General features: G+C 30.6%; 10 protein-coding genes and 1 long non-coding RNA gene across 18 annotated transcripts; 7 read left to right on the plus strand and 4 right to left on the minus strand.

Moving 5' to 3' along the window:
• The first annotated feature begins 10,409 nt into the window (after nucleotides 1-10,409).
• LOC123269084 (basic proline-rich protein-like) lies at nucleotides 10,410-15,770 on the plus strand. Its single transcript, XM_044734608.1, has 4 exons — nucleotides 10,410-10,580; nucleotides 13,418-13,837; nucleotides 14,368-14,645; nucleotides 15,055-15,770. The coding sequence occupies exons 1-3, from the start codon at nucleotides 10,566-10,568 to the stop codon at nucleotides 14,632-14,634; spliced, it is 702 nt and encodes a 233-aa protein (XP_044590543.1). The 5' UTR covers nucleotides 10,410-10,565; the 3' UTR covers nucleotides 14,635-14,645; nucleotides 15,055-15,770.
• A 7,239-nt stretch (nucleotides 15,771-23,009) lies between these two features.
• LOC123269083 (pro-resilin) lies at nucleotides 23,010-26,373 on the plus strand. 3 transcript variants are annotated; one of them, XM_044734607.1, is made up of 7 exons: nucleotides 23,010-23,369; nucleotides 23,460-23,673; nucleotides 23,769-24,089; nucleotides 24,168-24,398; nucleotides 24,468-24,980; nucleotides 25,471-25,860; nucleotides 25,961-26,373. In XM_044734607.1, the coding sequence occupies exons 1-7, from the start codon at nucleotides 23,361-23,363 to the stop codon at nucleotides 26,170-26,172; spliced, it is 1,890 nt and encodes a 629-aa protein (XP_044590542.1). In that variant the 5' UTR covers nucleotides 23,010-23,360; the 3' UTR covers nucleotides 26,173-26,373. The 3 variants fall into 3 exon arrangements, with proteins under 3 accessions (XP_044590542.1, XP_044590540.1, XP_044590541.1); XM_044734605.1 differs by having other exon boundaries at nucleotides 24,468-25,039; nucleotides 25,119-25,860; nucleotides 25,961-26,354; XM_044734606.1 differs by lacking the exon at nucleotides 24,168-24,398 and having other exon boundaries at nucleotides 24,468-25,039; nucleotides 25,119-25,860; nucleotides 25,961-26,359.
• A 612-nt stretch (nucleotides 26,374-26,985) lies between these two features.
• On the plus strand, nucleotides 26,986-28,557 carry LOC123269085 (pro-resilin-like). The gene is made up of 3 exons (XM_044734609.1): nucleotides 26,986-27,271; nucleotides 27,869-27,997; nucleotides 28,139-28,557. Exons 1-3 carry the CDS (start codon nucleotides 27,260-27,262, stop codon nucleotides 28,385-28,387), a joined length of 390 nt encoding a protein of 129 aa, XP_044590544.1. The 5' UTR covers nucleotides 26,986-27,259; the 3' UTR covers nucleotides 28,388-28,557.
• Nucleotides 28,558-29,431: 874 nt separating this feature from the next.
• LOC123269441 (gustatory receptor for sugar taste 43a-like) lies at nucleotides 29,432-32,431 on the plus strand. 2 transcript variants are annotated; one of them, XM_044735143.1, is made up of 6 exons: nucleotides 29,432-29,619; nucleotides 29,697-30,305; nucleotides 30,361-30,620; nucleotides 31,388-31,456; nucleotides 31,732-31,821; nucleotides 31,896-32,431. In XM_044735143.1, the coding sequence occupies exons 1-6, from the start codon at nucleotides 29,550-29,552 to the stop codon at nucleotides 31,953-31,955; spliced, it is 1,158 nt and encodes a 385-aa protein (XP_044591078.1). In that variant the 5' UTR covers nucleotides 29,432-29,549; the 3' UTR covers nucleotides 31,956-32,431. The 2 variants fall into 2 exon arrangements, with proteins under 2 accessions (XP_044591078.1, XP_044591079.1); XM_044735144.1 differs by lacking the exon at nucleotides 31,388-31,456.
• A 4,763-nt stretch (nucleotides 32,432-37,194) lies between these two features.
• LOC123269902 (pro-resilin) lies at nucleotides 37,195-39,862 on the plus strand. Its single transcript, XM_044735809.1, has 3 exons — nucleotides 37,195-37,350; nucleotides 38,819-39,098; nucleotides 39,178-39,862. The coding sequence occupies exons 2-3, from the start codon at nucleotides 38,826-38,828 to the stop codon at nucleotides 39,454-39,456; spliced, it is 552 nt and encodes a 183-aa protein (XP_044591744.1). The 5' UTR covers nucleotides 37,195-37,350; nucleotides 38,819-38,825; the 3' UTR covers nucleotides 39,457-39,862.
• Nucleotides 39,863-41,667: 1,805 nt separating this feature from the next.
• Nucleotides 41,668-48,168, minus strand: LOC123269900 (uncharacterized protein DDB_G0271670-like). Of its 2 annotated transcripts, none has more exons than XM_044735804.1 (3): nucleotides 47,734-48,168; nucleotides 42,261-43,349; nucleotides 41,668-41,962 (listed from the first exon to the last, which is right to left on the minus strand). In XM_044735804.1, the coding sequence occupies exons 1-3, from the start codon at nucleotides 47,746-47,748 to the stop codon at nucleotides 41,741-41,743; spliced, it is 1,326 nt and encodes a 441-aa protein (XP_044591739.1). In that variant the 5' UTR covers nucleotides 47,749-48,168; the 3' UTR covers nucleotides 41,668-41,740. The 2 variants fall into 2 exon arrangements, with proteins under 2 accessions (XP_044591739.1, XP_044591740.1); XM_044735805.1 differs by lacking the exon at nucleotides 47,734-48,168 and adding an exon at nucleotides 43,706-47,512 and having other exon boundaries at nucleotides 41,670-41,962.
• Nucleotides 48,169-48,251: 83 nt separating this feature from the next.
• LOC123269899 (cytochrome P450 CYP12A2-like) lies at nucleotides 48,252-52,003 on the plus strand. Its single transcript, XM_044735803.1, has 8 exons — nucleotides 48,252-48,535; nucleotides 48,615-48,858; nucleotides 49,050-49,246; nucleotides 50,366-50,567; nucleotides 50,821-50,977; nucleotides 51,113-51,361; nucleotides 51,444-51,665; nucleotides 51,750-52,003. The coding sequence occupies exons 1-8, from the start codon at nucleotides 48,331-48,333 to the stop codon at nucleotides 51,858-51,860; spliced, it is 1,587 nt and encodes a 528-aa protein (XP_044591738.1). The 5' UTR covers nucleotides 48,252-48,330; the 3' UTR covers nucleotides 51,861-52,003.
• LOC123269898 (non-lysosomal glucosylceramidase) lies at nucleotides 51,919-56,466 on the minus strand. Of its 3 annotated transcripts, none has more exons than XM_044735800.1 (14): nucleotides 56,033-56,463; nucleotides 55,879-55,967; nucleotides 55,628-55,808; nucleotides 55,270-55,550; nucleotides 54,793-55,035; nucleotides 54,525-54,654; nucleotides 54,208-54,453; nucleotides 53,832-54,076; nucleotides 53,577-53,731; nucleotides 53,404-53,507; nucleotides 52,863-53,005; nucleotides 52,676-52,782; nucleotides 52,412-52,603; nucleotides 51,919-52,281 (listed from the first exon to the last, which is right to left on the minus strand). In XM_044735800.1, exons 1-14 carry the CDS (start codon nucleotides 56,173-56,175, stop codon nucleotides 52,069-52,071), a joined length of 2,472 nt encoding a protein of 823 aa, XP_044591735.1. In that variant the 5' UTR covers nucleotides 56,176-56,463; the 3' UTR covers nucleotides 51,919-52,068. The 3 variants fall into 3 exon arrangements, 2 of the variants coding, with proteins under 2 accessions (XP_044591735.1, XP_044591736.1); XM_044735801.1 differs by lacking the exon at nucleotides 56,033-56,463 and having other exon boundaries at nucleotides 55,628-55,679; nucleotides 55,745-55,808; nucleotides 55,879-55,973; XR_006510497.1 differs by having other exon boundaries at nucleotides 52,195-52,281; nucleotides 52,412-52,535; nucleotides 56,033-56,466.
• Nucleotides 56,467-56,787: 321 nt separating this feature from the next.
• LOC123269903 (peroxisomal membrane protein 11B) lies at nucleotides 56,788-57,646 on the plus strand. Its single transcript, XM_044735810.1, has 3 exons — nucleotides 56,788-56,858; nucleotides 56,942-57,057; nucleotides 57,117-57,646. Exons 1-3 carry the CDS (start codon nucleotides 56,803-56,805, stop codon nucleotides 57,644-57,646), a joined length of 702 nt encoding a protein of 233 aa, XP_044591745.1. The 5' UTR covers nucleotides 56,788-56,802.
• Nucleotides 57,647-57,665: 19 nt separating this feature from the next.
• Nucleotides 57,666-58,778, minus strand: LOC123269901 (ciliogenesis and planar polarity effector 2-like). 2 transcript variants are annotated; one of them, XM_044735808.1, is made up of 4 exons: nucleotides 58,606-58,778; nucleotides 58,256-58,524; nucleotides 57,838-58,183; nucleotides 57,666-57,722 (listed from the first exon to the last, which is right to left on the minus strand). In XM_044735808.1, exons 1-3 carry the CDS (start codon nucleotides 58,703-58,705, stop codon nucleotides 57,839-57,841), a joined length of 714 nt encoding a protein of 237 aa, XP_044591743.1. In that variant the 5' UTR covers nucleotides 58,706-58,778; the 3' UTR covers nucleotides 57,666-57,722; nucleotide 57,838. The 2 variants fall into 2 exon arrangements, with proteins under 2 accessions (XP_044591743.1, XP_044591742.1); XM_044735807.1 differs by lacking the exon at nucleotides 57,666-57,722 and having other exon boundaries at nucleotides 57,783-58,183.
• Nucleotides 58,779-58,842: 64 nt separating this feature from the next.
• LOC123269904 lies at nucleotides 58,843-59,845 on the minus strand. Its single transcript, XR_006510498.1, has 2 exons — nucleotides 59,314-59,845; nucleotides 58,843-58,916 (listed from the first exon to the last, which is right to left on the minus strand). It is a non-coding gene; the product is annotated as an uncharacterized LOC123269904 (long non-coding RNA).
• Between the last annotated feature and the right edge of the window lie 1,103 nt (nucleotides 59,846-60,948).

Here is a 60,948-nt window from a genome sequence, read left to right on the forward strand (position 1 = left end):
CATAAATTACAAAATACTTACATTATTCGACCGTGAGTGGTCTTGGAGTTCAGAGTAGGTTGTTGAATCACGCCCTCGATAGTTGCGCATCTCAAATGACTAAACATTTATTTATTTATTTATTTATTGTTTCTTTTTATGATCATGACATTAAAGGTTGTATCTGTGTGAATAAAAGGGAATAATCCATTGTTATAATTTCAACAATGAAACAAACAACAGTATTAATATATAATATATAAATTGTCTATTCAGTGTGATGTTACAATTTTATTTAACAAACTTTTGATTTATGAATCGACAAATTTTTTAAACTCATACTGACGTTGATCTGATGTAATGATTTCATGATTTGATTGGCCATGACCAAATAAAATAAATTCAAGCTGTTAGTAAGAAGTAACATTAAAAATAATTACTTTATAGATTGATTATTAGAAATAATCTCATAATTATAATCATAATCATAACGTAATAATGCAAAACTTGTAAAACTCTTGCTTTCAATATATATATATATATATATACACTTCCATTTGTGGACACACTCGTCGTTTATGCTACTGCTGGTTGCAGAATTACTTAATACAAGTAGTTGAGATTGACATAAAAAAATAAAAACGATAAAAAAACTAATGGAATGAAGAAGAAAAAAAAATGTTATAGAAGATATACATAGAGTATGTTGTATCGTTTATTCATTTATCGTGCGATCTCTAATTGAACAACCGGTACATACGCAAGATTTCACAACTAACAACGAGAAAAGACGAGCAAATAACTGGAGAATTAATGACATCGCGATATTACTCTCTACAAATATAATAGTGTACATATACTACTACTATATGAAAATAATTTGACAAACTCGTTGGTAATTATTGCGAGCATATTCTTTTTGCTAATAGTATTGCTGGTACTGCTAGTAGTAGTATATCAAAAACAACAACAATTCCTAATTTTATCAAGCGGACACATCTACAAGGGGGATGTGATGTTCTATGTCATGTAGACAGCATCACCAACAACAGCATCATCCAAAAGAGATAAATAGAGATAAAACAAAAAAAAAAAAAAAAAAAAAAAAAAAAAAATAACGAAAGAGAGAAAGGGAGTAAGATGTAATTTACAAATCCTCTCACGTTTATCATCTACCGTGACTTCTATATTAACTATTATTTCTGTGTCCGTATGTCATAAGTCATAATAACTATATATCAATATTATATCAATTTTATAAAATAAATTAATCTGATAATAACAACAACAAGTATGCTAGTTAATAAAATTTAGTGACAAGATTTAAAGGAATTTTAAAATAATCTCTCTTAGTAGAAATTATTGGTGGTGTGATGTTTGCGTGCGTAAGCATTACGGATATACTTTACACAGCAATAATACAATGAGAAATACACCCACAAAGAACATTCTTGTCGAGTCGAGTGCTCCAAGTAGTATAGAGGCGCGGCGAAACCACGAGATTATCGTCACTGCCCATCCTCTGGGCCCCTGGCCCCTGGCCCCTGCTCCTTGTCCCTTTCTTCTTTTTCTTCTTCTTCTTCTTCTTCTTCTTCTTCTTCTTCGTCTTCTCTATTAACGCTTTTTTACACTAATTATAAAATGCATTCACTTTTTTATATTAATTTTTTTCTATGCTCGATTAAATAAATTTCTTATCTCTATATTTATTATAAAATCATTTAAATTTGATAATATTATTTAATGACTCGTGATTTAATATATATATTTAGAAAATAAATAAAAATAAATGTATTAGGTTAATATGTAATGTAAGAGGTATGGTTGATATTTAACAGAGCGGCTTTATATTATTAGGGCAAGTTAAATATCGAGGGAATTTTACCCGAGGCCAATAGAATTTATAGATCACTCGGAATTATTGGTACAAACATTTTATTTAATGGTTAAAGAAGGTGAACTAGAAGAAGAAAGATTTTAAAAATAAAAAATAAAAGATATAAGAGTTTAAGAATAATGATTAAGTGAAATAAGACAGAAACAATAAAGTGAGAGAGTAATATAAATATAAATATAAATATTAAGAGAGACAGTGATGCCCTCCATTCGTGACATTAAAGAGGACACACCTAGATCTAGGCACAACCGTAACGCGGTCGGTCCCTTATTTACACGCAAACCCACTAACAACTAACAACTAAACGCTCAATGCACCAGCATCATCATCATCATCATTATCATCATCATCATCATCATCATCATCATCATCATCATCTTTAGTTGGAGTAAAGAGAAATTCCAATGTATGTAAGCTATTATTGTATTAGTAGTAGTAATAGTGGTAGTTGTCTCTCCTTCATCTCTCTTTTCCATCTTGAGCGGTAACCAACACACAACATAAACAAATATATTTGTATATACAACAAATGGTATATAGTATAGGAGGGTTACAGAGCGGTGGCAACGGTTTTAACCTTCCTCTTGGTTGACCTTACACAGACGTACCACACTGTAATTTTACAATGCGAGGCTCTTGTGCACTATTCTAAGCTCCTCTGTGTTTCTCTATGCTCTCTGATGTACACTCGTATGCTTGGATGATTTGCATAAGACCTAGACTATACCAAGAGCAACAGCAACAGCAACAGCAGCTACAATAGCTAGCAGCCAGTGTATATATGTTAGGTTATACACTTTCTCTCTTACTTTGTCATATTCACTTATCCAGTCTTGTAAGGAGTACCTCTTGCTCTCTCAGACTAATTTCATCAGATACTCGAGACTGGCTTCGACTTCAGTCTCAGCTCCAGTTTCAGATCTAGCTCTAACTTCAGGTTCAGCTTGAGCTTCAGGACTACAACCACCATTACAAGTACAAGTATATATACTTGTTGTAGAGTTATGCTGTAGTGTTGTATCTTGGTGTGTTGCTGTATATAAGGTGTGGAAAAGGCGATGAACGACCGACCAACCAGGAACCTACCGACTAAGCAGGAGCTAGGACAGAAAGACACATAAAGCGGAAAACCGAGTATGGGAGGAGAGTGAGACCAGTTTAATATTTATTTCAACGTTATGAACAGAATGTATACCAGGTGGAACGTTAACGGGAGTTATGAGATGACTAGACCGAGTAGACTGAGTAAGCCGGGTAGATCGAGTAGACCGGGTTGTTCTCTTTCCCCCTGTATGCGATGAATTTGGCTACCAAACCCTCTCATCTCTACTTGGTAGTAGTGTACTTGTCTTTGAGTGTTAATACACATAAATAGTATTAATATTAGTTGTGCGGTGATGATGGAATATACTTGGATATTTCACTTTTCACTCTTCACTCTTCACTCTTTACTCGTTTTGCTACGTAATTGTCTTTTCTCCAGCCTTGTTCTCATTCTAAATTTCTCACGACATATTCTCACACAGCGTTCAAATGCTTGGAGTTTGGCTATAACAGTCTATACATATACATATATATATATATTTTTCTCTTTCTTTTATCTCTATCCTCTATATCAAATGTACACTCTTTAAAGTTATCACGAGTATACTTTATAGACACATATATCTATATAATGCTGTACAACTTTTCTCATAGTCACCGGGGAAATCATTTCCATTCTTCTGGTGTCACTTTAACACACTCTACACTCATCTACACTCCGCAATATTACGACGAAAATTATTTCCCTTTATTTTTTCTACTCGTCTGTTTAAATTTATTATTGTCTTCTCAGATCGATTAAATATTTATAGGGAAATTAAAAATTTTAATCAAATTTTAATCTAGTTATATGGAGACATTAAATGGTTAACTCTTTCTATATATATATATATATATTATAATTATTTATCTAGTGAAAGAAAAAAAAAATAAAAGTAATAAGGGTAGTACGCAATCTACAAACCCGTTAACCATAATTGTCTATCTGTTTAAATTTTATCCTTTGTATTTATATGTAAATAAATTTAATTATAAAACTACCAGGATTATATATTATAAATATATATTAAAATGAAATTTTTACTGAGCTTAAATATTTCATTAAAATGAGTTTAAAAATTTTTTCAAGCAACTAACGAAATGTCTAATTAATAAACAACTATAATTTATAAATAGTTTCCCAATTATTAAAATTATTTGAATACTGTTTTTCGCAACAAAATTAGCATTTATTAGAAACAAACAATACGATATTGTTGTTGTTATTGTTATACATCCTCGATAAACAAAAAAGGAAAAAAAAAAAAAAAAAAAAGAAAAGAAAAGAAGAAAGGTATAAAGATGGAAAAACACAAGGAAATCTCCGGTAGTTTTTTTCTTGAACGAAATGTTTTATTTATTTTTGAATGATTAATTAATCTCTCAGTTGGATACAATGAGAATGATATATATGAAATTGTTCGGGAAATATCAAATTGTTCTCATCGCCGATGATGAAATAATCGTTGGAGATCAACAGTAATTGCATAATCTAACAAAGGGCTTGGCGAAATATCCGGTGGATTTAGAGGCCCCCAAGTCTACTGGTCTATACTTTTATTCTCCTTTATAATATTCCTCAGTGCTTCACTACTCTACTAAAGTATTAATATTTACATGCTCTACTACAAGCACCAGTTACTTTATTTAAACTACTATACTATTACTTTCATTGCATCAGGGAAAAATAAAAATTTATAATAATAATAATAATAATAATATAACTCATATTAAAATTCAGAGTCTCATAATCCTCATCATTTAATTGTTACTCTCTTGCATCTTTCTTTAATTAAATTTTAATTATGCTCCTTATTATTTTAATTAATAATTCGGGTCGTGGTAATATCCACTCATTCGAATTTTAAATTAGGTTTTAAAAAAATATAAATAATGTCAAAGATAGTAGTGGTTTATATATTTGTTGGTATGCTGTAAAAATAAAAATAAATTTTAAATTAAACATGGATGTCATATTTTTACGTTATTTTGTCGCCAGCATATGTGTTGTCACGTAATAATCTACAATGTGGACATGTATGACATGTTGTTATTTTGGCACACGTGTGACCTGCCAACAAATATTATGAGGTATATTTAATAAAAATCTATCTATTTTGCAGTATCCCTCATATCAAAATTTATTCAAAAAATTGTTTTATATGTCATCATTTGAAAAAATTAATTAATCCGAATTTATTGCCGATTTTTTTACCATTAATTTTATTACAAAAACAAAGATAATGATAAAAATGTTAAATTTATAACATCAAAAAGGTTTAAATGGACTGTACTACGTAAAATTCACGGATAATGATAATTGTCAGTGATTTTATTATATGATTTTACGTTATTTTTCAAAAACTGTTCTGTAAATTCTATCGTTCATCTCGGTCGTGACCGAATGGCACTTTTTATTATTATTACAGACAGTTGAAAAAAAGATTTGATAAATAATGATATTTTTTTAACGAGATAATGATCTGCTGCGAGTACCAAATAGCGTCGAGTATCTGAGTGAACATAACATGAGTAGCAAACAAGCAAACTTTAAACTTTCATTCATCTACATGTATGAATTACATATCTGTAGTGGTGGGTAGTGAGCCAACATTATAAATTATAACGGTTGAGAAAAACTATCTATATATCTGTTTTACTTTTATTGTTGGTTTAATGCGTACTAAATTATCAAATTATCATTGCAAAAAGTATAAATTTAACAATTTCAAAAGGTCATCCATCAAATTATTATTATTTTACGAAATGTAAATATAAATTTCTTACTTGAGTTATATAAAAATGAGAATGAATTATGAGAATAGAGACATATAGTTGTAATTAATTATAACAAAAAAGTGCAAAGAGCTTAGAAAAGAGAGAAGAGAGGAGGTGAGATTCTGTAGAGAGGATTCAGAGGATGCAGAGAATATATCCGATGACGGGTACTCACTGGTAGGGAGAAATTTTATTGAATAGATGATTCGTGCGAATTCTGTGTTCCAGTTGGCTTCCCACCATTCGCGGCGTCTTCGAGATACCCGACAAGTCTCGATTTGAGCGTCTCATCGCGAGCCAAACTAAATTTTTCCCTTATTCTCTTTGTCTTTCTCTTTCTCCATATATACATATAAACTTTATTATTTTTTTTTTTTTTTTTTTTTTTTCACTTTTCTATCTCCATTTCCCGTTCCAGGCTGCACAACTGCTCAGCACGCTACACAGTATACCTTTTTTACAACTTCTAGAGCAAAAGCGGTATCGAGTTTCGAGGAAATTCCAACACACATCTATATATATACACAAGTACATACCAAAAGCAAAAGCAAAAGCAAAAGCAAAAGCACCAGCACCGTTCATTGAAAACTCTCTGGAAACGACGGCATAAAGCGTCGTGCTAACTTTTTCAGTCTTCCAATTTGCCAGAGCACGAGGTGACAACCCAGAATAGGAATCTCAGCTCATTCTACAGCTACAGCTTGCTTGGTTGTTTCCTCTACAGTCTTGTTCTTATTTTATTCAAAAAAAAAAAAAAAAGCATCTACAATACCATCCAAATACCTTTCTTTTGTATTTGCGTAATCTCATCTGAAATTCAACATTATTTTTTATTATTACGATTAATTGCATACTTTATTCAGAAGAAAGAAGAAATTATTAAAAAAGTTTAATAGCAGTAACAAAAACGCATCAGTTAATTATTATTGTTATTATGGTGTGTGTATACAAACATGTCGGTGATGATAAAAATCAGAGAGAATAAGAGAAAAAAAAAGGTAGTTTAAAAGCTCGGAAAAGTGTCAAACAACAAAGACCACTTTTCACTGCATCATCGCGTATATATACCGACAAACAATATACCCGCGTGCTCAAGAACATGAGATACAATACTATTGTTATGATTTTATGATATAGTATAGACTGCCACGTGTGTGAGACACAAAAGACTGTCATCACATCGGACAGGAATCGTTCGACCTTACTAAAAATGAAGAAAGTTAAGATTAAAAACAAACAAACAAAGAAAAGAAAAGAAAAGAAAAGAAAAGAAAGGTTTGTACTTTTTTTGTCAAGATCCATTCACCGATCGATCGGTTACTATTTCAAGAACGTATACAAAGAATATAGACAAATGTGGATTATTACTATAAAATATCTCTATAATTTAGTGTAATAAAATAATGGAGGTATGTCTGTATAAAAATTGCACCCACTTCTGTATATGCTGTATGTAATGTCTAATATGTAATATATACATATACATGTAGAGTGTGTCTAAATAACTTACAATTACTATCAACAACGGGTTAAGGAGGAACGAGAAACCTTGACCTTTCACTGGCGTGTGTCCCGGTCCCATCGGTCCCATCTATTGACATCCTGCTCCTTGACTTGTGGATGCCATAAGATTAACAGTATTCTATTCAACACATTATCTTTTCTTTTTCATTTTTTTTTTTTTTTTTCTATTGTCATTGAATATCGACGGAGAAAATTTCTGGAAAAAAAAATTACGAAACACTGAATTATTATTTAAATACACGAGGGTACTTTTGATTGTCTATTATATAAGTATATAAAACTATTTTTCATCTAATAATGATGTTTGACTTATTACGGTGTGCATGACCTAGTTTACTATTTTTGTTATTTTTTGGGTCTCATTACATGTTAATATTTTTAATTAGAGAGTTGCAGTAGCAGCGACAAAGTTTAAAAACTATGCAAGTTCTTTGGTATTAAAAACTCAAAGAAAAATCCAATAAAGAATGCACCTTTTGCACAAAAAGTGTCAACTTTTGTCGTGATAGACGTTTAAAGCGTATACAAAGTAAATATAATATAAAAAGAAAAAAAAATAAGGCAAAAGATAAAAAAGGAGAAGAAAAGAAAAAAAGAAAAAAAAATACTCTATTATCATCCGGTTAACGAAAGCTAAAAAGTTTAAATAAACTTTTGTTTTTAAATTTATATTTACATCCAAAGTATGTTGTTGTTTTTTTTTTTTTTTTTTCATTTTAAGTTCGGTTATTCATAATTCCAAGACCCAGACAAAACTATTATCACTAAAGTTATAACAAGGATGGCCCAGCAGCAGCTTTACCACTAGTGAATGGAACAGTAACAGTAACACCAACCAAGTATTATACTAAAAGTTAGATAAATTTATGAAGAAACATTATATTTTAGTCGTTATAAGGATAATAACCAGCCAGCTGTTGAAGTGTTCTAGAGGGATTTTCATTCACACCAGCAACCCACTCAACCAAATGATAACCACCAAGTAATATTACTTGTAATAATATTATTATTATTTATTATTTTTCGTGGGCACAACGCCCAACTATCAAAAACTGTTTTTCTTTACATTTTTTTCATTTTATTGATTTAAAGTTTTATAAAAGTAAGGATATATCTTTAAAAATAAAATTCATGTTAGAATACAGTTTAGGTGAAAGACCAAAAACTTTTTTAATTTTTCGGTAATAATTAATAATAATAATAATAATAATAACAATACCAAATGTTGAATATGACAGTAGGTAGATTAAGAAAGACCAGTGAGAAGTGAAATGAGCAATTATAGAAATAATAATAGTTAAAATTGATACTTGAGCATTTGATCAACAATAATCCATACTTGCTGACTTATTCAAATGAAAGTTAACTATTTATCTTACTGGTGTGTATAAACAGACACTGACTCACTCTATAAAACAATATTGGTATATATTGGTATATATTGGTACACAATCCGTCTCGCATAGTTTTCATTTGATACAACAACCTCTTATATTACCTATTGAATTATTGTCGATGGCTCTCTTTGTATAATCCTCACAGTATACGGTATGTACTCTCCAACAATCTATCTGTCGTTCATGTAGATATAACATTCAGAATTTAACTATCTACTATTACAAGTAGTAGCAAACCAGCCCAATGATTCTCCCGTAAATACCTGTACACTCCTACCAGTATAGTAATATTGCTTCTGGTGATCCTTTAGCTATATCGTTTGTTGTTGCTGCTGCTACTGCTGCTGCTGCTGCTATCATAATTCTAGTTAAACAACAAATGACAATCTGTCAATTTTAATTGATTGACAGAGTTATTATTGACTTGTATTGGATTAAGCTTACAAGCAGCATCGTGCCTATAATTATTATCGAAGAGTTGAGTGGAGAACCTGTAAGAGGTATATGTCATAGTCAGTATATATAATAGTAAGTAGTCAGTAGTAGAGAGTAGTAATCTGTTGAAACAACAAACTGTTACTTTTTACTTTGAATTATTGTATAACAGAGAACAAAAAGTATATTATAAATAAATTCAAAAATATAGATAATAACAACAACAAAAAAATTATAAAAAAAGATATTAGATAATATTGAAGAGAGGTCTTAGCCGTATAGTATCATTCAGTGGATCAATAGTTAATGTGTCACGGTGTACTGCTTGGAGCCCTGTCTATGTCTGTTTCCGCATGAAAAGAGTCACCACCAGTCGGACTACTTCCGGAGCTTTCTCCATTTATTTCGTCTGTAGCTACTACTACTACACTACTACTACTACTACTACTACTACTACTACTACTACTACTAATACTGTTGTATCAAGTATGATTGTATGTATATCTAACTATTTATTTGTTTATTTGTTTGGGTTTGTTTGTCGTGTGTGCGGTCGATCGAGTCTCGAGGGTTTACTCGATCCCAAAAGAGCTATTCCCGTGGATGTGACTCGTGTTCACGCACGAAAACAAATGACGTTCCTACAATAAGTACCGCCGCCAACGAGCAAACGACCAAACGACCAAACGATGCATTTCTCCTCTTTTTATTCTCCTCTTTATACCTTTTTATACCATCTTATCAACACTGGTTACCTCTAAATACTCCATACTGAAGTAGAAGAAGGAGGAGAGGACTTGAGGTTTCAGTGTTTAGTTAAAAGACAAGGGAACCACCACCACTATTACCACCACTACTACCACACTATCAATACCTCCACCATCACCATCTTGTTAATCTCATTGTTTTTTTTTTTTTTTTTTTTTTTTTTTTTTATCAGTGTTTATATGTTAAGTCAATCTCTTGTTCTATTTCTTCCACTTGATGCCTCTATATACACAAAAGGTATTGAATATTATATTTTTTTCTTTTTCAACATTAGCATTAAAAGGAGGAGTAAGTAAAGTATCTATCTGCAGTAGGTGTCTCTCGACTGAGATGTTCCCCTGTAAATAACTCCCGTCGACCGTCGACCGTCGATGGTTCATCTTATTAGGCCTACGCTACTATATAAACGTATCTTACCGGTATACCCAACAGTTAGTTACGTACAGAGTCTCGAGCCACCGAAGACGGTCCATCACTATATTTTATAATAACATTTTAGTTTTTTTTATTTATTTATTTATTTATTTTTACTATGTATTGTTGTATACATATTTAAAATATTTTGTTTTATTAACTACCAGTTATTAAAGATTTTTCAGTGACTGTGTATTAATTTTAAATTAAAGTTACCTTATATTGTAGAATACACTCACCGGTTTCTTCCAGGAGATTTAATCGGTTAAAAAAAAAAAAAAATTACCGACATGAGGCGCATTCAGGTATGTTTAAATTTTAAAATAAATCTCATTATTCATTTTTAATCCATTTCATAGAGTTTCAATATCATAGTTGTTGCTGGTATATTTTGGGTGGTAACATTGTGTTGTAACATTGATCCTCATCAGAGTAGTTACGATGTTTACGTGCCAGACTATACAATATGTATATAGACGGATTGCGGGTAGCGAGCTTTACAAACGGTGATTATTTAAAACATGCAACTAATTCGTAAAATGTATTATGCTTCTTTTTATTACTCTTTATATTGCGGAAGTTAATTTTCTTTAGATCTTTTTTTTTTTATTATTTTTAATAATACTAATGCAATTTAGCAATTAAATTACCATTTTTTTTATTAACGTCTCAATTACTTGGAGTATATTATAACTTTGAGAAGGGTATTTAATGAAAATAAAAATATAGATAGAGTAGGTAGTATCTTTTTGACGCTTTGTCAGAAGAAGTCAAGTGCAATTTTATTTTCATGTATTTTTTATCTTTTTTTTTTATTTTTTTATTTTTTTTTATTTGTAACGAGATCAAAGGTTCGACAAATTATTCTCCGGGAATGTTCTGTTGAATGGTGTACTGCGATGGTATTGAAGACCGTGAGTATATACACAGAGAAAAAAAAACCGTGTGTTGTGTGTTGTGTGTATATATATATATATAAATATAAATATATAAGGGAAAGGTGTGAGTGTGTGAAGATTCTTATTTTCTGTGTATAGAGACTTGAATAGGTCACATCTAAGTAGGCTAGAGTACAACTTGAGTCAACTATTCGATGAAAGGTGATGCAATACGCTCAGTACACTGCTCTCGATCTACTGGAATCTCTTTTGCCACCCTGAATACTCTATCTCTGCTTTTACCTTTATCTTCTCTAGCTGTACTATACCAAACCAAACCATTACTTGTGTCTCAACTTTTATCTCTGTCTCGTATACCTTTACTGGTACTACTGATGTTGATATACACTCTCATGCAAACTTATTCTATTTCAATAGCTTTTGCTGGTGCTCCTGCTTCTGCTTCTGATTCTGCTTCTGCTACAGCTATTATTGCTATATACCTCAATATAACTGACGTTAATAAAACATTTAATTGTTTAATTACATTCATATCAAGTAGTCAGTTTAAAGTAAATGCACTATATTTAACACCCCTTGATTAACAATGGAAGTTTTAAACTAAAAAATTACTTTATCTATCTATTTTAATATCCGTTAAAATACTATTTTAAATTATTAGATAAAGTTTAATTTTGTAAAAGAGATTAATTTTAAAAGGAAATTCATATTCTATTGTGGCCTTTTGTTCTGGTTTTATCAAAATAGAATATTCAAGTAATTATTTTACATCTTTCAAAGATTTTAATTTAATTAATTATTCTCATGAGTTAGTTTAATTGACAAATTTCAATTTATAATTAACCCATTTATCGTTTCAATAATTAGATTCTTTGATATCTCTATAAATTTTATTGAAATAACAATATTATTATTTTTATATAATGAAACAACAAATAAAGAATTTAATTACATAATTATAGTTACAATACTAATATTATAAGAATAAAAATAAAATAAAATGATTAATGAACTGGTTGTAATAAGGAGAGGTTGACACAATGCCGGAGCAATTATTTTTCCATCAAAGCGAATCAACTCCTCACTGTTTTCGTGCTCTCTTAATTCGTTTTTCTAGGTCTCCAGTAATAAAAAGATAATATTTATGCAAGAGCAAAGGAACAAATAAAAGGACCCTACAATAAGAAAAAGAAAAAGAAAAACTTTTAATTTTAGCTAAAAATAAAAAATGTAAAAGGAAGGATAAAATATAAAGAGAGTTATTTCAACGGAAACGAGTGAATTTACTTTGGTAACGGCGTATAAGTATTATAAAACTAGTAGTGGGTATATGAACACACTATATACATACAAACGAAAGAATTCACGCGCTTAGTTTACGAGTGAGTCGTTAATAGTCAGGGGTAAAGTAAAAAGATAGACGAGGTGCATTGTTGCGACAGTTTTTATTACTAAAATAATTCATAGCTCTTGATGCCGCATATAAAATACATATACAAAAATACGATACGGATACAGATACGATACTATCAATCTATGTATATATATATTATATATACATATAAATGTTTTGGTATAATGAAAATATGCATGTCATGCGTGTGAAACGTGACAGTTTACCAAAGTGTATAATACTGGACACTAAAAATATCGATGAAACCAGATATAATAAAAACAAAGTTATAATAATAAAACCCTTGAAAAACAAAAAATAAAGCTGTGAGGTAGTTTGCAGCCAAAAAAAGAGTAAAATAGTAAAAAAAACTAAAAAACGGAAATAAAAGATAGAAACAGAAATATGGAATATGTTGAGATAAATATAGATCGGATGACGTTGTTTCGCTCGGTTGATTGCTCGTTCAACCGAGAAATATTGGCTACAAAACGAGTATTTCATGAAATTAAATTGCAAGGATATACCCTGATGTTAAATCAACACACCCATTGTTTTATTTTCCTTATAAAATTAATTCAGTTATTATTTTACTAAAATAAATAATGTCATTAGTAATTTGTTATGTATATAATGTATTCAGTAGCAAGTTGTTGTTGGTGTTATCTATACGATAATCTCACTAACGAGTAATATAGTAACTTTTCTTTATGCTTAAAGCATACCAATAACACTTTAACTATCGATTATTTACAATTAAGAGTACAATGACTCAACACATTATCATCAACTGTATATATATATATATATTTAATTAATTAATTAATAAATAAAATGATATTTAATTTAGCTAATAATGATGTGTTTGACGGTGATTAATGTCCTGGGAGATTTACCACCGGGTACTAGACGTAACAGCAATGAATATTTGCCACCGGAACCAACAAAAGGATACAACTACAATACACCATCGGTACCATTTCCACGACCAACTCCAGGATTTCCAGGATCTCGACCGACGCCTCCCTTTCCGGTAGGACCAACAAGACCTACCCCAACTTTCCCAACAGGACCATCGAGACCTCCAACTCCGCAACCTGGACGACCGGGCGGTGGATATCCAACTCCAGGTCCACGACCTACTCCTGGTTTTCCTACACCGACAACGCGACCCACTGGGGGCTATCCTGGACCAGGTCCACGACCCACTCCCGGATTTCCGGATTATCCTGGTCAACCCTCTGGCAATAATGGCAATACTGTTCCAGGGGTGAGTCATTTCTCCTATTTTCCCTTTTTTACCTCCATAAAATCGTTTATTTAATTATTATTATTATTATTTTTAATTACTATATTCTAACATTCATTTTCTCATCAATACTCTTTTTATCTCACAGATTTACCATTTTCCATTGTTTCAATTGACAATACAAAAGTAATTAAAATAAATATTGAATTTTAGCATTGATGAATATAAATTTTAAATTAAAAAATAAAAAACAACATACCTTTAAAGATATTTTATCTTTTTCCTCACGCACTGCAGTTAAGTAAACTCATAGAGACTTTTAGTTAACAGCGGAAACACCGGGTGTGTCTTAATAATAAGATTTAAAGACAATTAATCATTATTATTATTATTATTATTAAATAAACAATAGACGTTTTTTTCTCATGTAATTAATTGATTGCCCACATGACAATTGTGTTTGTGTATATAAATACTAGTTAGTATTAACTAGGACGATGAGTTAATAATAATAATATTAATTTTATCTTATAAAAATGATTATTTAAAAGCATGAACATCACCACGAGCCAGGAATGCCCTTTGACTTTAATTATGCGGTTAAAGAAGACGCATTTGGTAACGATTATTCGCACAATGCTATTAGTGACGGAGACATTGTAAAAGGTGAATACCGGGTTCAACTTCCGGATGGACGCACGCAAGTTGTTCGTTATACAGCTGACTGGCAACACGGGTTCAGCGCTCAGGTTACTTACGAGGGAACACCACGTTTGGATCTTCAACGACCTGGTGCTGGTCCTTTCAGGGGTTATTAAATATAATATAGGTAAATTTTTAATTTAACACATTTAAAGTATAATAATTAATTAATATAAGTAAAAAGTCCATTTTTATCTATCTATATATATGTATGTTGATTAATAAGAGTCACGATTTATTGTACGGTGAAATAACGATAAATAAAATATCATAATTATGATAACGTGGTGCAATCAAGATTGATGATACCTAATATATATGTATTGAATAATAACAATATAAAAATTTAACCCAGCACAAATTGCTGGTATATTAAAAATAATTTAATATTTATATGGCATGTATCGATTTATTTTGCAATATATATTTTTAAAATAAATCATCAGTAGTGTAAAAAAATAAATGCATTGTTTTGTTTTTTGTTTTTTATTTAATGTTTTTTTGTTTTTTTTCTTTTTTTTTTTTTTGTTCATCAGCCACACACCCGCGAGTTGGCCAACAACGATCGACCTTTGTGAACAACAGCAACAGCAACAACAATAACAATAATAATAAGTAGGGAATAGTGTATATTATTATTCAGCGGTGGAACGATTCAATCGGTTTGGAACAATGAGCTACCTTGAAGACATACAGACACATACAGAATGGTGTATAGAAGATAAAAGTATAAAAGTATACAAGTATAGTAGTTCAATTTGTAAAGGCTTCAGTGGTAGTTAAAAGTTGCAAGAGTGCACCAGTCTCGACGAATAACGTAACACCAATACCAATACCAATACCAACACACGGACAACACTTGAGACTGTCGAGAATGCCGAGATTCTTGAGATCACACTCTATATATATATTGTACTTGGTATATGTATATGATATCAGAGCTGAGGATGTTGCGGAGGAGTTTGCCAAGATGCCCAAGATATTAAAATAAAAATATAAATAAACATAGGCCAAAGTGTTGGTCGACACGTGAACTAATCTCCAAGGAACTCACTTTCTATTTCACTGCTCCGTTACGTGTTACGTGGGAAGATCAAATCCTCGTTCATTACAGGGGTTTTCATTTTCGCGTTCACCTTCTATTCGCTCACCGTTATATTTCTTATTTTTCATTTTTTTATATTTTATCTTCCATCAACCTATCTCACTATTTCACTATTCAAAAACTACCGCTAATAATTTTAAAACATTATTCACTACTAAAAAATTATCTGTTCATTATTTTAAATGTTATTTTATTATTGTAATTATATACAGGTTAAATTATTAAATAGTTTTACTGTAATGAAAATTGAAAAAATTAATATGTTACTCGAACAAGAGTTGAAAAAACTTTTAATGAAAAAAAATTAATTACTAAAAAAGTTAAAAATTCCTTTTGATATAATTTTTTAACCCGATAAAGATGATTGTAAATTCTCTTTTATAGAGAGACGAGCTAAGGACACACTTGATGGGTGAGAAATGAGGTCATTGACGTAACTCTTTTCGAACCTTATATATTTTCCACTCCTAATCTTAAAACTGTAACGATCGATTCCATAATTCCTCTTAGAAATCTTATTAATCTTTTTAATTCAATCAGCAAAAATCATAATGCGGAAAGTTTTTTCAATTTTCATATTTTTTGTAGCGTAAGTTGAAGAGAAAAAAAAAAAAAAAAAAAAAATGAATAAAAGCAAAAAAAAAATGTTATTTCATAAACAAAAAATGTATAGAATCAAAAAACAATAGATGTGTAATTTAAATTGGAGTATTTAACATATAGTTTATACATATATTATATTTATTCAGCTATTTATTTTTATTATTTTATTATTGTTTCTGATAGTATAATTGAAAATGTAAAAGTTGTAATGGATATGTAACGAAAGCTGTAATTGTTATATTGCTTCAAGGTTTCACCTGTCAGACAAACATTCTATTTAAATTTACTCTGGAAAATAATTCTATTGTGTTGTGGTAAAATTGGCAATCACATCCAGCTTCAAATAATGGTTTTCAATGCTTCTGGCATTTTAGTTGGTATTATATTATAGATATACAATAAATAAAAGTATTATATCTACAACGGAAAACAGTTGTGGAATTAGTTGAAATTTTTTATTGAGGAAATTGAAAATAAAATGATTTTTTGATAAAACTATTATCAAGCTAAATAATCCGTTTTGCATCAAAAGGGCGAGGGTGTTCAAATGGATTATATACTTATATACTTATGTACCATTTTCCGGTTTCCGGTTTTTCGCACCCTAATATTGAACCTTTTACTCGAATAATTCAATCACCAAATATAATATTCAAAGATCTATCTATTCAGTAAAGATTAAATTTATCATTCAATTTAAAATTAAAAAAAAAAAAAACACCCTTCCTTTATTAAATAAACTTAAAATAACAATATATATGATTAAATTTTCAAGTTTTATATATATATTTAAAGACAGCCAAATGTTTAGATCGACATTTATGAATTATTATATGATTGTCTGAGGTATTTGTTGAACAAGTTCGATATATCAAATTATATAGAGATAGCTAAAAATGTCATGCGATCACGAGGATACACCTGGTTGTCAATTTCATCTATAAAACGTCTACAAATAAAATTAATTGTAAAAATATTTTTTCAAATTCAATAAATTTATCAAGTTCATATGACAAATATTTCGATGGACATTGTCTATCACCTTTAATGACACTGTCATTTTTGTAACGACAATTTATTTGGTATTACTTTATCAAAGAAATAACATAAAAATTTAATAAATTTTTTTTAGTTAGCAAAGTAGTATCTAAAGTATTTAAATTATTTATTATTATTCATAAGAATATATAGTATACTATATATGCTTGAATAAATTATTTTACAATCAAGGTAAGTAAAGCTATCTATATTAAGAATATTATTATTTCAATGGTACTCTCTTTGTTCGTGGAATATGAATGCAAAGTCTTGATAATAATTTGGTATGAAACAAAGGATAACTAAAAGTACTCGTTGATTTTTTTTTCCTTCCTTCATCTTTTTCATTCTTTTTCCAAATTAATTTCTCATAGAAATTGAGTAGCAAAAAGTTTGTTCTACATTGGTTTGATTATGTATACTGACTGAATTTAAATTTAAAAGTTTAATAAACTTTTTAAGTGTTATTTTTTTATGATTATAAACATAAAAAATCCTTAAAAGTTTTTCAATAATTAAAATACCTTTAAAATTAATTAAATAAATGTATTATACTGATTACTCTGTGAAAAATGATAAATAAAGTAAAACTTTAAATGAATAATAACTGTTATCAAAAATAAATTAAAAACTCAATATAATAAATTAATCACAGCTCATAACTGTTGTATAGTAGCGCACTAAAAGCTCCTATAACATAAAAGCTTAAAAGGATTTATGATAATAAAACTTTACTAAATTACAGAATAAAAACTTTTCTCGTGTAATAAACCGCTTATATATAAATAAATCATCTAATGATTTATATTGGAATATCACTTGTCAATCGACGGTTCTATAGCTTATAAAGTAAGGATAAAAATATAAATATAAATATTTTATAGGTGATATAGATGTTGTTATTTATACATATAAATATTTTACAACGAGAAAATGCAAAACGTTGATACATATATCACTTTCCCCATTCCTTTCTTCTTCTCCTTCCAAGTTATATTTATCTATGTATAAAAGAGTTTTTATTTATTGGAAAAGAAAAAAGCTTTTTTGACAGTGACATTATGTTAAGCTTTATCATTTTTTTTTTTTTATTTTATTTAAATTAAAATTATATTGAATGAATACTTTTGCATCGATAGCATAAAAATTTATTTTAGTAAATAAGTCAACTGTTTATTTTACATAATATATTAAATTTAAATAACTTAGAAGTGAGCATGAGGGAATAGACTTTTGTAAAAGTGAATCACAAATTTTTATACATACATAGATATATATAAAAGATGTGTTGGTTGAGCAATTCTTACTGTTGCAGTTTAGTCCCAAAGAGAGTATAGTATTGAAATTCAAACAAACTTTAACTCAGGAGCCCGTATGCACAACTTTTAAAATGTATAACGTTAGATAGTTTTGGTAGTTTTGGTAGTTGAATAGTTGGATAGTTCGATACAAATCGTAGATAAAGTTAAACTAGGTTTCGCTCTCTTACCTGTATAAGTGTCAACTGCTAGAAGTGTCGAGTAGAGTCAGCGTTCCTCAATCTTACACTCCTCTTTACTTACACACATTACCAATTCATCTCGTCTTATCTCCAAACTACAATAGAATAAACATTTAACGAATTTAAACAAATAAATCGATAATATGATGATTGACGATGAATGTCTAAAGGTTGAAGGAATAATTAAAGAGGATGAGAAAAAAAGATTAAAGGCTTTTTTCTTTTTTTTTTTTTTTTTTGGTAGGTATTTTGGTACAGCCAAAGAGAAAAGAGAGGAAACCCCATCAAAAGGGATTCTGGTAAAGTAAAATGGCATGAGTAGGTGCAAGTTGTGGCAGCGTCAATACTAAGCAATAGTGAGTAGTAATATAGAGCTCTCGCGATCCATTTGCTACGAAGGCGACGAGCCAATAAAGAATTCAACGTGAAAAGCTTGACCTATGCAACATACTTTATATACTCATCCTCATTCTCATCCTTTCAACTCTCACAACATTTCTCTATCGCTGACCACACGCTACTGGTATGTTGATACCTATATGTATATTTGCTTTATCTATCTATCTATCTACTACCATCACCAGAACCACCATAAACTTTGTTACTTACTTCAAAGTATATCAGCTCTGCCAAAAGTCTCTTTGATACAATCGAAACAAACGTTTTCGTTAGACCAGGAATAAATATATTCTTTATTTTTATACGGTACAGCTATTTTGTTAAAAAGTTATCAGTATTCGTTAGTTCTAGCTCTGTTTAATTCTGATAGTACCAAAGTCTATCTAAATATATAAAGCATTTAATAATTAAATTAAATTCAAAAGTTAACTGAATGTTAGCATACATAACTACATATATATCCGGAAAAAATTATATCTATGCATTCACCAATACTCATTAAATAATAATAATTATTATTATTATTAATGAAGCCCGATTAATTGATTTAATTTATTATTGATAATTACTTATTTCGGATTAATTAATAACTAAGGTATGTAAATATAGAGATTTAAAAGCCATTGTTAAATATTAATAAATTATAATCTACTTACATTTTATAATAGATGAAATGCTTTTTAGAACTTTCAATTATGTATGACAGTTATGTTACCTTTTCACCTCGATAAGAATATTATTTTAAAATTAATATCACTGGCAACAATCTTTTATTAATATTTTTTAACAGCTCATATCTATCGGTTAAATAAAAAATTATGTAGCGGTGTTTTTGGAATTAAAATCAATAAAGAACTAAAATGTAGGTTACCAATAATAAACTATTTTATCGAGTGTAATATCTCACGACTATGTTATACGTCAGTAATTAAAAGTTTGACCGAATGTTTAAAAATTGAGAAGACAAGTTTTATTATAATTGTCTGTCTCTGACTCGGTGAAAGTAATTAAATTAGTTTCTCTTTAGATGGATTAAATAACACGTGTTATTCATTATAATATGTCCATTATTGTCTATCTTAAAATTTACCAATTACAGTTTATGTAATTTTATCTATAAAATAATAAAAAAAAAAAAAAAATTAATATTAATAAAATAATAAAAATATAAATTTATATAAAGAGAGAAGAGCTATAAATGATGTTTCTGGTGTGATATTGGAAGACGCAATGTGCCGACAATCTAGTTTACGATGAGCATTTATATATGTACATACCGCATATCCATCTCTGTGTACATCATAATAACAACAATGATGTTGATGATGATAATATCTTGAGATGCAGAACCAGAACGATTTCGTAAGAATACGAAGAAAAAAAAGATGGTGAGGATGAGAGTGAAAAAGATAAAGAGAAAGAACAAGAGCAAGAACAAGAAGAAAAAGAAGAAGAAGAAGAAGAAGATGAAGATGAAGAAGAGACAGCTGTAGATCGATGTTGCCACGGTAAATTAGATCAGGTGAAGAGTATTGCCTAACCAAGGCCTGCGAGAGCGCATCTCTTGAGAAGGTAGTTTCCGTTTGAATGGCAGTTACCATCTAACTCTCATGCCAGGCACTTTTCCAATGTGAAATAGCGAATTTCACGTCTCCAGTACGTATTCCTTACTCCTTACTCGTTACTCCTACTATTACCACTACTACCGCACTAACTTTCGTGTGAAATGTTCATTAATGCATACACATACGGAGAGTTACAATTACATTAACGTCTCGACTGCATCATCAGTAATATATATCCTCTGTATATTATCATTATCATTATCATTATTATTATTATTCAACGAGGCATATTTTAATTAACTACACCAGCCAGCCAGCATCGTCCTCATCTTCATCATCCTCTTTATACCCTGCCATCAAATGATATAATGTTATTACCATTATTATTATTATTCTTCTTCTAATATAATTTACCAATAATCGCCAACTACTACCACAAAAATTCTATAAAATAATAATAATAATAATAATAATAGCATCGTGCGAGTATTGAGGCATGAAATACGTTTATGGAAAAATAATTGAAATGGAATTACAGCGGAAAAAAAGATCAAACCATCAATAATTAATGATGATGATGATGATAATAATTGAAAATTAACGCACATCAATTACACAATAAGTGATATTGAAAGCCTGAAGTTGAGTGGGTTTCAATAAACTCATTATGTAATAGCATCGCATCAGATCGGATCGCATCACATCACCCGGAGCGCATCTTACGTTACAGCTCGACAGCTCTACAGCTCTACATCTTTCACGAGTTAGAGGATTGCACAAAACTTATCCTATATACTTATATATTCTGATGCATACAAGACAACAAGAGAAAATGTTTGATTTTTATTTCATTTTTAAGTACCGGTATTGAACTGTCGTTAAAACTGATTATTCCTCAATCTAGTATAATATTATCATAATAATAATATTAACGATAAAAAGAGTATACTGATATATACTGATGAGGACGTTCTTGTCACCCGCGCTCGCTGTATTCTTAAATAATGTTATGACGAAAGTTGTTCGCTTACTTTTGTTTTGTATTATAAGGATAAAATAAAAATGTGTCTATCCCATATAGATGTATACATGTTTATCTACATTTTATATAAGGATAATAACAGACAACCAATCTTATTTGCATCACAAACGAAAAATATTATTATTCTTGCAATATAATCCTTTTTTATTTCATCTTCTTTCTTTAAACTTTTTTTATGGCAATCTAGATCATACAATCTAGGACAATAACTTTTTTGTAACTCGCGTACTTGATTCTTTTTCTTTTTCTTTTTTATTTATTTATATTTATTTATTTATTTATTTTTCTTCCCCTCTCCCTTACCTCTTTTTCATTTATATTGCATCTCCTTTTATATTTTATTTTACGAGAGTAAAAGTCTTGTTCATTTTTTTTTTTTTTTTTTTTTTTTTCATTCTCAACAATTATAAATTTTTATTTAGATTCCTTTTTAAAGATAATATTATATATATATGTATAACAAAATAGTATGTGACATTGAGAAATTTATCGCGATGAGAGATTTAATATATTTATTGCGTATATTATATTTACGAGGATATAAAAAATAGTAAAAAAGTATAGAGGGAGGGAAGAAAATAAGAATAAAAATGTATGTAGAATGGCTCAATAAATTGAGTGTAACGGATCTGTGTTATTTTGCAACGATTATTCTCTCATGTATTAGAGAGTGCAAAAATAAATCCGGAGGTAAAATCGGAGCAATACCTAACGACAAACGTGTCGTTTTATTTTTAGGGTAGGGGTAAATAATATACAGCTAATTATTATTATTATTATTATAATCTCTACTTTATATAGTAGGTATTAAGTAAGTAAAATAAATGAAGATGCCACCAAAGATCCGTTTTCAATGTGTTGTAAAAGATTGTCTATCACCCCACCAAACGAGTATTAAAGTATATCGTGTATATACTGGATGACTGGAAGATCCGCCACCGCCACCGCCACCGCCACCGCCATCGACACCGATACTGATACCGACACCGTCACCATCACCCACCAGTACTGATCACCGATGGGATCCCAATGTTGGTGGCATTACGCGACTATGTCGATCTTAAACAGTAAATCTTAACCATGTTGCCGTATTTACGGCTTCTGCCTATTGCTCCTGGTAGTAATGCTGGTAATGCTGGTTACCTGGGAGCCCTCCTATGCCCTCCTGCCAACCATCCATTTAATCCATGATTCTGAATCACGGATCGTCTTCGGGGATATATAAAGCGGATTAGAACCCAAGAGTTTGTCATTCCCACGACACCACTCTCTGGTGGTGGGTTAACTCCTTGTTTTATTCTTATAGTTATAGTATTGTTATTATTATTATTATTATTATTATTATTATTATTATATTATTGCAAACTATTATAAACGACAAAGTACTGGAAGGTTGGTTAGTGGTAACAGAATAAATAAGACCACACAGAACTTAACTTGGTCACTTACGAAAATTTCCCAGACATACATATTTCCCCTTGCTGGGAAAGGGGAAATATCACCACTATTGTCATTACCTCTTTTTTATTCTTTTTATTTTGTTCACACTTGCCATACTTACATTTATTATTTAATATTACACTACCATCATGCTTAAGGTGAGTGACGTAATTACCATGTGTTTTACTGGATTTAATTAGTTTTAATTAAAATTTTGTAATTATTTTAATAAAATTTATTTTTTTCAGTTAATGCTATTAGCGTCAGTGTTGACTGCAATATTGGCAAGACCAGAACCACCCGTTAATTCTTATTTACCACCGGGTGGATCCCAAGGCGGTGGTTTTAGAGGTGGTGGTGGAGGAGGAAGAGGAGGAGGACCCTCTGACGGTTTTAGACCACCACCAATCGATAGTAATGGGGCTGGAGGTGGAAGACCATCCAGTTCTTACGGTCCTCCAGGTAAATTAATAACGCCTTGTTTATTTTAATATTTTATAAAAAAGTTATTTTTAAATATTTACCAAGTTTATCTATCTGTTTTTATTTAACTTAAGGACAAGGCGGTCAAGGAGGACAAAATCGCGGATTTGAAAGCCAAGGGGGATCTGGAGGTGGAAGACCATCAAGTAGTTATGGACCTCCAGGAGCCCAAGGAGGTAATGGATTTGGTGGACAAGGCAATCAAGGTGGTAATGGATTTGGAAACCAAGGAGGATCTGGAGGTGGACAACCTTCTAACAGTTACGGACCTCCAGGAGCTCAAGGAGGTAATGGTTTTGGAAATCAGGGAGGATCTGGAGGTGGAAGACCTTCAAACAGTTATGGTCCCCCTGGAGCCCAAGGAAATGGTGGATTCGGAGGACAAGGAGGACAAGGTACTCGTATTATACTATATTTTTTTTACAATTAATTTTTTAAAAAATCTATGATTAACTATAATTATCAATAAATAGGTGGATTTGGAAATCAAGGTGGTTCAGGTGGAAGGCCTTCAAGTAGTTACGGAGCCCCAGGAGCCCCAGGAGCCCCAGGAGCCCAAGGAAATAATGGATTTGGTGGACAAGGTAATCAAGGGGGTAATGGATTTGGAAATCAGGGAGGATCTGGAAGTGGAAGGCCTTCAAACAGTTACGGACCACCTGGTGCTCAAGGAGGTAATGGTTTCGGTAATCAAGGCGGACAAGGTAATCATCAATAATTTTTATCTTAAATATTTCAAATAAAAATTTTAATTATTATTTTTTAATAATAAGGTGGTTTTGGTGGACAAGGAGGATCAAGCGGTGGAAGACCATCCAATAGTTATGGACCTCCTGGAGCTCAAGGTGGTAATGGATTTGGTGGACAAGGCAATCTAGGTGGTCAAGGTGGTCAAGGAAGTCAAGGAGGTGGATTTGGAAGCCCTTCAAATAGTTATGGACCTCCTGGTGCTCAAGGTGCTCAAAGTGGCTTTGGTAATCAAGGTGGACAAGGAGGTTCAGGAGGTTCAGGAGGTTCAGGAGGAGGCAGACCTTCTAATAGTTATGGACCACCTGGTTCTGGATCTGGTTCAAATTCTGGTGGTTTTGGATCACAAAATGGACAAGGATTTGGTCAACAGGGAGGAGGAAGTGGTCGTCCATCAGACTCGTATGGAGCCCCGGTTGGTGGAGCATCCGACAGTTATGCACCTCCACCATCTGGTGTTCAAGGCGGACGAGGAGGCCAAGGAAGCCAAGGAGGCCAAGGAGGCCAAGGAGGACAAGGAGGACAAGGAGGACAAGGAGGTTCTAGTGGTTATGGAACTGGAAATGGAAATGGAGGATCCAATGATGAAGAAAGCAATGTATGATTCTCATAAAGTTATTATTTTAGAATATTATTGCTTAATAACTTACTCAACTTGTACAATATATATTATTTAGGAACCAGCCAAGTATGATTTCAATTATGAAGTTAAGGATCCACAATCAGGAGTTGATTTCGGACAAACTGAGAGTCGAGATGGAGACCGAGCACAGGGTATGTTTAACGTACTTTTACCAGATGGAAGAAAACAAATAGTTGAATATGAAGCGGACCAAGATGGTTTTAAGCCACAAATAAGATACGAAGGTGAAGCAAACACTGGAGCTGGTGGTCCTGGTGGTCCTGGTGGAAATAATGGTTATCCCTCAGGTGGTCCAGGTGGAAACAATGGCGGTGGAGTTGGTGGAGATAATGGTTACCCTTCAGGTGGTCCAGGAGGAAACAATGGAGGTGGATATCCCTCTGGAGGACCAGGAGGAAATAGCGATGGTGGATATCCTTCAGGAGGTCCAGGTGGAAACAATAATGGAGGATTCCCTTCAGGTGGTCAGGGTGGAAACAGTGGAGGTGGATATCCTTCAGGTGGTCCAGGAGGAAATAACAACAACAATAATAACGGAGGTTATCCTTCAGGCGGACCAGGAGGAAACGGTGGATCTGGAGATGGCTACCCATCGGGTGGTCCCTCTGATGGAGGATTTGGCGGAAACGGTGGATCTAGCGATGGTTATCCATCTGGACCAGCAAATAACGGCAGAGGTGGTGGTAGTGGTGGATTTGGTGGTAATGGCAATAACAGAAATGGAGGCGGTAGTGGTGGATACCCATCGGGTGGTCCGGGAGACAGCAATCAAAATGGTGAGTTATTATTGGTATCAGTATAATATTATACTTTAGTAAGATAAAAAAGTTTGGATAAGAAAATAATGATGATTGACGAGTGAAAAATGTTTTACAGGATATCCATCAGGGCGTCCTAATGGCGGGGGTGGTGGTTTCGGAGGTTCATCTGGTGGAAATGGAAATGAAGGTTATCCTTCTGGTAGACCCGGCGGTAACAGTGGCTTTGGTGGAGGTAATAATGGTAGAAGTGGTGGAAGTGGAGGTGGAGGTGGATACCCCTCCGGAAGTGGTGGTGATGCCGCAGCAAATGGAGGATATCAATATTGATCCTCTTGATAATTTTATACTCAAAGTGTACTTTTGAAATGGTGAGATAAAATGGGACACGATATCCGATCTCCGCATGTAATCTAGACTTAAACTACTCGTTTTCTCAAGGTAACTTTGCGGAGTTGAGTTTATAGATCTTTGATAAGTTCAACATCATTTTGTTTTTTATTTTTTAATTAATTAAATTACTCCATTTTAAACAGAATTATTAAAGTTATTTTCTTTTTTTTTTAATATCAAGTAGAGTATAGTCTATTGAAATTCGTTGATTAAAAAGTAATCTATAAATATAGAAAAAGAATTGTTGAATAAATCAAGGGATATATATATATATATATATATATATATATATATATATATATATATATATATATATTATGTTTAGAGTCTATCTGTGAATAAATAAACAGATATAATAGTTTTAAATCCCGACAAAAACTTATATCCGCTCAGTGTAATACCTTGTTATAATACTCAGTATTTTTTATATTCTATTTTAGATTTTATAAGTGTATTATTTAATAGAAAACAGATACCCGCGTATAGTATACATATATATATGGTATATATATTAAAAGAAGAAAAATAATACTCTCGCAAAATAAAGTATTATTATTACAAAATATAAATCAAAGTCTCGATTTATTTTTATTATCCACTCATCAATTTCCTTCCGTAAAAATAATATAAAAATTATTAATCTGACGTAGTGCGATAAATTTATTACTTTTAATGGATTTATAAAGCTCGAGAGCTTAAAAAAAAACTTTTTAAAAAAATAGTTATCAAGAAGAGCTTCCTTGATCAGACGTAAAAATTTATTATAAATAGTGTAATAACAATGGTGATGATAAGGATAAGAATAAATTTAAAAAAGCAAATGCAATAGTTGATAGTTGCGGTTTTTTTAATATATTTCATTAATGGTTTTACATTGAGATTATGTCTAGAGCCAGATGGTAAATAACAGTCTTTAAATGGTAATCGTATTGCACGAACAACCAGGAACCGAGTATAAAGGCATCTGCTGAGCCGTTCGCTTATCTTAGTTTTGTGAAAACCAAAGGGTCGTGCCAAACCACTCATGATTTCAAAAGTAAGTTAAAATACATATATCTATATATATTTTTTAATTTATATACTTCCCACTAAAACTTATACTCATTCACATATACAAATATATAAAACTATATTAGTCAAAAGGAAAATGGTCTATTCATCATCAAAGTATCGCCGTCAACTTTGATCTGCTATTTGAAAGCGTAATTACAACTACATTAAACGAGAACGCATTAATTAAATTTTCCTACTTTGCGTACAGCTGGTGATTTTAAACTCCTCAATAACTATAAAATAATTAAAACCGTTAAAATGTTGTTCAGTTTAATAAAAATTAAATTAATTAAAAATTGAATGTACTAAAAATGAAAATAAATGTCCGGGATATTACAATATTTCGTGTAGATCATGTCATACTTGTCAATCATCCAGAGAGGATCCAATTAAAATTTGATAATTAACTATGCGTAAACGGTTAATAATTCACCGATAAATTTATTCCAGGATGGGCATAAATTGTTTTAATTACCATACCGGGAACTACTCATCTAGTAATCTAGTAATCTAGTAATCTAGTAATCTAACTATTGACTATTTACAATAAATCTTAATGATTGACGTTATTGTATTACAGAGCTTAATTGTCCTCGGTATAGTTTTGGTGCCGATTATTTTAAGTGTACCACAAGGACCCTCTTATCTACCGCCGAGTGGTGGACGACCAACTGGTGGTGGTAATGGACATCCCGATGATTGGGCTGGGGTAATTTAAAAAATTATTTTATTTTGTAATAAAATTTTTACACATTTTATTACTTAGTATTTAGCAAAACAATAGAATAAACAAAAAATCGCGTGTTAAAATGTTTAAATGTTTAAATGTTTGTTGATTTAAAAATTTAAGGACCCAGTGAATTATGAATATTCATACGAGGTTCAGGATGCGGGACTTGGTGTGGATTTCGGACACCGTGAAATGCGAAAAGAGGATGAAGCAAAGGGAAGTTATCATGTTCTACTTCCAGATGGGAGAACACAGTTTGTAGATTATGTCGCCGACGCTGCTGGATATCGACCTGTGATACGATACGAAGGAACCGCGACATACCCAGCACCTGGACCCTCTGGAAATGACGACGGCTACAAATATTGATACCACTACCAGTAACAGTAACAGTAACAGTAACAGTAACAGCAACAGTACCAGCCATATAAGATAATCCGTTTCCGAATACCAATACGTCATATCACTAAAATATATCCCAGTCTCTTCAGATTCTCATTTATCCTTTGTTTCGACTACTGTATTTTTCAAAAAAAAAATTTATTTTTATAATTATTATAAATTTTTGATAACAATAGCAATAATAATAATTTTAATAATAATGATAATGATAATAATAATAATATTAATATTAATAATAATGACTGAAGATGAATAATAAATAATTTAAAAATTGTATAATCGAGATGAGCTTATGTATACATAAACATTTTTAAATTTAATTCAATATCTGTAGAATGAATTTTATTTTTTTTTTTTTTATTTTATTTTATTTTATTTTATTTTATATTTCGAACATAAAATGGAATATACCCTCTGGGTAATGTAAAAATTTAAATTCACCTTCATATATATATATGTATTTCAACTGATATATGGTATTCCAATATTTAAATACAATATAATATTAAATAATGGCAATCATAATTATTGGCGGTACATCAGTTAAATTAAATACAGACTCGAAAATTGAAATAAAAAATACGGATAACAATGAAACTACCGAGGTAAACATGTTACCAGATTAATTCCCACATCCATAAATATTGATCTGGTGAAAATAACAATAAACAATGAATAATTCTGTTGTTATTTGCAATAAAAATTTCAAGTAAATAAATAAATAAATTTTAAAAAATACTTATAGTTGTTATTTATTTTATTAATATAATTGATTATCGAGAACAATTAACCGAGGATATCCTGTGTATAGTAATAGTAGTAATAGGAGTACCACCTAGTTCACTCGGGGCTTCGTGATCAGCGCAAAACCCATTAGAGCTACTGTTGACATTTCTCAGCTGTATATATATATATTTGAATTATTAATGATATCAGTGGAGAATCGGTTGAGTGTCAGTTATACTCTCACGCGACATATATTATTATAAATATATGATAATAATAATAATAATAATAATAATAATAATAATACCGTAACAATTAAGTCAACAGGAAGTAGTAATGGTAATAAGTAGTAGTACCAGCAGTACATTCAACGAGTTAAGTTATTATTTATACCGCAGCAGTTATGACTTCTCACAAACCACGAAATTTAATTAAAGAGAGTTGGTCATCTCTTTGCATGACCGGCATCGTTGGTACAGATAAATCTATATTTTTCTAACTATATAGTAGTAATTAAAGTGGATTAAATAAATATAATTAAAAATTTCAGGACTTCGTCTAATAGAATTATGTAAAACAAAATTATTTGGATACATTTATGTTATTGGAATATTGATATTATACTACACGTTGATATATTTTACAAAAGAAGAGGCTGATAAAGTATACGAGTACTTGGATATAACAACTATATGTGTAGCTAAGATACGACGAATTGAATATTACGTTAATGCAGTGGTATTAGGTCTTATGTTAATAACCAGTGGATTTAAATTCAACTTGGGGACCACTGGTGTGTACTCTAATTTGAATGAGATTGACAACAAGCTAAAATTGTTGAACCAAAAATTAAATTATGACAAATACATGAGAGATAATATTTTAAATATCACCGGAGTTGTTATTTCAACTATTTTAATAGGATTAACCGATTATTCAAGTACTAAAAATGCAGCAAGTAATATAACGATGTTTAATTTGATGTGGTTTGGAAATCAATTTCCTCAAATAGTTAACAGCATTGCAACAGCTACTTTTGTTACAATAATAGCGAGCTGTTGTACAAGACAACAAATTATTAATGATTTAATTTTTAAATTGAGAAATATCGACAAAGAAAGTTATAATACTGATGTTATTTCACAAGAAATGCATAATGGTAATAATAAAAACAATAATTTTAATATTAATAATAATGATAATATTTTTGATAGGTTTAAAATTAAAGCTTTTGCGTAAAATATTTGAAATTCTTAGTAACACAGTGATAATAATAAATGAAGCGTATGGATTTATGTTAATTTTAACATTTATAACTCATTTCATCGGCATCTCGGCACATCTTTATATAGTCTACATGACATTTGGAGAGCAAAATTACATCGTAGATCTAATCGTTGAATTTTTATGGGCTTGCTTCTATTTTGGAAAACTAATTTACATAATATCTGCCTGTCACTCATTTGAACGAGAGGTAAATTTTACTTACTATTATTATCATCATATCCAATAATTAACTCGTAATCATCCTAGCGATATAACGACAATAGTTATAATCAGCATTATTAATTAAAATTGAAATAAATTTAATCAAGGGAGATAATGGATAATGCCTGATGATAAATCAAATGAATAGTCAATATATATATATATGAGAAATATAGGATTTGAGTATATATCAAAACCGATAACTCATAAAATTCCGGTACGGTGTTTATCTCTATTCTCTTTTAATTTTTTTTTTTTCTTTATTTTTTGTTTAATCTGTCTCTGAGGATGAATACGGTTTGCTCATTCGCGAGCCATATAACTTTATCTCTCTTTAATTCTACTGTCACCACAAAATCTATTAACCCTCGAGAGCTGTCTGCCAGTAGATTGTAAACCGTCTATTCACACAGACACTGGGCACATTGAACAGACCGCCGATCAGACTGAGCAATACAAATGTACGAACTACACTCCTAGGTATAAAGTAATAGACCACGCAGTGACAATTGTGTGAAATTATTCGCTTGGTCAAAGCTTTGACTCCTTTGTAGCCTACGGCTCATACAATCAGCATCACACACATGAACAACTATACACCGAGTATCATCATCATCATCATTGTCGTCGTCATCATCATCATCATCATCATCATCAAAACTTGGGCAATTACACGACATTCACTTTGTCATGAATAATATATAATATATAATAAGTAATAAAATAATATAATAGTGTCTGTGAAACATACAGGGAAAGCGTGCCAGTAAGCTGCTACACGAATGCCGAATCGACTCGGATTATAATTTGCTTAAGCAAGAGGTTCGTTGGTGCATCAATTTTATTATCATTTTTGTAGTACAGTTATTGCTGTGATTTTTATATTTTTTTATTATATAGTACATTGTTATCCAAGTACAATTGTTTCTCACCGCGAGCATCATTATTTATCATCAATCGTTTTTACATATATACATATATACACATATTTATTTTTATTATAGTAATTTTAAAAACTCAGCAGGTAATATTATTGCAATGGCATTCCAACTATTTTTATTGCCCTATCTTGTATCTCACGTTTCATTTCATTTCAGACCGAATCATTTGCAAGACAAGTAAGAAACGTCGATATTAAAATAACTGCAAGCAATTTATTCACCGTTGATTATCCAGCCCTCTGGAAGGTCATTATTTTAAATAAATAATTATAATTTTTTTCAATAATTAATATAATTTTTTTTCTTTTCTAATTAAATAGATTGTCCTCGGTCAGACAGCCTACGTCTTCTTCCTGTCGCAATTCACCAGCACCAAATGAGGATAGACTAACACTAAACGTCGAGAATAACAAAGATTAAATAATCGCCAACTGTCCAACACTATTATAGTATTATAGTATACCGTTCTATTGGTGTTTATATTGTTGATGACGTTGTTACCATGTTGACGGTTATTTCTCGAATATAATAAGCAAACAAAAGTTTTCGTCTAGTCACACACAGATTAATCCTATCTTCACAGCTAAACACAATACTACTATATGTATAGAAGAGAATATAATATAATATTACAATATATACAATACAACGATTATATTATATTCATCAGCGAGGTATAATAAGGACATAACGCGATGACAACTAACTCACTTACGCTCTATTATACATTCACTATCACTAATATTTAACAACAATTACTATTACTCTTTGATAAATTTATTATTGGCTTAGATTAATATTGTATTGCTGTAATAAAATTGTGCAATCGAGTGTTATTTAAACTCTTAAATTTTAACTTTTTTTGTTAAATTTATTTAACCATTACCCAAAAAGATAAATTTGGATCTTGGAATTTAATTTAACACTATAAAGAAACAATTTAATACCAAGAGTATTTATCCGGTTCAGAGAACCTGATGACCCTCTTCTTCTTTATTATCTCAAAGTTTTTCTTTTTCTTCTTTTTCTTCTTCTTCTTCTTCTTCTTTTTTTCGTTCTTTTATTTTTAATCTTTTTCTTGTTGTTTGAAATACAATTTGTGTCTTCTTTCTTACGCATTTACTCCAAAAGAAATAACGCTCTGGTGGCACGCAACAACCTCTCTAATTTCCTCTTTATATACTTGTATATATATATATATATATGTTACTTTTTGGAGGAAAAAAAATATACAAAACTGAAAAATAAGTTTGTACTCGATGGGTGAATGTGATACACTTATATAATTATTTTTTGGTACTTTATTTTACGACTTTTAGGAAAGGATTTATCTCAAGCTTTTTGCGCCAAGAAATATCGGATAAATGTTCATATATATACATATATATATAAACGAAAAGTGGAGTTTGTGTGGAGGACAAGCGACAGCGGCAAGCCATCAAAAGAGTCGACTTCTTCAACGAGCTCTCCTCACCAGAGATAAGAGATCTTTAACTAATAGCTCATTCTTTGCGTAATGGACACTCTTATTCTTAACTTTTTACTCTCTTTTCTTCCTTCTTTCTTTCTTTCTATCTTTATTCTTTATTCTTTATGCTTACTTTTCACCCACGAAATAAAATAAACCAGAGTATATACTCTCATTCCCGAGATTAAATAAAAATAAAAAAGAGTTAGGAGTTGTACTTTAAATATTTGAACTTTGCCAGGTATATATACCTTGATAAAATTATATTCGGTATTGAATACACATTTATAATCAATATTTAACGAACAAAATTACCATAAATGTCATTTTTTTCTCCAATAATACTGCTGGTGAATTTGAAATATTTAAATTACTGTATAATTTAACAAGATAAATATTAAATATCAGTATAACTAATATTATATTATTGGAAACAAGTAGTAATCAATTAGTATTAATTTAATTAAATATAAATTGATATAACTATTCATAAACCCAATCTGTTTTATTATATACATATACCATTTCATTGACCCGACAGCGCGATAAGGTATTAAAGTTTCTAAATTAGTCGACAATTATTTTAATTGGAGAAATACAATTACAAAAGTTTTGAATTTAATTATTGGAATTCAAATTGATTAATATAATAATAATATTTGTGTATAAATTCGATTTTAAAAAAATTATTTTGTAGGATTGTTAATAATTAAGCAATTATAATTATTACAACAAGATGATGATGATGATAATAATAAAAATGAAAGTAAGTGTGGTTTGAATGAATAATAAGCCAAAGTTATGACCGAGTAAGTGAGAGAGTGGTAAATGAATAGATCTATATTAATGGTTCTAATTTATCTGTAAAAAGGTATGTAAAGCCAATCCCACGCAGGAGAATTAGCAGAAGCAAAAGCATCATCGTCATCACCATTAACATCATCACCAACAGCATCAATATGAAGATTGGTGAGCCAGCTTACTCTCTCATCTTTTTGTACAATCATCATTACATGTATGGTATAGGTACTCTCGTATATAAATAGAGATATAGATATAAATGTGTGTATAGAATTTCTTGAACGTCGGCGAGAAGCGCGTTTGTGTATTGCGCAATTTAAGAGCAAAGGGAACGGCTCTCTGGAGCATCAAACGAGCAACCAACCAAGTATGGATGCTGCGGCTGAGACTACAGAGGATAGAAAGATTCTAAACAATAATAATAAAAATAAAATAGTTTATTATGTAACAAATAATAAGTATTGTAGGGGAGCATCTACAATCTCAGGATTTTATATCGCGTATCTAATCAAATCCAATCAAACCCCTTTTTATTATAGAATTATTCTAAATAATTTAACCGATTCACCTTTTAATTTATTCTCTTTATCAATACTCTCATGATATTCCCCGATAAATTTAAGCCTGATAATCTCGATTTATTTTATTTAAAGTCTTCAATGCAGGAGTTGAATAAAAAAATAATAAATAAATATTAAAATTCTATCACTTTTGTTATTTTTATCAGCAACCATTAATTCAAGAATTTCATTATAAAACTATAATAATGATGATGATAATAATAATAATAATAATAATAATAATAGAAAAAATGAATAAAAATATTTTAAAGAAATCAAAGTGGCTCATTAAATTCCTGTCAGAATTGAATATCTTTATTGAAAAGAGGACTTTTAAATATATAATGCCGACTGGGATTGGAATAAAAATTTAAAGTGGCCCTTGATGCAAATATTTTTTCTTAAGACCGTCTAATTAAAAGCAACGGTTATTCGTCTCTAAGATATCGACAATTGAATTTACTTTTTTATTTTTTTAACAATCATCTCTCCCTCTTGTAAAATATTGATAATGATTATAAACTTTATAAATTGTAATATTTCTTGGGTATTAAAAGTAAGGCTATAGCTTTATCAAATAATCTTTTAAGGACATTTAAAAGTTTGCAACTATAACAATAAAAATAGATGGAGAATATAAAATCCATAGCCCTTTTAACCTCAAACCAACTATCGACACTGTGCAATTACTTGAATTTAATGAACCCAGTTATTTGGAACGCCAACCGATTGCTCGGAAACTTTGAGATTGAAAAAAAAAAAAAAAAAAAAAAAAAAAAAATTATAAAAAAATGTTTAGTGTAAAAATAATAATGAGACGCATTTATATTTAACAGATGAATTGAATTGTTGATTGAAGGTAGGTGGTTGGAAAACAATAAAATAGGTTTTGATGGTGGAGGGTGGTGGTATGAGTACAAATTGACAAATGATTTACGAGAGCCGATAGGGGCAAATGTTATGTGGGAGCGATCGTCACGCATTGCGCGGTTCACTTGATACACCGCAAAAACCCAGGAGCCTTCTGTAGCAAAACCGAGGACAGGACCACTAGCTATATCTATATGTATATTTACACACCCTACTGCTTATTTTATACATTAATTTGTAGATGTTTAACTAAACTACTGTACAACCGGTAAGCTGGTAAACTGGTAAACTGGTAAATGGTAGTACAATAGTAGTAGGACGATGTAGATAGATGTAGATAGATGTAGATACACTCTGAATTCATGGCCCGCAACATATTAAGCTTGTCCCCATGCTGCTACTGTGAAATGAATTCATAACGATTTATATACCCCTAGCTTGAGCAACACACCCCCTAACACAAATTATTCATCCCTTTTCCCTTTTCCATTTTCCATTTTACTCTGTGTATAGTAACCGACAGAACATGTAACAACCATTTCACCTCTCGACAATCACAGCTAAATATATTAACACTTGTACTCGATACCACTTTTATACCAATTAAATTTTTTTTTTTTTTTTTTTTTTTTCTTATTTTAATCATAAAATATATATCATTTTTATTTGTGATTCAATTTGTGATTTCACTCTCCAGTAAAAAATATAAATTTGTTCAATCAACTTTAATAAATGCCATTAAACTTGTTGGACGGTATCCAAACCGCATGCATATAGTTGAAAAATAAAATAAAATAAATAAAAATCGATACAATAAATTTTCCAGTTATTTTCAGAAGAAATCATCCAAATAATAACAAGAAAGTTATTAAGATTATAAATAAACTATTAATTGAAGATAATCACGAGATCCATTAAGTAATGAATTTTATTAATAATCCAGTTATTTAATGTAGCCATGACAGCAGTCAAGGAACGCAATTTAATATCCAGCTGTTTAAAAGTTATGGTTATTGAATAAACTGTAATTTATGTCAATAGTAATAATTAATAATGATTTTAATGATGAATATATAAAATATAAATAAAATAATAAATGGGTGGGGTGTACAACTACAAAAGAAGTTGTTAAATTGATCCGGCGTACGCGTAAAATAAAGCGTGTAATGAATTAACCAAGGAAACAACGAGCTCGTGCCGTAAAATATCGATACACCCCAGGTAAACTGACACGGTAATTTATTATCTGATCCGAAGGTATATACAGGCTTAAATGCTTCTGTAATACCTTCAGCTCTCGGTTAAATTTAATCTAATGTCTGTATATAGTTGTCAGTTTAGTGGGAGCTCTATGTACTTTTTGATGGGTTCCTTGGGGCCACTGCGGGTTACTCGAGATCGATTAACGACGGTGTCTCAATTTTATAGCGAGCTCTTTAATAAAAAATGGTTAAAATGGATAAAAAAGGATAAAAAGGATAAAAAGATTATAGATATGGTATTGCGCATAAAATAAATGAAATATACATCTCGCGGTCTTTTAATAGAAGCTACTTATAATATGTATAGATAAACTATAGCTATAACTAGCGGGAGATGAATGCGTGCGTAACGATGATTATATGAAGATATGAAGGTAGAATCATCCCCGAAAGAGCCACTCGCACTTGTACACACTTTCACAGGCATAGATATATATATATCTATGCAAATGGACAAGTTAATGCACCGGGTAACTATACAAATATACAAATATACAAATATATACAAGTATATACTATGGCGGTCCCGTTGTGTAAGATAAACTGTAAGTAAATTGGTGGCGCAATGGCCTTGCTCGTGATGTTACATATTGGAGAATGGAGGAGTATCATCCTCCGGGGCTACTCTCGCGAAAGTATATAACCCGTCCAAAGAAGATGCTTCCTCGCACTCTGCACCATACTCATCAAACCATCCATAACAACACACATAATACACATTATTAAGTTTTAACTTTAACTAAACTATTTTATTAATCATAAACAGCAAGTTGTGTTTAAAGTTGTTCAAGTTTTTTTTTATATTTATCGCGAGGTAAGTTCTCAAAAGCTTTTTTCATATTTAGCTTTTAAACTTTTTATAAACATTTATTCTCAAACTTTTTCCCAACCATCAACCATCATCCACTTGGTTTCCTCTATTATTTATTTACTTTTGATTTATTTTGTTTATACACGCAAATGTCACCGAGATTTATAAATTATTAATTAACTTGTAACTCGAAAATTTTTAAATAATAATTATTAATTTTCTCGGTTGAAAACTTTAGTAATTAAATAAAAAATTAGCCCCTACTGGTAATTAAAACATTTACACGGCAAAAATAAATTTATAATTAATTTAAATAAAAATGGAAAATATATAATAGTAATAAAAGTATGAATGAGGATAAGTAATCCGAGAAAATTAGTAAATATTCGTATATATATATTGAAGAGTTAACGTACGCGGTGTTTATTAAACCATAGATTTTAATCGGATTAGAAAGACACTCGTAATTTAGTATGATGGGTATATGAATTACGCAATGATAACCGCAAGTCTACGCGTACAGAAATAAATATTAATATTTAATATTGAAAATAATAATAATAATAATCAACATACTCAGCAAAGCTCATCTTCTTCTACAAATGAGTACTCGATGATTGAGTACAGAGAATACCGAGCATCATCGCCAATAACCGCATCATAAATGTGCGTGATCTTATTACGCAAATTCGCGTTACCCTATTGCGTTATTACTCCTGAGAGCTCGATAATTTAACTCTGATCCTCCGGACGCGCAATTAATAATATTTTATCATTATTATATTACTATTCATACATTCATTTGCTAAAATAATAATAATAATAATAATTCATCTGTCATACGTTTACTCGAGTTTTGTTCAAAAGATATAGACATATATATGACATGACGTCATAAAACTTTTATTATTTCATTTACCACAAAATAATAATGTAATAACAAAACAATTATTGTTTTTATTGTTGTTATTGAAAGGTATAAAAGTAATACCTGTACGTATGATGAGATGACCAAAGTTACTACACAAGTTAGAGAGTGACATTTCTTATACAAAGATGAATGTAATAATAATAATAATAATAATAATTATAATAATAATAAATTCATAACCCTGGATTATGCAGCGTAGCACGTACATGGGTTGCATTTGTTCCAGAATGGGAAAGTTAATTATTATCAGATGGTAGTATAGCAGACAGTGACGCCGGTGAATCTTCAGAGCTCTTCCGTAACCTAATTTCATCTACAACTAAAACAACTAAACGTTATACATACTAATATAATTGAATATAATAGGTAATAGAGAAAGAGATAGCGAGAAATAACAGAATTGACCAACTGTCTGAATTACTCATCCGCTAGATTATTCAACAGCATCGTCAATCTATTGAGAAATCCGTTAAAAATGATATACTTTTATAAAGTTTATTTAAGATCAGGGGAATAATAACATGAAAGAGATTTTTACAGATAAAAGATGCTGAAATTAACCGCGCTGACAGTGTTATTGGCGACGATAGTGATAGCAAGACCGGAACCCCCGGTACTTGGGGGCCAGTACCTTCCGCCTAATCAGCAGTATGGTGCACCACAGAGAAACAACGGATTTGGCGGGAACGCAGGGCCTAATGGAGGAGGATTCGGAAATAATCAATACCTCCCGCCAAATCAGCAATACGGACCACCAGGGGGTAACTCTGGTAACTCTGGTAACTCTGGTAATTCCGGCTACAATGACGGTTACAGTGATGTAAGTAATTATTATTATTATTATTATTATTATCAATAATTATTGTTTTTTATTATAACTTGAATTTAAATAAAATTAGACTCCAGCCAAGTACGAATTCGAGTACATGGTAAATGACATAGAGAGTGGTAATGACTTTGGTCACAAGGAGAGCCGTGACGGTGAGGTTACACGCGGCGTTTACTACGTTCTTTTGCCTGACGGCAGACGTCAAACTGTCGAATACATTGCCGACGAGAATGGGTACAGACCAGTCGTCACTTACATGCAAGAAGGCAATGGCGCTGGAAATGGTTACCGAAACGAGGGGCCTGGAAATGGTTACCCAACCGGAGGAAACAATGGTTATCGTTATTAGTCTTTCTCTATATATATACCGTATACCCTATACCGTTTATACTCGTTTACTTTACATATACATACCTACTGGTTATACTCTTTGCTCCAGACAACACATAAACGTATACCCTATTGTTTGTCATGGTGAACCTGGACCATACGATTCGATTATACCCATTTAAATCCTTCTCTGTACCGTCGGTTCCTTTCGCAAACATTTGCTGTTAAATCCTTTCCATCATTCTCTACTCATTCGATCGCCAATGATTGTTTTCTTTTTCGTTTTTTTTTCTTATTTTTCTAATACTATTACTGTTATAATTATTATTATTAGTTTTTTTCCATCAAATTTTACTGAATAGTGGGTTATATCAAAAAAGGGCTTACCGGTAATTAAATTATTGACAATAGTATTATTATTATCATCGCTGTTATTATTAATAATTATTAAATGAAAAGAACTCTTGAAATTTGAATTCAGTTCAAACAATATTAATAATAATAACAATGATGGTGATAATTGAGGGATAGGTTTTTTGTTAGTATAAAAGCCCACACATATATTCTACAATAATAATAATAATTGTCATTTACAGAATCAAAACTCTTGGTCTTTTACACAATTACCATTGCCATATATATACACACATGTTCACTCTGTCATACGCCAATTAGTCCTAATTAATAATAATGGTTGGCCACCTAGATTGATTATCATTTATCATATATATACCCGCTGTAAAATACTAGCTCAATATGTATATTCTGAATAATATCAAAATATATAATAATGATAATGTTATTATTATTATTAAAAATGTAATAATATACATACATATATAGAAAAAAAATATTATTATAATAATCATTATACTCTGGATTTTATATATTTTATAAATGAATAAAATATTATATATATATATAAATATATATTTTGCATAAATACGTTTTGTTATTTACTTTAATAAGTTTCCTCATAATCTCGCTGGAATATTTAATAAAAACACAAATATATATTATAAATATTAAATATTAACACACAAAGCTCTAAGAGCTCTCAGTGCTCTTGGAGCTCGAAATCTAAATGAAAATGATGAGCTTCGAGCTGCAAGCTGAAATACCCAGTTTAATTTCGCTACTTTTAATTTATCAAACGAATATTCAAGTTCTGACAAAAAAAATGTAAATAAAATAAAAAGTAAAAAGCTCTTATTCATATATACCTTTAACAGACTTTTATCATCGGCAGCGTGTGTAATGAAACTATAATAAACTCTGGAATGTATGTCCTTTGAATAAAAAAAATCCTACAATCTATTTTTTTGTCCCTTTAAATTTTTCATTGTTACACTAGTGACATTTATATACATATATATGCGATCAAAGCACTCAGCACTTTCATCAACGGTTAACAATGAACTGGCATTTAAATATTGTGCTTTTATACAAAAAGCATTGTACGACCTAAATACCATACTATACTATATGCTATGTAGTGGACATTTGCATAAAGAATCAAGAATATTATTTTTATTTTAATAATTTTCATTTGTATCTGACGAATTTAGCTTTTTATTTCTCTGGATAACCACTTGTAGGATATAAATATTTATAAACTCAAAGCATTGTATAATGAGTATGCATTTTGCATATAAATTCTTAAAAATATAAATAAAAATAACTAATTTTAATACCAGTGAAGAATTATTATCAATTAATTAATTAGTTAATAGATCATACCTAGTATACGATATTATAATATACTACTATTATTTTAGGAGAGGTGAGATAATATAATGCATCAGATCTATTTTGCATCAACAATGTTATCTCATATCAGTGATATACTCTTTATATTTAGTAATGTCCTCGTATGAACGAATACAAATCCACCATCAGTGAACTAATTCAACGGCAGTTGAGTGTCTTTCTCTTGCCTCTTGCAGTGTAATATACGTAATATTATGATTTATGACTCCACCTTGATTTTGCATAAAATCATATTCCCCATTGTACATGGTTTATCAAACAATTTGTACTATAATAACAATAATAATAAGAATAGTAATAACGATTACTCACTGTCATATTTATTTATAATAAAAACAAATTTATTTTTAAAAAAATGCATTACATACATTAGTTATCATATACACGTAACTAATAATTATGTAAAACACGTACACTGATATGATAAATTCTCGCAATATACTATTTGTATTATAATTTATAATTTATACATATATAAACAAAATATATGGCTTATAATAACTGTTGAATTATATATAATATATGAGTTATTACTAATATTGATAACCAGGTGCCGGAGATTCTTCATAAGTTATCGTTGGTTTAAAGCCATCCTGATCGGCAGTGTAGTGAACAATCTGTTTACGTCCATCCGGTAACAAAACAGTGTAAACACCACGGGTTACTTTATTATCATCATTTTTAGTCTCTTTGTGACTAAAGTCATTACCGTACTCATCGTTAACATGATATTCAAATTCATAGTTGGCTAATGCCTGAAAAATAATAACAAAATTATTATTATATTAGTATCGTTATCGTTAATTAGTAGCTTAAAAGGGTTTTACCACCACACAACAGAATAAATTTATATATTCAAATATCGACTTTTGTCGATATAATATTTATCGTTAAGTGGAATAAAGTCTTTTTAGCCCGACACTTATTTATATTACTCAATAATTAAGTAATTAAGTATCGATTTTCATAGTGAGCTCTATCCATTAACGTCTATCGTATATTTTATATATTAATTAAAGTCAAAAATAAAAGACCAAGTATACTTAAACTCACTTTATGATTATTATCGTAACCGGAAAATGTTTCATCAGAGGAATAGTAATTTCCAGGTGGTTGATTTATGTTTCCACCGACAAGAATGTTTGACTGACGTCCTGGTTGTCCACTAATAGCGGTAGAAGTACCAATGTACTGATTATTCTGTGACAACAATGAGCTAGATAACTTGTTGGGCGTTAAATAGCTATTGGAGATGATGCCGGATGATGTCGAAGAAGAAGAAGTAGAAGAAGAAGAAGAAGAAGAAGAAGAAGGGGAAGGGGGGGATGATAGACCGATAGAGCCAGGAACAGCAACAGCAGAAGTGGATGATGGTTGATTGATTCTTCCGTGATATTGATTTTGCTTAGACACCACCGCTGATGCCAGATAGTTTGAGCTTGGGACAGACTGGATAAATCTGTCAGAATGTTTACTGGTAGATACAAGAGACATTGATGGTGGTAGATATTGAGAAGATGAAACAGCAGTACCACTACCAACAGTATTTCGGTTAAGCGTATGTAGCCGAGATGTCACTGTTGGTGAAGAGGACACTGTAGGAGTATTGGGAATCCCCAATGAGTTTGAAATACGATGATCCAGGGTTGATGTAATACCACCAGTAGCAGTAGTGCTAGTGGTAGTAATGCTTTCTGGATTCTGGATACTGTTGAAAGGATTTTGTCGAGAAATAGACGGTTGGCTGGGTAAGTATTGTAACGAAGGGATTCCTCCCACAACAGAAGTACCACTACTACTACTACTGCTACTACTACTGTTAGGAATACCAGATAATGTCGATAATGATGATAATGATGATGATCTGATGTTACTTGTGGGCAAGTACAGAGAATTCGGTATTACATTTTGAGATGGACTTTGGTAACTCGTCGGGAGATAATGGGATTCTGGTGTTAGCCCTTGGTTTGAAATACTACGGTGACTCGCTAGTTGTGAGGATAATGACGGTGGTAAATAACGATCTGATTGGCCCGTGGTCGAGTATCCTGATGGTGATCTTGATCCGAGTGGTGGTTTATAACCAGCTGGCTCCAAACTACCCAAAGTGACAGACGTCGCTATTGATAAAATAATTATCACCTAAAAAAATTTTATCATTATTTTTTAAAAGTTAAATAAAATAAATAAAACAAGGTTAAATGTATACAAAGGTTTACTCTCGATTAACCCATTTAAAAAAGCCGTTAAATCACCTTTTTGTGTGTATGCTAATTTATTGATCGAATTAGATTGTAGAGTTAATAAAAGCGCAGCTCTTAATTGCTTTTACAGGATTTAAATTTCACATTTAAGTCAACCGCACACACACACACACACACACACACACCACCCACTTGTTTTATTTATTTTACCCTTAATATCTATGCACACACCTCCGATAATTGAGACAATAAAAGTTATTATAAAGAAAAGAAAATGAAAATGAGAATTCTTACCTTCATGTTACTGCTGTGAGGATACAATTGAATTTGATTTTTAAATGATGGAATAATCAGCTTTTATATTCCCGGGTGTTTGTATTTATATTTCTATCAGTATTAGTATTAGTATTTTGTTTTGCATATAGCGCAAAAGTGAATGTTTTTAATGAGTGGCGATTCTTCCTTCCTGATGAGGACCGCTTGTACTTGAGCAAGCGTTATTCATCTTTCACAGATGAGCAATGATGATGATGACCCTCGTTTCTATTAAAATCGCCCGGGTTTAAATTCTTTCATAATTTCTTACCCGACAATAAACTGTAACATCGGTAACATTGGTAATATTGGGAGCAAGGCCACAATAATAATAATAAAAATAATTAATAATATTCACTGGAAGGAACAATCATCAGTTTGTATTATTTATTTTTAGTCATTCGTCTATTACTGGAGGGCATTAGACGCCAGACGGTACTCTCACTCTCAGTAATATATACATGTATATCTATAGAAATTCGATAGAAAATAAAGTAATAATTATTAATGTATCTCTCCTGTTGTAGTTGTCGCAGTTTAATTTAGTTGAACCTTGTAGCAATTTTGTAATTTAACTTCAAGGACTAAACTCTAGACACATTATTACAGAGAATAGTATATATCGTAGTAGTAATTCGGTAAACACTCGTCAGATATATATTATGTCTGACAGAAAGTAAACGCCCCAACTTATTCGACTTGAGACAATAATATCCTCGAGTGGTAAAGCCGTGCTGACTGATGAAAATTGTTTCGTCAAATATATATTACCATTATTATTATCATTGTAATACATGAAATTGAATTAGAATAGTATTCGAAGCACTGACAAGACTAACACATCAACGTACATTTATCATACACTACTCTCTCATAATGATCAAATACGTGTATGTTATATATATATATGATATGTGGTTAGAGGTAAGATCAAAGACGATTTGGTGTTGCCTCAGGAATTCCTTTGTAAGCGGGAAACTGTAACAATCAAATCTCTCACTGTCAGGTTGGCTGGTTGTCTGGCCTAAGTAAAGATGACCAACCTCTTTGTATTTATTTTATTCTTTCTTCTTAATAGCACATCCATTTAACGGTAAAACAGTAATTTAATTAAACCTTTGTCTACAAATAAATTTATTACTTAGAGTGTTTAAGTTAACCTTACACTCATTTTCATTAAATTAAATCGCACCCGCATTTAGAAGAAAAAAAAAAAAAAAATAATAATAGTTATTGTCTTAAAAGTAACAATGATTATCTGAATAAATATTTATAGAGTGTTGTTAAAAATATTAGCATACACCCGCTTAAAGTTGATTCACCTAATATTCTCTAATATTCTTATTAGCATAGATACGTAGGTCAAGATTGCTTTTACCCTTCATATCCACGCAAACTCTACAGTCTAGAGTCTACATCCTCCTCTTTTCGATGGATCGCATTACACTAGCGTGACCTCGTCTCTATAATAGGTCTATATATGTCTCGCGAATAGCCTCCCAGCGTTTTTGACCTCTCTACTTCTCATCCACACATCCATTCGTATTATTCGTACTCGGCATTAACAACAGCCGGCCACTAGATTATGCATCGATGATAATGCATGTCGAAATTTCTTCTCCAGGTCAAACGTTATCGACCATTATTTTATATTTTTATTCTCTTTATTTCTTCTTTTATACATCGCTGATTTTTAATTAATAAATTTTGTTTTATCTGAATAATTCAATTTTAAATTGATAATTTATAATTTATGACTTTTGCACAAATAATCGAGAGAAAAAGTTTCAACGAGTAGTTCAATTTAAAAATGAAAAAAAAGTGCCAAGACTTTAGCGAATTCAAGTCTTTTGTTGTTGAATGTCACTGAACAGTCGTTAAGACGCGATCAAACATCGATTTACGTCATTCGTATTCGTATTCGTGTATATATATATGTAAAGATTCAAAAGACTGTTTCAAAACTCTCTCAATTTTAGCTTCGTCTTGAATTCAACAACTAGACGAATAAGAAGAAGAAGAAGAAAATATAATAATAACAATGATGGTTGAAAATAAGGTTAAAAGGAATAAAGGTAGAAAGAGTATCGTGAATGTTGACAGATCGACAGAGCCACTAAAGTTTTCCGTAACCAAATTCTATTCGTAACAAACTTGCTAGTTTGGCTTTCAATTTGTCGGCTTTATTCGTCGGAAATGAACGATTAAAACTTTTTGGAGCTTGTTCATTGAATAGATTAACGTATACTACCTGCTACTAGCTACCAGTTACCAACACCGCCCTTTTCAACTCTACTTTTTACATTCTCCCCAACTCTTTTCCGGTTCTTGACGTATTAAATAAAATAATTAACAAGAGCACAATTAGAAAAAAAAAAAAAAAAAAAATTAGATTCGTATTTAAATACTAATAATAATGGTTTGATGAGGTCTGATGAATTCAGCAAAGGTTAATAGAAATTGGAGAAGCTATTGAGTGAACAATCACCGTGGAGCCACTAAACGCTGCTCGATTATAATGATTGAGTAGAACATCGACGTCTAAAGCAGATGTATATCTCGGTGGATTACAAGTCCGTAAACTACCACTAGATATAACAACAAAAACAAGAACATCACTTTAACTAGCAATAGAGATATAGAGAGATAAGTGTAGATGTCTTAACTATTTGGATATTCTGTTAAACAGAGCATCGGATCCTTATCTCTCTAGGGATAATCGTCGTTGAGCTTTTGTTTAAATCTATCGTTACAAGTTTATAGTTGTAGTTGGATGGATTTTGGTAAAGTTAACTCGGTGATCCAAAGTCCTAAATCTCTATTGATAGTGTCCATCAGTGCGCAGATAATACATATTACATGTTACATATTACATATAACTAACTATCTGTTTAATTGAGGAAACTAAATAGTTAACCAGGAGATCTATTCAGTACATTAAGACCTGGTAGAACAACTAAACTACTCATCTATTATAAGTTATAATATATGTTAGCTGGTAAGTTGGTTACTTTGATGTGTGTCCGTTGGTTGCATTTAAATAGCTGACACTGCACTGGAGAGTAACTCCCACACTCTGACATTATATTATGTACTGTGTTGAACAGTTCAGAGGAGTTCACAGCAGTTCAGAGTTTACTGATATCAGATCTGACCTGCCCTTGCTTAACTCTTCCCTTGGTTCCCTCATTCTCCTGGTTCTCATATAACTGCTGTTACTGCTACTATTGCTGGTCTAGATCACGTCTACTAATATATCATGTTATGATACTTAAGAATTTAATTTACCGGAAAGACTCTCTGGGCTCTGAGCTCTGGGTTTTATCAACCGGAAAAAAATTTATTCGATGGATTTTAAATCCCCCATGCTTTATTAATTATTAATATTAAAATTTATTACACTAAAATATCATACTAATTTAAACTTGATAATTATTTATCATTTAATTAATTACGAAAAAGACCTTGACTCTCATTCATCACATCAATTCAATTTCATTTATTAATTAATTAATTAATTGAAATAAAAATGATTGCGCGATATAAAGGATCTGATATTATTAGTGACTGTTCATCAAGGACTTTTCTCCGTTGTCTTTAATATAAAAATAAAAATGAAAATAAAAATAAAATGTGTGATTGAACGGACAATGGAACTATCTACCAACGATAAAGTAGAATTTATGCAATTAACAATTACTCGATGCAGAAAATATATTTTTATGCATTTAAATTTAACCGAGTATTTCTTTGTTGTCTAAAAACGTAAAAATAACTTAAAAAGTTGGAGAAAAAAAAAAAACTAAATAAATTTTATCTGATATTGAGATTTATAAAAATACACCCGCCGTGTTTATTTGATTAATAATGTACATCCTCTTTAAAAAAAAAAAAAAAAAAAAAAAAAGCGATAAATAAATAGATAATAATAATAGAATGCCGTGATACGCTCGAGAGTGAGTTGGCAATAATAAACAAGTGATGTGAGGAAAAATATTTTTTGATACCTTAATCAAATGCATCCTGCTGTTCTCTCATATTATAGCTTCATATCACACACACAGACATATTATACACATACGCGCCAGTGCAGTGTCATGTCGCGATCGATTCAGTTCTTTGCGCACAATATTCCGTCAACATTTATTCGCGAATTGTATTTTATCGTTTATTTAAAATATACATCCCCTTTTAGTCTTTTTAATTTATTTGAATAATTATTCAAATGACGAATAAACTGTCGTGTTAAAAAATTAAATTAACGTAACGTTTCGTAACTGGTTAATGAATAAATATAATAATTGTCATCGGGCTTTAACTTTACCGTAAAACATGCGTTTAATTATTCAGCCGAATTCGATTTCTATAAATAAATAAAACAATTTACGAGAGTGATTTAACAGCTGACGAGCTGTGAAAATTCATTGTTTAATTATACTCTCTATTATATTATAAATATTCAAGTGCACTGGGTTATCAATAATAACTATTTTATTTAAATATTCATTAATTATTCCTCATCCATTATATAATATTATAATATATCAACTCATTAATTAATTTTAAATAATTGTCAAATATTAAAGTTAAACGTCAGAGTAAATATGTTAACAAAGTTATGTATCAGTAGACTAAACAGTCCGAAAAGTATAAATAGATTATTATTAGAAAAAAATTATGCAAGTATCGGGACTTGTCCGGTACAAAATGATGAAGTATCATGGGAAGAAGCAAAACCGTATCATGAAATTCCTGGTCCTAAATCTTATCCCATTTTTGGGAATTTATTAAAATTTTTACCTTACATAGGTATATATGTAATATTATTATTATTAAGATAAATTATTAAAAGAATGTAAATAATTGATTGAAATAAAATTGATGAAAGGTGAATACGGAAATTTGCCGCTGTACGAACAAATGAAATTACTGAACAAACAGTACGGGAAGATTGTAAAACTAGAAGGAGTGTTCGGGAGGAGACCCTCGGTATTTCTGTACGACCCAGAACAATGTGAAAAAATGTACCGTGTAGAGGGAGCCTGGCCGCTGAGAATAGCGATTGAAACAATGTGTACATACCGAGAGAGAAACTCAAAAGTTTACAAAGGAAAATTGGGACTTGTCGGCAGGTTAGTTTATAGCTTTTAATTAACAAAATCCTCCCCCTCATCCTCATCCACGTCCATATTCTCATTCTCGACCTCATCGGCATCGCAGGAACCGAGAACCAGAGAAATTGATTAAACTTTTTTTTTTCTATATACATACATAGATATATGCTTAGTTAACTTTGTTTTTGTTTTTGCTTTTGGACTTGTAGCCAAGGTAAAGCCTGGCACGAGTTTAGGAAAAACGTGAATCAACATATGATGCAGCCGAGAAGCATCAAGCCCCACGTGGCACAAGTCGACCAAGTTGCCAACGACTTTATCACGAGAATACGAAAACTTCGAGATGTAAAAAGTTTTAAACTACCGGCAACATTCAACAACGAAATGAATAAGTGGGCTCTCGAGTGTAAGTGCCATGCTTCTACGCTTCTACGCTTCTACGCTTCTACCTTCAAAAATTCACGATTACTTTTTATTAATCATCCGAGACATTTACATTTAAAACATTTGTACATAAATTATCATTATTTCTTCACCACGCAATATTTCTTCCTCTTTTACTTTTTTGTGACACTTTTTCTTTTGTTCAAAAGATAACAATAATGACATTAACAACAATGAATACATTCATGTAAAACATCAAGTAGTATATCATATTTTCATTATGTTACGAATACAATTATTATTTTGTTGAATTCTCTTTTGTATTATTAATTTATTCATCTGTTACTTGTCTCGCTAACGCTCACACCATTTTACAATAATCGCGATATGTTATATGGTGATGCTACTATTATCATCATCATCATCATCAAGATTAATGCATATTGCACAATAAACATTGACAAAGTATACACACGTCTAAGTAACTTCCGTGCCAATGATTTGCATTATTTAACATTTAATATTTTTTTTAAAAAATAATAAAATGAAACGAGTTCACTTTTAATAGCCTGCAATATAATGTACTATAGTGTTACTAATGTAATAATCCCGTCGTCCTTGATTAAGATGAGTGTAAATGGGTATTAAGAAATAGTGTATGCCTACATATACTGCAGTATGTTTGGAATGTTAATTGCGATAATGTTGGTTCAGTATAATATTGTGTTGTAATGCAAACAATACGCACAGTGTTATTACTATATACAGTCGGAAGCTACTTAAGGAAGCTCATTCAAATTGACAGTGCGCAGTATTATTGTTATTATTATTATTATTGTTGTTGTTGTTGTTGTTGTTGTTGTTGTTGTTGTTGTTGCTGTACTTGCAATTAAACATAATCTCAATTAAGGCAACCACCTGGAGATTACAAGTTTGGGTTGCGGCTATTGGCTATGTACTCTGCCTTAGTTTCTGTTTCATTTTATCCAATAGAATATATATATATATAAATAGGATTCCCGAAGCGTAACTCATTTACAATCCGTTTATATACCTATTATTGTATATTATACTTTAAAATGCATGTTATTGTAACTTTGGGACAGAAATAAATGGTGAAATGTATAATTATTTTTTGCAGCTATATGTATGATTGCGATGGATCATCGTTTAGGAAGTTTCGAGGACGGGTTAACAGCCGACTCAGAGCCACAGAGAATGATTGATGCAGTTCACAACATGTTTGAGCTCTTTTACCAGCTTGAAATTTTGCCCTCGTTGTGGAAAATTTATGACACGCCGAAACTCAAGAAGTTGTTTCAAACACTAGATGTTATTACCAGGTAAAATACCCAAAGATATATTAACACACTAATTTATTCATATAATACTACCATCTGAAAGCTTTCAATTATTTATACAATAATAATAATTTATTACTATTATTATTATTATTATAACAACAGCGATAATAACTTGTCGAATAAATTAAGTTGTTAAATTTACTTATATTATCCTCTACAATAAATATCAAGTGTAAATAATTAAATAAAACGCCAGATCGGTTTTAATTAAATTTTGGTATATCAAATTCAGTATTGCTTCGAAGCATATAGACGATGCTAAACTAAAGTTTGCCAAGTACCCAAAGAGCAATACAAACGAACGAAGCGTCCTGGAAAGTTTATTGAGTATCGACGAACAAACTGCTTATATTATGGCACTCGATATGTTAACTGCTGGAATTGACACGGTATGTTTATTATTAATTATATTCATTTAATTCAATATTTATCCATTTTAATTTACTTTTCAAGATGATGATAATAAAAATTTATGTTTTTCTTTTATGTATATCTAATATATATATATATCTATATATAATAAGACTGGAAATGCTACGGGTTTATTATTGTATCATATCTCGATAAACCCTCGAGTACAGGAAAAGCTAAGAGAGGAAACATTAAATTTACTGCCCGATAAAACATCCCCTGTAACATTTGATGTTCTTAATAACATTCCCTACCTCAAGGCGTGTATCAAAGAGTCGCTTCGATTAGCACCGATCGCTATTGGCAATTTACGAACAATGCGTACCGATGTTGTTCTGGCTGGATACAAAATTCCTAAACAAGTATTTATTTTTTTTTTATTTACATTCTCATGTGAAATAACACTTTTTTTTTTATCAACTATTACTTCTTATTATTCTCTAGACTGATGTTGTAGCGTGTCACAGTGTACTTTCAATGGATCCTGAGCATTTTCCTCGGCCAGAAGAGTTTTTACCAGAAAGATGGCTGAGAAATAGCAATAATACAGATGTAAAAGCCAGTAAAAAGGCGCATCCGTTTGCTTACATGCCATTTGGGTTTGGCCCGCGTACGTGTATTGGAAGACGATTCGGTGAATTAGAAATGGAAACCCTAACGCTTAAGGTTATTTTATTACCAAATCAATGAATATTTAAATTATATTATCAGAAGATATCTCTTCTTATTGATTTTCAATTTAATCCACAGATGTTGCAGAACTTTAAAATTGAATGGCCTTCTAACGAGCCTTTAAAAATAAAAAGCCGGTTTATAAATACAATGGATTCGCCTTTGCAATTAAAATTAATTGATATTTAAGAGGATGATAAGTTAAAAAAGTTTAACTCCCGTAGTATAAATAATTTACAAGATAAGATAAGTCTAAATAAATTGTATATTTTTATGAAAATAATTTATCTGATAAAATATTGAATTGTGCAATGTACAAAGTTCAACAACTAGGATATACTGTAAATGTGTAAATATTAGAAAAAAAAAAAAAAAAAAAAAATAATACTGTTGGTGATTAGAGTTTAGTATCGTCAACATCACTGGAAATTTGTTTTTTATAGGTAAATGCCTGGTGAATAGCCCAAATAGACAAAGGTCTCATATAACCAACGGATCGATATCCACCTTTTTCATAAAGTGCTTCAGGTGTTTGAAAAGCTAACCCTATTTGCTCCCAGACTGTTCGATATACTCCTTCTGCTGTACGTAAACCTTCCTCGACCATGTCCTTAAAATAAATTCATATATATATATATATTTTGTATTTTACTAATATTTTAGCTGACACTAAGTAACTGTCACTAACAAGTAGAGTAGTCTGGTTTTAATCAGACATTTATGGTAATTAATTAAAATACCTCGTGTATCATTAAAGCGGCAAGTGCATAACTAACACCGGTCCACATTTCCTCACTTTGCAAACTCATCGTGTCAATACGACCACTCGGGAGAAATCCATTAACTGCTCCTTGATTACCGTCTCTGTATTTTAAAACATTATTTTCGAATATTGTTTTTAAAGCCGATTTAACTTGCTTTTCCGGAAAAATCTATGTAAATTCATTTTTTTAAAAGTATTTTAACAAAATATTTTGCAATAAATATAAATAATCGACACGAACCTTGTGATTTAATTTACACGCTTGCAAAAATAATTGACCACAAAGCTGATCACTCATAATACAAAGTCGATGATCCGATTTGCTACAATCGAAATTATAGTAACTTCCTATGATTTTAAAAAATTCAACGATTGAATAAAAAAATAAAATTTATTTAGACAAGTAATAATAGTAATAATAAACTTGCCATTCCACAATTTATCCTGAAATGCATCCTTGCCTTTTTTTAATATCTCCGTGTACTTTTTAATAAATTGAGTATCATCAAATATTTTAGCGATTTCAAGAGAACAGCAAAGTGCGGCCAACCATAAACTTCCGCAGTAAGCGCTAACATGGTAAACATTATTAAATAAGTATTTCTGTATTGAATCGTTTTAATGAACATGAGTGATGTCAGAATATATAGCGCTGCAATGTAATTTAACGCTACCCTAGTAATATACAAAATGAAGCCCTAACTGTCATCCGTAAATCCATCGTACGTGGTATATCGTAAGGGTGTAGGGAGTAGGTACGTTCAATGTACGCGAATCAGATTGTCTGATCATGAAATCGGAGCTCGTGTAAAATAAAATTAATTTAATCTCCCTAAAATTTGATTTACGTATACTAAATAATTGCATTTTGATGGGGATTTAGCACTTTACCGATTTACCGATTAAAATTATGGCTTCATTGTGAGTATATATATATATATATATATATATTTTAAAAGAGTTAATTACCTAGGCCCGTTCATTACCCAAGTATCATACGTCTGATCTGGAAAACCACTATTCTCTATGAGACCATCTTGATCGGTATCCCAAGCGAGACTGTGTTCTAAAACCTAATTAAATTGTCTGTGTTGTATAATTTAATTATAAATTATTTAAATTATTAAAATAAAATGAAAAACCTCTTTGATAGACGGCCAAAAATCTTTCAACATATCCTGATTACCGGTTAAAATAAAATCCCTGTAGGACGTTAGTATAAATTTTGAATTTAAATCCTTCCAGTTACATATATTATGAATAGGGTATGCGTTTATCATTTTAAATGGTTCTTCATCTACGAATATCAAATCAATAAATGAAATTTAAAAGTAATAATATACGAATAGAGAGATAAATAAAAATTAATAGGATAGAATATAAAAATAATTTCAGACCAGGATCCCCGATGTCGTGTGGTACAAAACCTTTGGCTTTACGTATAGATTTAGTACCATCGTAAAAAGTTGTGCGCAAAGATGAGTCCTCAATTTGAATAGCATCATGAATATCGTACTGTAAACTAGCTTGTAAATTTGGCCACAGCTGCGCCAACGCAAATGAAGCATAAAAATGTACGTCATATGTATTATACATTCGATATTCATGGCCCTCTAAATACGCAAAACGACCGTATTCATTTCTTAAATTAAAACAATAATCATTGTTAAAATTTTTTAAATATAAATTGCTGTTAATAGCAAAAATTAAATTCTATTTTTTTCTATTAATAAATGATGATAAAATAAATAGAATGATAAAATGTAATTTTACCTTGGATCGGAGTTTTTAAATTTATCGGTTTCATCAGCCCGCAACCAAACGGTACCTCCATCGACGACGTAGTACAATTCATTGAACAGTGCGCTTTTATACCAGTCAGGTAAATCAATATCATCCAATACGGGTCGTTGCCAATTGTAAATATCATGTTCCCATGAATTATAATTCATCAACGTATAATGGGATATTTCCTTTACTACCGTTTCTTTATCATTATTGAAATATTTGGTATAATATCTGCAGAAGAATGATAGGTAAAAATAAAGTAAAGTAAAATAAAATAAAATAAAATAAAAAGAGAATATTACCTTAAATATTGTCTGAGTTTAAAGTGAAATTGAACTTTGGGAGTATCCCAAGCCAAGCAAAATTCAATTTCTCGTGAGTTGTTTGCCTGAACACGCAGAGAAGAGCATACCGCGCATCCGACATGTTTCACTGTGACGGATAAATAAATAAAAATTAATTATACGATAAATGTCAAACTCATTCGTCTTATTTGACGTTATATACGTCAGATAGATTAAATTTCAAGGATATAAATTTATAAATAAATAATAATAAAAAAAATATTACGTGTTGGAGAAGATTTAAGTCGAGTAGCTGAGGTATTAAGTTTGCCTGTACGTTCAAGTAACTCCCACAATTCACTTCCATCGCCAAAGGGATCGAATATCAACGTCCGTGAAATGTCAACGTCACTCGTAGTACTGGCTTTCGAAGCAATTGCATACGTGCAAGGCATACCCTTCAATTCTTGATGTATCATCACTCCCCTAACTCCATTTTTATATTCAAAACATTCTGTCCATTTTTCCCCTAGAATAATAATGTATCTCATCATTTTTTTTTTTTTTTCTTCATTTACTCATTGTTTCAGCAATAAATAAAAAAATTCTTTTTTTTTTTTTTTTTTTTTTTTTTTCCTACAATCGTTGTAAGCATTACTTATGTAAGCAAGTATTCTCTGATATTTCATTTTTTTTCATCTAATTATTTAGATTTACGGATTTAATTTGAATAAGAGAAAAAAAAAAAAAAAAAACTAAATACCTGGGATTGAAGAACAACCGCCCATACCAGACTGGAATGTAAATGTAATGCTGACATCCAAATCAACATTAGACTCGTTAATTATTTCCCAAATGAAGGCTGCACACGGCAAAGAACTATCTTTATAATTATTTGGGATTACCGGTGATATTTGTCGACAAATAAGTTTAACATTCAATTCTTTGATATCGTATTCTGTCCAAGCTCGTGGAAAAAGTCCTGTGTATTTAGCATTCTTGCCGTTAAATCCCCATTTCCAAGAAGACAAATATTTGCCACGACTGTTTAATTTCATTATTGTGTCGATATAAATTATATTAAAAAATTTGACTTGTTAAAATATTTTTTTTATACTTACGAAAGTGGCGATAACACCTGGTGATAAATAGTCTTGCCGTCAGTGTTTCGAACTGTGACAATAAATTGATTAGCAAGTGCCGTTTCGTATTTATAAATTCCTGGTATCAATGCGTACCGACAAAACTCTCCATTAAATCCACGACCTATTGAACCTGTTCCTATTCCACCTATTGGTACGCCTTTTGTAAATTCAACAATTAATGTCTACATCAGTTAATTAATTTTACTAATTTAAATCAATAAATTTACCATAAATTTGTCTGTCATTCACAAGGTTTGAATAATCCATCAATGGAATACGTCCTTCCTGAGAAACTTGGCTGCAATATGATCGAAATCTGAAATTATAATAATTAATATTAGTACTGAAGTTAATAATTATTGTTTGCATAACATTATTCACCGAAATCCCAAGCCAAACAGCTTCAAAACTTCTCTCCATCGTACCCGAAGAGTTTGTTTCCATTGTTCTGGATATTTATGATCTATTGGCACTATTAAACCATACTGAGAAACTTTTTTACACTCATTACTTATTTCAGTCATTGTTAAAAAATTATTTATTCAATTAAAGTTTTATTAACAAAACCACTAAATAGACCAATACTTTCAATGTTAATATTGTTAAATAACATAAAAAAACTTTTGAATAAAAAAAAAAAAGATAACTTTCTGCGAGAGATCACGACAAGAGATATTATCGAACTAAATCATTTATCGTTAAATTGACATATTTATACATTTGTAGGTATACTTAATGTTTGTTAATAAAATATTACTCAGAGATATGATTAACCTCACTAAGCCGCTATTTGTCGATTGCCCTTGCAGCGGGACAAAGACAAAGACACATGATGTGCGCGCGCAGAACATTTTTAAATTTACGCGGAAAAATCGGAAAATGATTTGATGATTAGTAAGCGTTCTACTGTACCGGTCAAGCTTTAAAAAAATCAAAACACACACGAAAAACCGCTAAACACTGATGGTTGCGCTCTCTAGTAGGTTTTTTTTAATAGCAAATAGGTAAATATTATTTATTTATTCATAATCAACAATTTCCAAGTTATTATTAAAGTTGTATGTGTAAAAAATGATTGATAAAACAAGCTATTAATTGAGTTCCAAGTCCACATTTAATTTATACATTCCAATTAGTTAATTTCAATCGCCATGGATTTATTGATCAGGTTAAATAATCAAACTGTTGGCCGAGATAAAATAATAAGGTTAGTAATTAATATTATTTATAATAATATATTTTCAATTTTAATGAATGATTAATTAAAATAATGAAAATAAAAAATTACAGATTATGTCAATATGGGAGCCGTGCTGGATGGTATTATACACAAAATAAATTGATGGCTTATCGTTCAAATGACATTCTAAAAAGCCTAGAGTATACCTTCAGTTCATTTAGAAAATGTAACTACAAAAATTCTAAAAACTAATTACATATTTATTTGATAATAATTTATTTTCAGTGCTACGACTCGGAAGATTTTTAGACAGTCTTTATTCAGCATTATCGTCTATAAAATATCCAAATATTGTAATAAGAATAACTCTAACGCTATCAAAAATATCCAATGCTCTTTACTTGCTAGCTGATCACATTATTTGGGTTGGAAGAGCTGGATTATGTAAAGTAAATATTGAAAAATGGAGCACAATAGCCAACAAGTACTGGCTAATGACAATAATAATGAATTTGACACGCGATATCTATGAAATACTCCAAATTATGGAAGAATACAATTTAGGAAGACTGTCAAAAGTTAATTTACATAGTAAAAACTACCGGTATGACAGATATCGTGCATTGTTCTACTTGACTAGCCACAAAGACGTCGTTTTGGATACTATTAAAAATGCCTGTGATTTATTTATACCTTTGACAAATCTGGGTTACACTAAATTCAGCCCAGGAATCGTTGGAATTCTTGGATTTATTTCCTCAGCCGTTGGAATTTATTGTCTGATAGATCCTCTGGCTAAATTATCACCCGCATAGTATTTATTTTTATTATACTAACTTCAAATAATGCCATTAATATTCATTTTTATTAATAAAGTCTTTTTACTTATACCTAAATTTAAATTTCTCTAATTATTTAAATGACAAGGGTATAAGATTAGACATTTTAAACATTGATTAAAATATTGAATGTATTTTTTATAAAATTAATAAAAATTAATACTAACTCTAAATTATATGCATTTGTTTAGTTATAAACTCCTGATCCCTATTCCACAGAGCTTTGCAAATAGAATTAAGTTGATAAGCACAGTCAAGTATTTCTGGACGGGCTGTCGTTTTGCTGACATCAACTTTAATTACCTTAACCTTCCATTTGCTCTCAAATTCCTTCAACTGGAGCTCAGTAACAGGTAATGTTGACCAGGGCTTGTATCGCGTTCCAATAACAATATTCGCTGGTCTCTCCTTCATATTGCTCATCGAATTCATCAAATAGGGTATATCATTGAAACTTGAAGGATCTTCAAAGCTAAATATCGAGCAAATTGCATCAACTTTTTCTTTACATGCCTGAAATAATGTATAATATAATTATTTATATAAATCTTTCTTATAGTAAATTTTTTATGTATCTATACATACCGGTAAAACGTGGCTGTATTTTTTAATACTACTTTCAGTAGTGTCCCAGAAATTAAGACGAAATAAGACAACTTTATCCCAAATTTTAACTGGCCAATAGACCATTGTCTTGCGTATACCGTTTATTTCAGAGGATACGTAATTTTCATGAGTTATACCTGAAAATCGGGAGACTACCGATGATTTACCAACACCAGGTCTTCCTATCATAAATATTTTGTAAGTTACTTCTTCTATTGACGGTGGTAATGATGGTCTTTCTAAAAGCCCTAAAACAAAATTTCTTCATTGTAATTGATTAAATTTTTAATTTAATTTTAACTGTTATTAAAAATAAAGAATAAAATTACCATAACGTCTCCTTGTTCTTGACTTGTCATCATAAAAGTACGGCATCAATGATTCAGCTTCACTTGAATTTAACCAACTCATGTTTATCGCTCCACTCATCTTTAATTATTTAATTGTTTGCTCTCAACATTATGATAATATAAAATAATATTATTATAAACTCATTCACTGATCAATTAAATTTAAACTTTTTAAAATGATATAATTTTTTGTCAAAGCTTTTGTTTTAGTCAATGTATATATTTATATTGTTTATTTTTTTTTTTTTTTTTTTTTTTTTTTACATACTACTGGCAGCACCCGCATGACCCTATGAATTATATGCGTATGAATTAAAATTTTAGATTTCTCAACTGTGTATCGGTAAATTAAATTTACCGATTAAAGGTAACGAAAATTCAAATTACATTCTCTAATATAATAATTATCAAAAAATAATTTTTTTAATTTTGTAATGTTATAAAACTAAAAATGGCAGATAAATTTTATTTTTATAAAAAAAAAAAGTAATATGTTCAAAACACTTAGAATTATGAAAAGTGTTTGTATTTTTACAAATAAATTAATTAGTGAGAATAAAAAAAATTTCCTGCTGTTTTTAAGATCATATGTGTGACTACTAAATTTTTTTGTTGAATATTAAGTAAATCTAGACCAATTATTAAGTAAGATGGATTTTAACTGTTGACATTTTTACAGCTGGATACCTTTTAGGACCCAGAGATTGAATTGCCACACGACAAAATTGTGACATAAAATGTCAAAAAAAAACCCTCAAATAATCACAGCAAAGTAAACAAACATAGATTTGTAGATTTAAATAGCATAATATTAATAATAATAATAATAATTTTTGCTGTCATCAAGATAATAAAGAATGTATTCTTGATAATGTTGTAATGATTATTTAACAAATTTTAATCCAATTTCACCCAAAATATATTAATTACTAATTTCACTCTCACTTTAATCACATATTGACTTATTTTTTTATAGTTTCAATTAATATAACTTTATATACTCTAAAATGTAGATACTGTAAATTTAAATTTTATTATTGTGTATATTATTAATCGCGCAGTGCATCACGAGAAATGCGAGAAATGTGTCACCCGCTCGCGCGTCGCCATCATCGTTTGACTTGTAAATCAAACTGCAGGTGGCTCTACGAGTCGGTCACATATTACCACGCGGGATGAAAATTTGAAATTAAAAATTTTATTTAGTGCATTTTGATTCTTTAAAATAATAATAGATGATTGAATTTTAAAATGAGTAAATTTTGTGCCACGATTGTATTATAAATAATACTTTAATACTTATACTTAATAATAGGAAAAAAATATTATTTTTGATAAATTACCACGTGTTTTAATTTTAATTTTCCAACATAAAATTTGAAATTAGTTTTGTTTAAAGTTATTTTTTTATTATAAAAACTATATGAATAGATCCGCGGTGGCTTGTTTTTGCTCTACATTAGCGATAAAAAATATCCGCGATCGCTAATATTGTTAAAAACATAAAAAACTTGATAAAAATCATCAACTCCCAAAAAGTCACGTAAAAATAAGGGACACTAGGGTGGGGATTGGAGTGGGGGTACCTGGAAAGTGTATATAAGGAGGAGCAGCTACCCTGAAGAGCTCAGTTCCCGGTCGGCCGGCCAAGAGTGCACATCGTGCAATGATGGAATAAATAAACTTTGCTAGTCGTCCATTTTACCCTCTCGGTTCATTTTTTTTTACCTCACGTTTCGCGTTTCGCGTATATTAGAGTCAGTGTTTAGATTGTGAACACAGTAGTGTCTTATTATTTTTTTTTTGTTTTAGTTTAATATACCGTAGAGTCTTACTTGCTTTAGTGATCTTTTTGTTTTCTTTTTTTGAATCACGGTCAGATTTACATTAAACAATAGTCATAGAATCGTTTTTTAATTTTATTTTTTCATTTAATTAGCTTCAACCCCTTACGCACTGCAAAACGCGAAACGCGAGGTAAAAAATGAACCGAGAGGGTAAAATGGACGACTGGCAAAGTTTACACCATCATTGCACAATGTGCACTCTTGGCCGGCTGACCGGGAACTGAGCTCTTCACTGAATAAATTAATAAATTCATCACAATAAACAATTGTTAAAATTTTAATGAAATAAAAAATTACATTTAAACTAGTTTTTTTTTTTCTTTCTCTTTCTCGAGTTTATTTTTCCGAATTCACTTTTTATTTTACTTTGTTTATATTACTTTGTCTTTTTTATAATCACTTTAGATTAATATTTATAGATTTAATTATTATTAGATTTTAAACAAATTTAATAATTATTTTTCCGTGTGTTTCA

Source organism: Cotesia glomerata, linkage group LG7, assembly GCF_020080835.1.
Source record: "Cotesia glomerata isolate CgM1 linkage group LG7, MPM_Cglom_v2.3, whole genome shotgun sequence".
NCBI lineage: Eukaryota > Metazoa > Arthropoda > Insecta > Hymenoptera > Braconidae > Cotesia > Cotesia glomerata.

Coding starts and splice junctions, on each gene's coding strand:
- LOC123269085 (XM_044734609.1), top strand. Junction 27,998..28,138: donor ATCCCGATGATTGGGCTGGG/GTAATTTAAAAA, acceptor TAAAAATTTAAG/GACCCAGTGAATTATGAATA.
- LOC123269084 (XM_044734608.1), top strand. Junction 13,838..14,367: donor ATGGCAATACTGTTCCAGGG/GTGAGTCATTTC, acceptor ATTATTTAAAAG/CATGAACATCACCACGAGCC.
- LOC123269899 (XM_044735803.1), top strand. CDS start 48,331: ATGTTAACAAAGTTATGTATCAGTAGACTAAACAGTCCGAAAAGTATA. Junction 48,859..49,049: donor AAATTGGGACTTGTCGGCAG/GTTAGTTTATAG, acceptor TTGGACTTGTAG/CCAAGGTAAAGCCTGGCACG. Junction 51,666..51,749: donor TGGAAACCCTAACGCTTAAG/GTTATTTTATTA, acceptor TTTAATCCACAG/ATGTTGCAGAACTTTAAAAT.
- LOC123269900 (XM_044735804.1), bottom strand. Junction 41,963..42,260: donor GTTACGATAATAATCATAAA/GTGAGTTTAAGT, acceptor ATTATTTTTCAG/GCATTAGCCAACTATGAATT.
- LOC123269902 (XM_044735809.1), top strand. CDS start 38,826: ATGCTGAAATTAACCGCGCTGACAGTGTTATTGGCGACGATAGTGATA. Junction 39,099..39,177: donor ACAATGACGGTTACAGTGAT/GTAAGTAATTAT, acceptor AAATAAAATTAG/ACTCCAGCCAAGTACGAATT.
- LOC123269898 (XM_044735800.1), bottom strand. CDS start 56,175: ATGACTGAAATAAGTAATGAGTGTAAAAAAGTTTCTCAGTATGGTTTA. Junction 54,655..54,792: donor ACTTAAATCTTCTCCAACAC/GTAATATTTTTT, acceptor TATCCGTCACAG/TGAAACATGTCGGATGCGCG. Junction 52,282..52,411: donor CCGCTTTAATGATACACGAG/GTATTTTAATTA, acceptor ATTTATTTTAAG/GACATGGTCGAGGAAGGTTT.
- LOC123269083 (XM_044734605.1), top strand. Junction 23,674..23,768: donor CAGTTCTTACGGTCCTCCAG/GTAAATTAATAA, acceptor ATTTAACTTAAG/GACAAGGCGGTCAAGGAGGA. Junction 25,861..25,960: donor GGGAGACAGCAATCAAAATG/GTGAGTTATTAT, acceptor AATGTTTTACAG/GATATCCATCAGGGCGTCCT.
- LOC123269901 (XM_044735808.1), bottom strand. CDS start 58,705: ATGAGTGGAGCGATAAACATGAGTTGGTTAAATTCAAGTGAAGCTGAA. Junction 58,525..58,605: donor AAGAACAAGGAGACGTTATG/GTAATTTTATTC, acceptor ATTTTGTTTTAG/GGCTTTTAGAAAGACCATCA. Junction 58,184..58,255: donor AATACAGCCACGTTTTACCG/GTATGTATAGAT, acceptor ACATTATTTCAG/GCATGTAAAGAAAAAGTTGA.
- LOC123269441 (XM_044735143.1), top strand. CDS start 29,550: ATGACTTCTCACAAACCACGAAATTTAATTAAAGAGAGTTGGTCATCT. Junction 30,306..30,360: donor TTCACAAGAAATGCATAATG/GTAATAATAAAA, acceptor TATTTTTGATAG/GTTTAAAATTAAAGCTTTTG. Junction 30,621..31,387: donor GTCACTCATTTGAACGAGAG/GTAAATTTTACT, acceptor TGAAACATACAG/GGAAAGCGTGCCAGTAAGCT.
- LOC123269903 (XM_044735810.1), top strand. CDS start 56,803: ATGGATTTATTGATCAGGTTAAATAATCAAACTGTTGGCCGAGATAAA. Junction 56,859..56,941: donor GGCCGAGATAAAATAATAAG/GTTAGTAATTAA, acceptor AAAAAATTACAG/ATTATGTCAATATGGGAGCC. Junction 57,058..57,116: donor CTTCAGTTCATTTAGAAAAT/GTAACTACAAAA, acceptor ATTTATTTTCAG/TGCTACGACTCGGAAGATTT.